The sequence below is a fragment of the Dipteris shenzhenensis genome, chromosome 28 (genome assembly GCF_047967505.1).
Source record: "Dipteris shenzhenensis isolate YYH24624 ecotype China chromosome 28, Dip_SZ_1.0, whole genome shotgun sequence".
Taxonomy (NCBI): Eukaryota; Viridiplantae; Streptophyta; class Polypodiopsida; order Gleicheniales; family Dipteridaceae; genus Dipteris; species Dipteris shenzhenensis.
In genome coordinates, this window is record NC_141623.1 from 17,728,585 (window position 1) to 17,800,673 (window position 72,089).

The following is a 72,089-nucleotide window of genomic DNA, read 5'->3' on the forward strand; positions in this document are numbered from 1 at the left end:
AATTACCAAAACCTTGGCATTCCAACCAAGACTCTAGCCACATCAAGCTCTATCCTTCTCAGCAATTTTATCCTTAAACCAAGAGAATATTTGCCTTAAGATAATCCCAATGCCCATAGGCGTACCCAAGTATCGAATTATTTCACCTTGCTAAAGCATTTGATAGGTAATCTCTCTATGCAATAAGGCCTAACATCCAAAGAAGTCCTTAGCTGAATAGACTTATTCCAGTTGTAGATAGAGCTAGAGGCCAGACAAAATGTCTCTATAGCATCACATAGTAACCCATGTTCTAACTTGGATTTTCTTGCACCATTTTCACAATATCATTTGCAAAGAGGTGATACAACACATTATTTTCTAACAGGAGAGTAACCCCCTTAAGACAACCTTTATGCATGCCATTTATCAGGACACCCATCAAGGGGATTGTGCACATCCCAAATAACAAGGGGACCTATAGGTAGCCTTGTCTAATTGATCTATGAAGATCAAAGCAACCAACAACTCCCTCATTAAGGCACAAAATGGAAGAGACATTTCCAAGTAGGCACTAACCATTAATCATAGCAACCAAATCCCAATTGAACCAAAGTAGCAATAAAATCCTAGTGGATATGGTTATTAGGTTTACCTAGATAAGACCAAACAAGATATAGGTCTGACTATAAGAGCAATCATAATCCAAAATTGAGGACACATTCAATACATTCTCAAATATGACTCTTCCCTTCATAAATCCATTTTTCTCCATGTCAAAAAAATGCATACAAATCCTTTGAATACAAAGAGAAATAGTATTGGCAATGATCTTGTATGATGTGTTCAACATCATTATGGGCCAACAATCCCCAACTCTCAATTGGTTCTACCTCTTAGGGAAGAGCTTCATAAGTTCATTTACATCTACTGATAGAACTCCATGGGTTAAATCCACATTAGCAATATCAACCAAGTCAATCTTAAGCATCTCCCAAAAGGCATGGTAAAACTCGACTGTCAAACTGTGAGGACCAACAGACCTAGCATTTTCCATAACAGACATAGTATCCCATTATTCTTACATAGTGAGGCTCTGAGAGAGCCTTAACATATCCACCTTTGAGACCCACACTTTAATCAGCTCTAGAACTTTGCAAATAGTAGATTTCCACTCATCATTCAAACAAGTAGACAAACCCACAATAGACATACCACAATAGAAGTCAATTCCATTTGATGATCATTAGAAATATGACAAAAGTCAATAACAAATTGCCATGAGACTCTTACATATGATCCACTACTTCCCGGGCATGTCTCCTCCTCACATACTAAAAGAAAACCTTTGAGGCAGCATCCCTTGCTTCCAACCATAACTCTCTACTTAAAATCCTAGCGTGCTCAGCCCTTTGAGCTTTTGCATCTTTTAGAGCCTCCTTAGTAACCACTAACAAGGAGGCAACTGCCAAATCTGAAGGAGATATACTTAGGCCAAGAGAAGAGATTCCCTTACCTTGACATGGCAATTCATCCTTCTTATCTCTAGATATCCTCACTTTCTTTTCCCAATCATGAGCAGACAAATATACAACTATATAATCCCTACATCCCAACACAAGAAAGAATCATCCAATTGTGAGGTACTTTCATTCCATTTAACTTGGACATAAGGGCACAAAAGGACTTATTAGAAAGATTGGACTTATCAAACTTAAAGAAAATGTTAAAAGACCATCCCACCACTATTGGGGTAGGGAATCTCCACTCAATAGAAAGGTGGTTTGAGACATATTCTAAAGCCACAAGCTACCTTTTATGGGAGCTTGCATCCACCATCCCACTTCAGAGGCATAAAACCTAGGCTAGTTTGCAAGCTCAAAAATCATCCCCCTTCCTTTTGTTGTTCCAAGTGAGCCCTCTAAATCCTAAGCATCAAGCTCAAGACAATCAACAAGACCCCATTTAAGAACAAACTCCTCACAAAGTTCCCTCTCACCCCATAAATACCCCTTCAGGACCCTTCCTATGAAGATCTATCAATCCCACAAAGAGTCATGTTCCAATCACTCCCAAGAAACCATTTTTAACTTGACATACTTGCACTCAACTACTTCCAACATGTACTCCATGCACCCCTCGCCCACCTACACCATTGGGAGGATACACCTCACTACATGAAAATTAAAACATTCTACAGAGACATCGACAACCAAGAAGGTCCATTAACTATCTCTAAATAGTTCCTTCACCCCATGTTGGCCCCTAACCAAAATGGCTTTGACTCCCATGCCACAAACTGGACCATTAAGTAAGACATATTGACATACGTGATTAAAGGAGAACCATAAGGCATCATCATCCCCACACTTAAAATCATGGAGGAGAAGCACATCAAGACATTTATGGCCCACAGCATTAACACATATGCCCAAGCCAATCAAGGAATCAGAGATCACGTAAATAGAGAATGTTGGGGATCCCAGTGTATGAAGGATAGCCAAGACAAGGAAACTAAATCTTGCCTTGGATGGAGAAGAAGAAAAGCTTGTGTACATCAGTGAACAACTCACTCTAGAAGAAGAAAAAGAATTAAAAGCACTATTGATGGAATATAGAGATTGCATGGCTTGTTCCTACAAGGAAATGAAAGGAATTTCCCCTAAAGTTGTAGTACATACCATATCAATTAGGGAAGGATCCAAACCTAAGGTATGTGGACCATAGTGGACAAATCCCAAGTATGGCACCCATGTCTATGAAGAACTAGAAAAGTTATTGGATGCCAGTTTCATTTATGAGATCAAGCTTACCGATTGGGTGTCACCAGTTGTGATTATTCCTAAGAAAAAGAAGAAGCTCAAAATATGTGTGAATATCAAGAATGTCAATGTAGCAATAATCAGAGGTCACTACCCCCTACGATTGACAGAAATGTTTTAGAAAGGGTAGCTGGGTCTGAATATAGCTCCTTGGATGGCTTCAACGGGTACAACCAAGTACAAATTGCATCTCAAGATCAAGAAAAGATAGCATTTGCCACATAATGGGGCATTTTTACATACAGAGTCATGCCATTTGGCTTATGCAATGACCCATCCACTTTTCAAAGCGTCATGTACACTGTCTTCAAGGAATTTCTCAATAGGTTCCTACAAGTCTTCCTAGACGACTTGTGAATACACTCAGGCAAAAAGGATCACTTGCAATGCCTGGAAAATGTATTGAAGAAATGCAAGGAGTATGGAATCTCTTTGAATCCTCTCAAATGTCAACTCGAGTAGTCTTGGGATGTAGTCTCTCGACATGGGATTACAACAACTGACATGGACAAAATGAAGATCATCATGGAACTTCCCCCCCACTAAATGCAAAGGGTGTCCAAGTCTTCATGGGCCATGCCAGATACTATAGAAGGTTCATACTGAGGTATGCTATGATTGTGAGACCCCTATATAAGCTCCTAGTCAACTTCATCTGGGCAGATTAATGCGAACAAGCATTCAAAACCCTCAAGTGGAGATTGATCACAACCTGTGTTCTAATGGTACCAAATTGGGACATAGAATTTCATGTACATACTGATGGCTCTAACTATGCAGTAGGGAGTGTGTTATGTCAACTTGGCAAACACAACAAAGACTACCCAGTATACTTTGCAAGCAGGTAGCTAAATGATGAGAAGATGAATTACACCACAACAGAAATCTAGAAGCTTTGGCAATAATCTACAGGGTGAAGAAATTTTGACACTATCTATTTTCTGCTGACTTTATCTTCTACACAAATCATCAAGCCTCATTATACCTTGTGAATCAGTCATGTACCATAGGCCGGATCACTCGATGGCTTCTACTGCTACAAGAATTCAATTTCAAAATCGTTGGTGAGGAAAGGAGCTCAACATTTCATTGCCAATCACGTCATGGTTGAGGATAAGAGAAGAGTCAGAAGGAATACAAGATGACCTACCAGATGCCGATCATGTCACGATTGAGGACAAGAGAAGAGTCCAAAGGAATATATTAAGATGACCTACCAAATGCCACATTATTTCAAATAGATGTTGTGCCTAACTGGTGTGCAGACATCATTGCGTACTTAATGGCAAGAAGACCACCTCTTGAAATGAAAGCAGTGGATGCCAAAAAACTAATTCTAAAAGCTGCACCCTATCAACTCACTGTAGGCCAACTATACAAGATGGGCAAGGATCAGGTTTTAAGGAGATGTGTAATGCCACATGAGATCATGCCAATCCTTAGTGAAGTCCATAAAGGCATTGCAGATGGACATTTCCAAGGGGAAGCAATAGTAATAATTGTCCTCCTTCGAAGATACTAGTGGCCAACACTCTGCTAAAGAATCCTGCAACTCAATTTGGTATTGCTACCACAACAGAAAGGCTCGAGAGTGGAAATCCAAGAGGAGACCATGCCACACAATGACTTTACAAGTGAGCCAAATAACATGCCTCTTCAAGAATCACAAGTCCCAACGCTGATGACTCCCTCGAGGAGTTCACCTTAAAAAAATTTAGTGTACCACATGCATTCAAAAGGAGGGGTATTTTAATCCAACTTTTTGAAAAAATTTAATAGAATTACAATAATAGGATGGGTTTATTAATTCAAGTTTTGGAAATTTTCACTTAGTTCATAAGTAAAGAGGGGTTTTTTTATTGTGGGAGAAATTTTAGTTGAGGTGTTTTTTTAATACCCTTTGGATGCATGTGATACATAGGGTTTCTTAGTAATGCACCCTTTGAGATGACTCCACAACTCTAGAGTCACAACCCCCAAATGTCTCTAGTGGCACCATACAATAGACTGCTATTCAAGAAATAGATCGAAATTCCACATGGGTGCATGGGAGTCAAATGTGTGTCCAATACAAGCAAGGCAATAGCACATTCTAGATCATACAGTATCACAGTCAACAGTTGCAACAATGGTCACAGTTATTTGCTAACATGATGTTAGATGAGTAGGAAAGAGAAATGGAAAGGCAGATGCTCCCATCATTGCAAACCAAGTTGCAAAGGCTAAGACTGAAATTCATAAGCTCAAGGAGAGAATGGCAGAGCAACTAGAGCAATAGCTCCTTGCACAAAATGCTCTAGAAGAAAGTAGAAAGAATGCCTTACAAGCCCCGATTTCTCTCTAAGAAAAGCACCTACAACTATCTGATGACTTGAACAGAAAGGAAGAGGTCGAGTTATCCCTCTCCCAAATGCAAGTCACTTGTGTTGATTAAAAAAAAGAAATTGTGCACTTAAATGCAAGCCTGCCACTTAAAGCAGATCAGCTCCATGCCGCAATAGACATAAAAAAGAAGGTAAACATCAAATTCAAGCACTGGAGAAGGAATGCACAACATCAAGGGAGACACTTGTGAATGCATCACATCAAGGCATGCATAACATCAAGGGAGACACATGAATGCCAAGGCAGAATGAGATGCTCAAGAGCAAGTCTAGATACTCCAACTCCGCATGCTTAATGATCAATTGCCAGGGTAGCCAAAAGCAATTCAACAATTCAATAGTCTAAAGCTTGCATAGACCTCAACACTGGGTAGTATATAGAAAGTGCATAGAGTGGCAAAATCAAAAGGCAATAATTTCCAAGTTGGAACTTCAACTACTAAGTCAAGAGGATGATGATGCAGAGGGGTCCGGACAAGATCTTTTGCTATAAGGCATCACATTAGGGGAGAATTGGGGTCTCCAAAGGGCCCCCAATTAGTGTTTCCTCATTTCAAGGGATTAGTGAGGTATTTGAGGTGTACCAATGGGAGTGCTCCTTTTTGTGGGGCAATGCCATGTTGAGGTGGAGGGTGGGTAGCAAATAGCCCTATTGGCTACTCCTCTTACACCAAGGACCACTCAAACCATCCCCCCCCCCTCAACCCATGCTTTTGACCCTCCTCCCATACGCACCTCCCCCAAACAATCCTACAAGTCATTCAAGAGTCAGTGGGCCTTCCGGACGAATTTTTCCCCCCTCTCAGCTTGTTGTAGGCATGTCCCCTCCTCTTCTCTGGTCCAACTCCATTCTCCCTCCATTTTTCAAATGTGGAAACTCATTTGGCAGCTTCTCTACCCCCTCTTGCTCTAGTCCACTGTCTTTCTCCCTCTCCTCAGCACCTCCTATAGTAGCTACTCATCCTCTCTCCATTCCTAGCTACATCACCTCCTACAACAGCTCCTCATCCCCCTTTGCTCTTTCTCCCTCTATTCCTAGCTACAGTACCTCTTGTAGTGATTGCTCATCCCCCTCTACTCTTTCTCCTTCCATTCCTTTCTTGCTCCCTTTGTTGGTCTAGATGCTCCATGCCAGGACCCCATGGAGAAGGGAGGGGCAGTTGATCACGATTGATTGGACTATTTTGTCCCACTTGGGAGACCTCTCTACTTCTAGGGTTAGTTGTGCGGAAGGACTAAGAGGACCCCTGATCGTGTTAGAATCCCTCATCGTGCTGAGATCCCGAGGATCCCTTATGAGAGTCTGATGTTGGGGACTCACGTTGTTGGGACTCCTGATGATGAGAACCACCTTCAGATCCCTGATGATCATTGCCCTGTTGGCCATCGGGGCTCGTAGTGTGGAGTTGTGAGGAGGAGAACGGGTAGCGTATAAACAATGTCTAGTGGGTCTAGCAATTTGTTTAACTCGTGCCATAGAAATGAGGGATTTTAGGGTATTGAAGTGCTTTATGTAATCTTTCTTAAAGCACTTTATAGTTTTTATAAGGCCTGATATTGGTCTAGCATACTAGTAAACCGAGCCTAAGCCCACTAGGATTAAACACTCTTGATGAGAAGGTGAAATGTGGGTCATGCTGACTAAAGCTAATGTAGCCAACTCGGCTCCAAGGGTGGGGGTGGAAGCCCCATATGAAATGGACTATAGCTGATGAAGAGGCTTGATGGGGGTAGAAGAACCATCACACCCCCCATCTTTCATTGCCAATTCAATAATGCTAGATCTTCACAACCCTCCCTCCAAACCCACCCACCCCTCTGCCTTGCCATGTCACACATGCACATGCAACTCTGCAATTTCCAAGCAATTTTGTGAATTTTGGAATCTATAATTGATTCAAAATAGTGTTAACTTTATTCATCAAGCATTTTACATTTGGGGTTCTCTTAGGACCCAATGCCTCCCCTATCTAACTCTATGTTGCAACCAAAGTGCAACCCCTTGACTCCCTGTTAATACTTCCAAGCAACACATCTCCTTGTCTTCTTGACATGTAGAGCCACTTTTGCAAGACTTGAGACCTCTACCTTGTCGCACTTGAGAGTTCTAGCCTCTAGACATCTATAAAACCAGTCGAACATTTCGTGTATTGCATTGCTTTGCGGGATACCACCCTCATGCCTTGTATTCTTGAAGTAGGATGATTTGCTCTATAGTGCGATTTCTCCATTCCTTGAGTATTCCAAATGGATAGAGGGCCCCATTGCTTCACAAACCACGGTGCTATAATTTACCGTATTTTGAAAAGGGGGGTGGTGTGCTTGAATATGATTTAAAGTACTTTATGTTTGCTTTTAACACATTGCTTTGATTGCTAGTCTATCCTATTTATTAAAAATAGCAAGAAACCTTTCTAAAGATAAATTACTCTATATTCTACCCCAATCCCTTCTTGTTAGTTCCTGTAACCTCTCCATCTCTCCCTCTCCCATCTACCCCTCTCAACTCTCTAGCTTTGCCAGGTAAGCTCTCCATCTCCTCATGCATTTGTTTAATTTTTTTTGGACTAAAGGGAGCTTCTTCTTCCCTGCCATCTTCTTCTTCTTCTTCCTCGCCATCTTCTTCCTCCCCAAGCTCCCCCGCTGATTCGCCTGCCAATTCTCCTCCCCAACCTCTTTTTTCCCATGCTCCCGTAGATTCTCCACACCTTCCACCATGTATGCAGCCCGATCGATGATATCATCGATGGGCCCATCACCCGGTTGATGATATCATTGACGGGCGTTAGCCAAGGGAGAGGAGAGAGAGAGTTAGGGAGAGAAGGAGAGAGAGAGAGCTAGGGAGATAGGGAGAGAAGGAGAGAGAGAGTCAGGGAGAGAGGGAAAGAGAGAGTTAGGGAGAGAGAGAGAGAGTCAGGGAGAGAGGGAGATAGAGAGTTAGGGAGAGAGGGAGAGAAGGAGAGAGAGAGTTAGGGAGAGAAGGAGAGCGGAGAGACAGAGACAGAGAGAAATAGGGAGAAAGAGAGAGAGAGAGAGAGAGAGAGAAATAGTGAGAGGGGAGAGAGAGAGATAGAGAGAAATAGGGAGAAAGAGAGAGAGAGAGAGAGAGAGAGAGAGAGAGAGAGAATTAGGGAGAGGGAGAGAGGGATAGTTAGAGAGAGGGAGAGGGTTTTTGGGTAAATTTTGTTTATTTTTTGGTTGTTTTGTATTGAAAGCCGGAATTTTCTCTTCGAATTATGTTGTTTTTTTGTGTTTTTTAATTAAATTTGAGAGAGAGAGAGTGAGAGAGAGAGAGAGAGAGAGGCATTTTGGCCATAATTTGTAGTTTTTGCATTGTAGTGTTGTTACTTTTCATGCTTTTTTGTTTTTTATTCTCTCGTCCAAAATCATGTTCCAGTAATAAGCATGTCGACATCTTTTTCCATGATGAATGTAGATGTTAGAAGCTCAAAGTCTTTTTAGAAACCATCAAGCTTGTTGTACTAGTTTTTGCTTTTTTCAACTTGAGATATTCTCTCCCCATGATATCATAATATTTTGACATTATTTATGTCATTTGTAGATATCATGTCAAACAAAGAAAGTTTTAGAGAAATCCGTGTCTTTAGATAGCCCTCATCGGAGGATGCTTTCACTAGGATCCAAAAGATAAGGGTGGAAAAGAAAGGCACCAAGGAACCAAAGAAAAGTGCCAAGGATCCAAGTCTTGAGGTGCAACAGCTTCAACAGATTTATGATGTTCCTGCTCCCTTTGATGAAGGTTCGTTGCAAATTTAAAAATTATGGGACATAGCGGAAGTACACAATAACATTGATTCAAAATGGATCATCAAAGTTGACACTGACACAGAAGGGATGACTTTGTTTCTTCCAAAGACACTTCCCACTGGAAGACCAGTTTTTAAGCCAATAATAAAGATTAAAGATATCGCAAGAAGTGAGTCCAACGAGGAATGTGTTGAAATGCTTGGGATTGATAGCAATAAGAAACCTATTGTTTGTATTGTTATGGAAGAGAAGTTCTCTTTGAAAGTTGTTACTCCACCCACTGTAGCGGAACAATTAAAACAAATCAAAGAGGAAGGGAAGGTTAGTTACTATCCATAAGTAATTTCTAATTTTCTATGTTTATGTAATTTCTTTGAGAGATTCAATTTATCGCTTGACAAATAAAATTGTGGAGGTTGATGAAATAATCATGGAGATGGAGTTATCAACTTCCAATAGTGATTCTGAGGAGCATACAGAGGAGGGTTATGAAGAACATACCCCAATATCACCAATCAGACCAAGAGGTTCTTCAAAGTCAAAAGGAAAGGGATCTCCCCATGTTGAAGCTGAAAAAATTTCGCTCTAATACACAAGGATTAAGAACCCCCATGGGTTCACATGGATTGAGAGCACCTTCTCTTTCAGGCCATCATGGATTGAGTGCACCCCCAAGCGGGCATGGTTTGAGTGCACCCCAAAGTGGGCATGGTTTGAGTGCACCGCTCCCGAAAAAATGACCTCTATTGGTTGCAAGTACGTTTCCTCTTGAGTCTTATGAGGATGTTGACTCCATCTATTACACAAGGGAAAAAATAGAGTAAACTGGGATCAAAGGCTCCAAGGAGAGTACAGCCATAGGATATCATTGAAATCCCAACCAGTGGTGAGCTGCAAGTACCAGGAGCTGACATTGGAGATGGCACCTCAGATACACAATAAAATAGAGTCCGAGAAAAGGTACAACGAGATAACCTTGTGTATCAACGAACTTTTTTCTTGACATTGATCATGTTATGAGACCTCCTATTGATCCTAGGACTAGCCTTCGGCCATTTGAGGTGCATGGAATACATCCTTTCCATATTAAGAATTTGAAGTCACGAATGAAGGACAATCCGCATGCACAAGTTGTGAACTACATTGTGCTCATGGATCCAAAAGATTGTCCAAACAAGGCATCTTTTGATCGTCAGAAAGCAAATGATTATAACTACTTTGTTCTTGGAGGCTCCCTTTCAGCAGAGGCAAAAAGGTAGTTGAATATTGAGTTTCTGCACAACTCTCATTACAAGACATGTAATTGTATAGTTTATGCTGGTTTGACTGATTCGGAGGCAAACTTACTGGCGTTTGATCACAATAAGGACAATGACTATAGGAAGTCCATGTCTTGGATAGAATGGGTTCATTTCTATCACACTGAGTTCGTTACAAAACTCAATGAGGATCGTTCTTTGATCACTCTAGAGTTTCTCTTGTCTTTGTTGAATGAGACTGGGATTTTCGCAACAATTAAAGATCTGTCAAGGCCAAGTGACAACTTCATATCATGGGGCGGGATGTTTCAAATTGCATTTCATATTGGAGAAGTTTGGGATTTGATAAAATGCAATCTTTTCAAAGTGGGAGAATTTTGAAATCAAAGGGCAGAAAAAACTCATACCTAAAGGACTCAAGAAAGAAACCCAGAACTTGAAGGCATTACTTGAAGAAATTCAAGCCACAGCATGGAAGAGCATGCAAGGAACTAAAGATGAGATTCTAATTAAGTCTGTGCTTGGCAGAGTGGTGTCTGGGGATCTCTCTTTGGATGAAATGGGCAATGAATTTGATGAGTAAGTAAACTTATCTCCTTTGCATCATGTCTCTCCTTGATTTTACATTGATCTCTTTTTAAATAATGTTTCAATAGACTTTGTTTCAACTATAAAAGTGAGAAGAAGTTTACATGTGTTTTCAATGCAGGCATAAAATATACATGAGAGTGTAGGAAGTAATGATCCGGCAATTGAACATGCCGGATTGGGATGCTGTTCAAGAGGAGTATCCAGAGAGCAGGAGGATGGAGAGCTTGGCTCCATATTTCAATGTATTCAAAAGCATGGTATGTCAAATTTGGTATACATATGCTAATGGAAATTTTCTTTCGAATTGTAGATTTGAATACTTAAAATATTGAACTATTATTTTGACAACAACCTTCAGAAAAGAGGCAAGAAGGGATTTGAGAGTAGTATGATGCATGCAAGCTTTAAGCAATTGATTGACCGAGTTGTAAAAGAAAAAGAGTGTTGAACTCGACAACAATCTATCACTCTTAGTGATGACATGTTAGAGTTTGACAAGGGGGAAAACCATCCACCAAACTTTTATCGTGTGCTCAATGGAGATTGCAATGAATTGTCGAAGATGTTGAGAGTTCACGCTCAACATCATGTGATCATGTGTGCATAGCACCATCACGTGATCATATGTGCTAGCACTAACCTTATAGAGTGCTATAAAGGAAAGGGTTAGATCCCCTAACCCTAACCCTAAAAGGGTTTGTATATATTCTATTTTTTCAACTAATTCTAGTGTACAGTTAGTCATTTGTGGTGTGCTCTCTAGCTGTGCCCTCTCTCCTCATCTCCGCTCTTCTCCTCTCCCCTCTTCATATTTTGTCATGGTATCAGAGCTTCCTTGCCTTCCGCTGAGGCATTGTGATTCTTGAGAGTACGAGAGAGATTATGATATTGAGAGTTCTCGAGTGTTCTTGTGAGAGTTCACTTCCATAGAGAATTTCCGTTCATTGGAAAGATTTCCATCCATTCAACTCCACTACGAGAGTTCTTTGATTGAAAGTGAGAGAGAGTGATCTTCTTCAAGTGTATGTGAGAAAAATAGGTATAGAGATTTCTGCTGTTAGAGGGAGACATGTTGAGAGATATGCTTCATTGAGAGAGCTAGCAATGCATGAGCAACTCTCCAACTCTTGCTACAACACCAAGCACAGCCTACTACAAGGCAAGCAGCATCGCAATTCTCGTAGTTTGGAAAGCGAGACAGGTAGCTAGCTCCTTAACCGCCTCAATGACTGTCAGCAAGGCCTCTACTCCGCGCTCTCGACTCGCAAAATGATGGCTCCCCAGCAAAGGCAGCTTCTCAGGATCAATGGCTCCATGGATGACCCCCCGACAATAGCTTCACGGGCGACCCTCTGAAAAAGCGGGCTGTCTGCGGTGGTTGAGCATAGATTGCTGGGCTACCTTTGCAATCAGGACACGATGCTTTCAGTCCCAATCTCATGAAACTCGAGGCCACAAGGTAGGCATACGTCTGTCGCAGACAAGTCTTCCATAGGCGGTGTTTCGGGCGAATATCGCAGTCACGAGCGTCGAGAGCAGAAATCTGCAGCAAAGGATCACGAGAAGGATTGCTCGTCGCCCGAACTGTGTAAATCAAGCGCTATTAGCTGAGGCAATCCATTGACAGACCGAAGGGAAGGTGTTGTTGCTTCAGGACTGCCCACAGCTCTGTTGCAGAAAGGAGTGCGGTAAAACGGCCTGTTGTCAGAGGGCTGGCTGTGCGCTACTGACCGGCCTCCCAAACGGGACTTCCAAAGGTCCTCCATAAGCTGCCTCTACAAGATGCTAAGAAGCCATCTACGTCCGACTCAACGCCCTGCAATAAGTCTACGCCTCTCCAATGACCAAACCAGCAGCGAGCGCGACTTCTCCAAACCCACAAGCTCCATCAACGGCCTCCTCATAGCCAACTGAACGAAAACGGCTTCCTACAAGGCAACCGACTGCCGCTCCGCTTCAATAGGGTCCAACGACCTCTACGGCCGTCAAAAGGATCCATCGAGTACCCAGCGGCGGCTCCTCCAATGAACGGCCTTCTCAACAAACCATCGTAGAAGACGACGGAATCCCGAGATTCCGTCGGCATCTCCAAGATTTCGGTCGCTCTCGTAGCGCCATGTGGCAGCGAGGGAGGATATCTTATCCTCAACCTCACCACATTGAGGTGTGGTCAGCCAAGTGACACGTGGCAATCCTATCTGCCACGTCAGCACTGCCACATCACCACCGACTGCCATGTCACCTGCCACATCATCAATGACACGTCAGCACTACCACATCACCACCGATTGCCACATCACCTGCCACATCATTAGTGACACATCATCAGCCACGTCACCTGCCACATCATCAGTGACATGTCATCAGCCACATCACCTGCCATGTCATCAGTGACATGTCATCAGCCACGTCACTTATGCCATGTCATCAAGGACACGTCATCAGTGCCACATCACCCTGCTGACATCATCTGTGCCACCTCAGTAGTCCAGTCAGCACTGACCCCTGCAGGCACAGTCCCTTGCCAGGCACACTGTGCACACACTGCATGTGCACACTCCTGCCACCTCAGCACAGAGCTTCACTGGCACACCTCTTGCTAAGCACAGTGCCACATCATCACTACATGTGACTCACTGTGACACATCATCATTGAGCACCATTTGCACTCCTTTTGCCCCTCCACCTAGATCAAGTCATATCTCTTGATCCAGGAAGAATTTGAGGGTGCTCCAAAAAGGAAAGTCGCTCGGTTTTTCGTGCTCCACGCGCTCATTACATCACGCGCACATTTCGATGCAAGTTACACTCACATTTGAGCCTCGCCGACAAAACCACTTCCTTCACGCACATTTGCCTCTACATCGACGCATCTGACCCAGCACTTAAAAAGAACAAAAGAAAAGGAATTATTTGCTGCTCTTTCATCGATCGATGGTTGGTTTAGATCTAGATCAGAGTAGACTAGATTGCCATAGAGGGGACGCTTTGAATTCCCCAAGTTGCCAATCTAAGCCATGCCCGAAATTCCCGACTAGTACCTACTCACAGTCCATACGCTCACATCCGATTTCACATCATTACATTACCTGAAACCTTATGTTCATCAGTTCAGTGAGCAGACTTCAGAGTATAGAGGCATTGCAGATTGGTTCAGTGGGCATATATCATTTGATTTCACACACACATGCCACCATTGTAAAGCCTATTCGGCTATCTCACGGCATCGTCCACATCATTTTTAGCCTTGTAAAGCCTCTTGGCTATTCCCGGCATCATTGCCACAAGCCTTGTAAAACAGATCAGATCTTATATATTGCAGTTCTATCTTCACCGACGGTACAGAGATTTCACTTGGCATCTTCAGTGTATTTGCAGTTGATTCATACAGAGTTTTTCAGGACACTTTTGAGTACATTGTTTGCACCATGTCGACTAGCAACCTCAATCTGGAGGCATCTGCTAAGTTAGACAACTCCAATTACGGTACATGGAAATACCGAATGGAGACCATTCTTGTGCTTCAGGACAAATGGGAGTATGTCGATGGATCTATACCTAGACCATTGGCCGATCCAGCCACCAGTAGCTCTACTCCATCTGTTGTCACAGTACCAACAACGGGATCTACATCGGGATCTACATCTACACAAACAGTTTCTGCACCAGTAGCAGATCCTGCCATTGCCCGAGCTCAAGCAGAATGGGATAAGAAAGACAAGTATGCCTATCACCTGATCAAGCAGAATGTGCAAGATGTCATGCTAGGACAGCTCAACACAGTTAAGACATCAAAAGAAGCATGGGATATGTTCGCAGCTCTCTATGAGTCCAAGAACACATCCAAGATTCTCACCCTGAGAAACCAGATCAACCAGAGTTTCTGCAATAGCAATGAAACCGATCATGCTTATGTACTCCGCATCAAAGACTACAACAATCAACTTGCTGCAGCAGGAGAGACTATGAATCCCGCAGAAATGGTTCAAGTAATCCTGAATGGACTAAGAGAAGGATATGAGAATCTAGTCCAGAGTATTGCCATACAACGGCAAATTCCAACACTGGAAGAACTTCAGTCAGTTCTACTTGGTGAAGAACTCAGGACTCAGGCCATTCAAGCACGTAAAGGTCATTCTAATGATCAGGCATTCACAGCTTCAGACAGAAGCAGAGGCAAAGGCAGAAACAGAGGTAGATCATATCAGAAAAGTGGTCATCATCAACAAAGTCAAAATCAGCATCAGCATCAGCATCATTCTCAGCAACATCAGAATCAGCAAAGAGGAAATCATTCCAACCGAGAGAGATTCCAAGGACGAGGGAATGCATCCACCAATGTGTCAAACATTCAATGCAACTACTGTCACAAGTTTGGACACTATGAAAGAGATTGCAGCAAGAAGCAGTATGACCAAGGCGGTCAATCCAGCAGTAATCGAGGGAATTCTCGAGGAAGAGGAAATCATCATGGTGGACATTCTAATCACAGTCATTTTGCAAATGAACATGGAAATATGTTTCTTGCAAGTGAGGAATTGCATCAGACTGATACAATGCTATCAAGTCGACCAAGTGGAACAGGATCCTTGGTACATCGACAGCGGTGCATCATCTCATATGACAAATCATCAGGAATGGTTCACAGAAATGAAGCCATTAGAAGGTCAAAAGAATGTCATCTACACAGCAGACAATACACCGAATCCGGTTCAAGGGGGGACAGGTGTTATCCCTATGAACAATTTCACTGGTACAAAAGGATTAGTCAAAGATGTGCTCTATGTTCCGAAGCTCAGCAAGAACCTTTTGTCAGTAGGTCAAATGATGGAACACAACTACAAAGTCATCTTCGACGGTGATGAATGCACTATCAGAGACAAATCCAAAAGAGATCAGCTAGTAGCAAAAGGTGTCAAGGAAGGATGCTTATATAGGATGCTAGCTACAGTACCAGATAAGCATGCCATGTCAGCTCAAATGCAACAGATGCCACTATCTACAAAATGGCACAAGAGATTTGGTCATGTCAACTTCAAGTACTTGTTAGATCTCAGGAATCAGAATATGGCAGTTGGGATTCTGAAGCTACAGTTTCTTGGAAAGGTTTGTGAAGCATGCTGCTTCGGCAAACAAAAGCGAACCAACTTTGTCAGAAGTACCTCTCGTGCACGAGGTATTCTTGATTTGATTCATACAGATGTATGGGGTTATGCCCAGGCCCGCAGCATCAATGGTTCACTTTATTACTTGACCTTCATCGACGACTACAGCAGATATTGTTGGGTCTACTTTCTGAAAGAGAAATCTGAAGTGTTTGCCAGATTTCAAGAATTCAAAGCCATGGTAGAAAACCAAACAGGCAGAAAGATCAAGGTCATGAGATCAGACAGAGGAGGTGAATACATGTCTTCAGCATTCATGAACTTTTGCAAAAATCACGGCATTCGAAGACAATTGACATGTGCAGATACTCCTCAGCAAAATGCAAGAGCTGAAAGGAAGAATGGGATTTTAGCAGACAGTGCTAGAGCAATGCTTAGTGAAAAGCATCTTCCGAATCAGTATTGGGCAGAAGCAATAGCTACAGCTAACTACTTGCTTAATCGGCTTCCTACCGAACCGATACAAGGTATGACTCCTTATGAAGCATTCACTGGACACAAGCCACGCATTGGGCATCTCCGCATATTTGGTTGCATAGCATATGCCCACATACATGATGATCATCGCAGGAAATTGGATGCAAAGTCACGCAAATGCATCATGGTTGGCTACAGTGAAGAAAGCAAAGCATACAAATTGTATGATCCCATCAACCGCAAAGTCATTATCTCCAGAGATGTAATCTTCGATGAGGAATCAGAATGGAAAACCTCACCTACACAGGAGATAGAAGCATCGACTTCACAGTCATCTACAGAACAGGTTGATGAAGAAGAGCAAGAATTGCCACCAACACCCCAAGCAGCGCCACAGCAGCTCAGACGGTCTACTAGGGAAAGCAGACCACCAGCCAGATTGACATATGCTCAGAAAGGCAAAGCAATTCAGGTGGAAACCACCAACTATGCTCTTATGACTACCATCATGGCTACAGAAGAGCCAGTGTACTTCGAAGATGCAGTAGATAAGCCAAAATGGCAAACTGCTATGAATGAAGAAATGGATGCTTTGTATAAAAATAACACTTGGGAATTATGTGACCTTCCACCAGGAAAGAAGGCCATAGCCAACAAATGGGTATACAAAGTGAAGTACAATCCAGATGGCAGTATTCAGAGATACAAATCCAAATTAGTTGCAAAAGGATTTGCACAACAATATGGCCAAGATTATGATGAGACTTATGCTCCAGTAGCAAAGATGGATTCCATACGGTTCTTGATATCACTAGCGACACTCAATAAATGGAATGTGTATCAGCTCGATGTCAAGAATGCATTTCTCAATGGTTATCTAGATGAGGAAGTCTACATGGAACAACCAGCCGGTTATGTTCAACCAGGAAAGGAGAACAAGGTTTGCCATCTCAAAAAAAGTCTCTATGGCTTAAAGCAAGCACCCAGAAGTTGGTACAACAGAATTGACAAGTATTTTGCTGATCTGGGATACATGAAGTCCAATGCAGATCATACTCTCTACTACAAAGTTCAAGGGGAAGATATTACTATTGCACTTTTATATGTGGATGATCTGATTGTGACAGGAAGCAAGGATAGCTTCATCAGACAATTAAAACAAGACTTATCTGCAGAGTTCGACATGAAAGATCTTGGACTTATGCACTATTGTCTTGGAATTGAGTTCTGGAGAGATTCAGATAGCACATTCATGAGTCAGCTCAAATATGTTGACAGTCTCCTGAAGAAGTTTCATATGGCAGATTGCAAGATTGCAGCCACTCCCATGGAACAGAGTTTGAAACTTACTAAAGATTCAGAAAAGCCTACAATCAATGACAGATACTACAGGCAACTCATTGGATCTCTTATATATCTGACAATCACACGGCCAGATATTTGTTATGCAGTAAGCTCACTAGCATAGTTTATGGCAAATCCAAAACAGTCTCACTGGAATGCAGCCAAAGAGTCTTGAGATACATCAGAGGTACAAGACAGTTTGGGATAGAATACAGAGGAAGTCATCCACGGCTGCATGGATACTGTGATAGTGACTATGCCGGAGATCATGAGACCAGGAGATCGACACAGGGATATGCATTTTTCCTTGGTCAGGGTGCTATATCATGGTTGTCAAACAAACAGCCAACTATTTCTTTGTCTTCGACTGAAGCAGAATATAGAGCACTCACTACAGGTGCATGTGAGGCTATATGGCTCAGAAGACTATTGTCAGAAACAGATTACTTTGATGAGTCAAAGCCAACAACAATATACTGTGATAATCAATCGGCTCAAGCATTGGCCAAAAATCCAGTATATCACTCCAGGACAAAGCACATTGATGTCAGAGAGCACTTCATCAGAGAAAGAGTGTTACTTGGTGACATCACACTGCAGCATTGTGATAGCAAAGAAAATGTTGCAGACATCTTTACCAAACCACTCGGTAAAGAGCTATTCGAGAAACACCGACTAGCTCTTGGTCTGATGCAGAGGAAGGACATTCCCATTAAAGGGGTGTGATGGAATGTAATGCTCAGTCCTTCTTCGACTTCCCAGAATCATCATCTTGAGGGAAGGCCTACTTCATGATGTTGATCTTGAGGGAAGGTGTTGAGAGTTCACACTCAACATCATGTGATCATGTGTGCATAGCACCATCATGTGATCATATGTGCATAGCACTAACCTTATAGAGTGCTATAAAGGAAAGGGTTAGATCCCCTAACCCTAACCCTAAAAGGGTTTGTATATATTCTATTTTTTCAACTAATTCTAGTGTACAGTTAGTCATTTGTGGTGTGCTCTCTAGCTGTGCCCTCTCTCCTCATCTCCACTCTTCTCCTCTCCCCTCTTCATATGTTGAGAGTTCACGCTCAACATCATGTGATCATGTGTGCATAGCACCATCACGTGATCATATGTGCATAGCACTAACCTTATAGAGTGCTATAAAGGAAAGGGTTAGATCCCCTAACCCTAACCCTAAAAGGGTTTGTATATATTCTATTTTTTCAACTAATTCTAGTGTACAGTTAGTCATTTGTGGTGTGCTCTCTAGCTGTGCCCTCTCTCCTCATCTCCACTCTTCTCCTCTCCCCTCTTCATATTTTGTTAGAAGATAGTTCCAAAGAATGAGTACACGTTCGTCATTGCAGACATACCATCCACCTTTGATGAGGTCCCTTACCAAGCAAAGGAACTAATGAGTCTTCTTGACTAGTTCATGTCAATTACGATGACAATGCTTTGGTGTGTCGTAATTTTTCATTCACACTTGCAGTATGGGTTAGTGATGAGTGTCATCAATGATAAATGTGCTGGACGTGACCACCTTTATTGGTGAGTGCAGCAATGAAATGCAAAGATTTTTTTGGGTCAATTATTATTGTTATAATTGTGTTTTCTTTTCATAAATTTAAAACGTATTTTTGTTGCATGGCGTAGGATGAAACCCAATGTGAGACAAATGAAAGGAGATCGATTCATGTCTGCTATAGAAAACATTTCAGTTGGGTATTTGTCTGTGGATGGACAAAAAATATTGGTCACATCAATTTTCCCTCATCTACTCCATTTACTCCTGATCATTTCATTATTCCAATTGTGATAGAAGCTCAGGCATGTGACCATGGATAAGAATGGGGAGATAGTAAATCCTTATAAAAAACCACAACTCCTAATTAATAAGCTCATAGATCTGTTTTCAAATGAGCATGAGTGGGTACTCGATCAATTTGCTGGTTCAGGAACAATCATAGCATGTGCCTTAAAAAAGGGTCAAAATGTAATTGTAGTTGAAAAAGATCCTATTCAATGTGATTACATAAAGAAGAGAGTGACTGCTATTCATCACTTGCTTGATGAGCATCAGGAGCTTGGTTTGAAAGGTGGGAAGTTCGATGCAGATTCGGTGGTAGCCTCATCACAGGAAACCCAACCTCCTGAGATATTGAAACCCAGTTTTATGGAGACAGGCAAGCTAGCTGATACATGGGAGAAGGAGGTTGTGAAAGAGAAAGTGATGGAGAAACCCATACAGGAAACCTAGACTGGGGAGGGTGATGAAGATGAGGTAGATGACACATATGGGAGAATTGAGTAGACTCTAGTTATGGAATTGTATTTACAGTTTTTTGTATTTGAATGGTTTCAATAGACAAGTGTTCTTAAGACATTTTAGAATCCATATGCTTTGAATGTTTTGAACATTTAGTTTTTCCCATTAATTTGTTATTGGGATGGTTATGAAGATGATATAGATGACACATATGGGAGAATTGAGTAGACTCCAATTATGGAATTATATTAACAATTTTGTGATTTTGAATTGTTTCAATAGACAAGTGTTCTTAAGACATTTGAGAATCCAGATGCGTTGAATGTTTTGAAGAAGGAGGCATTTACTTTTTTCCATTAATTTAATGATATTTTTTAATTCTTTTAGTACTTTATGTGATACTACAAAGTTTAACTTAAGAATTTTGATAAGGTTATGTTACTACATGCAGGAATGAAAGATGTACCATGTACTTTTTCTATTGAAAATAAAAGGTCAAAGGAAGGAAAAAAATTACAGACTTCTTTATTTTTCTAAATACATTGATATTGTGCTCTGTAGTCGAGGTCCTTCTTAATTTGTGGGCATTATGTACCAAAATTGATAGGATTTTAAAAGTTTTGAAAAATTCACTACGCAAAATATGACCTTTTTTTTGAAAAAGTTATAATTTTAATGAAATTTTGAGGGAATCTTAAAACAGGTATTAATGTTACTCCCTCCTCCTCCTCACTCCTCCTCCTCCTCCCCCCTCCCTCCTCCTCCTCCACCCTCCTCCCTCCTCCTCCCCCCTCCCTCCTCCTCCTCCACCCTCCTCCCTCCTCCTCCCTTCTTCGTTGTCCCTCTTCCTCAAGCCTTACCCCTCGAATTCGCGAAGGAGACTAGCTCTCTACTCCTCAACCCTGCAACCCCTTCTAAACCCTTGAATTCTTGTGGAGGCGAGAGCCTCCATCCATTGTTGTGATCAAGCCCTTTTTCTCACCCATGCGTGCATGAGATCTGCTTTCCACGCTTTAGCCTACACCTCTCACCGAAATACGACCCAAGGACCTAGGCTACACTTGTGACCTAGGGGATTCATAGGGGGAAACTTATGATATCACGTGAGTGTAAAATAGGGGGGAATTTTTGAAATGAGGCAGAAGCTTATACATTAGGGGTGGGGGGACTTTTTATTTTTCCCAATATTGAATTTAAGTTAGGGGGGACATGCCATATTTAAGAGGGGGGGACATAGTATAGGCTACCTTGGGTAACTAGTCCGAACAAGTTTGGTTTTATGTATGGTTTTAAATAGTCATAGGGAAAGTAATATAAATTTGCTTATTGTTTAATCTAAATGCTTGAAAAAGAATGTACATTTAAGGAAAGGGGGGGACATAATATAATTTCAGTGATATCTTATAAGCTTAAATAGGGGTGTTTTATCATCCTATGCGGATCTTAAATAGGGGGTTTTCTTGAAGCTCATGCACGCAGGTGACGTCTCCCTTTGATGAAGAGTGAGTCCCCCGGGACTTGTGAACACCTATGCTACAACGAGCAACAACACGACTGTAGGTGACCAACACCCTCGGAACCTGCACTTGGGAGAAACAGTGACAAGAGTTAGTATTGGCTAGAGAAAACAAGGAGGGCAAGAGTCCTAGAGAGGACATTTTCTAGTAAGCATCATGCTCCCCTTTCCCTCTATACAACATCACACTCCCCAGTCCATCCCATACACCTACCAAAACTTCCTCACTCCCCACCCCCACACCATTAGTTCTACCTTCATCCCACATTCCATTGCCCTTGTGATTGTGTATCAAGATGATATACATTTTGGAAACCTCAATGTTGTAAGTAGGCAAACCTCAATGTTGTAAGCTAGAGGATGTTGGGATGTCTCTTAGGCAAACCAAGCATCCAACATCTAACTTTGAAGTTCACCAAGCAAAGAGAAGCAAACAATACACCATGGGGCTATAAAAATTCTTGAGGAAGCCAAAGGTGTTGAGGGTCTACACATGTAAGAGCTATTGCTTGATGCTCCCATATGGATTGAGGCAACACGATTGAGGCAATTCAACGGTGCAAGTTATTTAATCAAGCATCCATGCAATGAGCTAGCCACCACCTAAAGGGAAGAGAGATGTGGTGAGAAATGGCAATCCAAGACTTGAGTGGGCACATGGGTTATTTCCCATGTGCTTGGGATACATGATCCCTGTGCCTAAATTTGCCATCAAAATCATTGTCATTGGGGTGTTTTTTTGTCAATTAGCAAAGGTTGGAAATTCGATAAAGGAGAAATGGAGAGCTTTTTCATGTTTTTCCCCACAGTCAATTATGAGGGATATGTTTCCCGTGGCTCATGTTGTTAGGTAGCATGTTTCCTTCTTTCAAGGCAACCAAACACGGACAATCATTACTAAGATGGGTGAGCATCCAAACCGTTGGAGATGCTATTGTGTCGCCAAATTTTTCATCTATACTATATATGTTTGACGTCATTCTCTCTCTAAAACTCAATGCTATCTCTCTCTCTAACCTTGATAAAGAAAAAAAGATGAATTTCATTCATGTGGCCTACCGAGAGAGAGAGAGAGAGAGAGAGAGAGAGAGAGAGAGAGAGAGAGAGAGAGAGAGAGGAATATCTAAAAACAATTAGAATGAATGCATGTCCAGGAAAATAGACCCAAATTTGAAAAAGATGCTCTAAAGTCAACACACCAACCAATCACGGAATTTGCAAAAAAAAAACACATCGGGAAAATGCTCAAAATTATTTTTGGCATCTCAAAGTAGAACCTTCACTAAGGCCTACCTATGGCAAGCCAAAAATGAAGAAATTACAAGTTGCTTGGCAAACACACAAATAATGTGTTTGCCGCGCATGCCTACTAGTTTGCTACATGCCCCCACCAAATTTGACCACTAGGCTAAAAGCCAATAGTGACATTCTCCTCTTCCAAGTAAACTATAATTGAGACTATGCCTTCAGTTTGTACGTCCTTGACCACTTGTAAGAAACTCCACTTAGCACGAGATACAGTCATGTTGTGCTTCATGTTGTGCTGCGCAACACATGGGTCCCCTACTAGTTTTTTGACATGTATGCTGTATGTTTTGGTAAATGAAAATTTTTGGTAGGATAAGAGTGGTTTCAGACCACTTGCCCACCATCATCCTCCTGGTGTGGTGGTTCATAGTAGTTAGTGGCCAATGTGTGATTGGTGGTGGTTAGAGGAGATGGAATGGGACAATCATGTAACAATCCAAGGAGTTGGCCACGGAGTGGGTGGAGTTCATGGGTCATACAAAAAAAATTTGTGTCAAAGTCTGGGCCATTGGGCCAACTAGGATGACATCCCTTCACACCACCTTTTAAAGGATGGTCGTTAGGCTTCGCGAGACCATATGGTGACATAACAGTTTATCATGATACGACCCACAGGCGTTCGCCCAGTTTGGGCCATTGATCATGTTGGCAAAGTTTAAAAGAGGACCTTTAAAAGGCCTAATTATTTGGACCATCTATAACTCAAATCCAAGTATCAAACCCATGAACTCCTGCCTTGCAGAGAAGAGCTCTAACCACTAGCCCATCCAATGGTACATTGACCATTTTGTGTTTTCATTAAGTCATAAACAAGGTGAAAATTTCACTAGGCGTGCCAAAGGAGATGTGACAACCTCACCCTTAGATTATGACAACCCTTAAAGCCCTCTCATGTTACTGTTCTATCATAGCATTCTAAGGCCCATACACAATTCCCATAATAAGAGAAACCAAAACAAACTCTATGGCTTTGCCTTTGGGATGCCTATAAGGGTGTTTGCACACTTGCGTGCGCACCATGGGTAGTGCCCACGGATCATGGACGGGCAAGATTGCTCGCCCACATCCAACCCGCGGCCTAGATGCATTCGATGCACATGGGCAACTCTAGTCAGTCTATACACACCTTAAGAAAAGTAGTCCAGAAGTTGTGTAGGCCGAGTGTGCACGGCGCCAGCGTTCACAAAAAACCTGCAAACAATATACACTGAACCTCAACATTTTCATTTCCACATGTAAAAAATATTTTGCAAAATTTTAGGCAATTTAGTTATATTTTAGCTTTAAAATTTGCAAATTCTCGAGTAAAACCTTCAAATTTTGAAACCCCAAGTTTTGTGATTTGTTAAGAAAAATGTTTTGTGGCGCAAGTCTTCCTCCAGAGTTGATCATGATTCTCCAAGTGGCCCCAAGGGGTGGGGGGAGGGAGTTGTGAACGCAGCCTATAAAGCGTCCTATAGAGGGCCAAGGTGAGAATTGCCAAAAGCCATGGCCACGTGTGTGAGTGCAACTCTGCAAATGGGAACAATCGATCCCACACGACTTCCTCCCACGCGCCCCGCCATTCCTGTGGCTATGGCAATCGTCTCCAACCCCATCCAACAATCTTCATCAGTAATTCAAGGTCTCTGCATTCACAGCAACCATCGCTCCACACTCTTTTGTGAAATATTTTCTCCTCCTTTCTTTCCGCCCTGTGATTTATGCTCCTGCCTCTGCTAAGCTTTCACCTATGCTTGTAGATGTGGCTTCGTTCTCGGATCACCCCAGTGCGTGGCCGGATAACAGGAGCAACGATGTAAGTCACAACTGCCGGAATTGCGAGTTTCATTTGATTGCATTTGACAAGCGTTTTTTTTACCTCACTATTGGGACGCTTAAATACCAGGGAAATCTCAATCCTCCAGATTTTAGGCATAAGACTATCAAGGAAACTCTTTGCATAGACGATTTCAGGACTCCAGAATGGGTTAAAGAGCCAGTAGAGAAGAAGGTACGCAGGATGATTTGTGGGGACAGCTTTCAGAGTCGTAGTCATTCCTTAGCCGCAGGCAGAGCAGGGGTTGTAGTCTGCAAGATGTTGCCTGACTCAAGTGAGGTTGATGGAACTCATGATGATACCGTGCAACCTTTGAACAAGCTTCCACTCTTGGAGGCACACAAGTTGATGCAAATGTACGTAAAACGTAGGAGCATGGCGGATGCTCGCAATCTGTTTGACAAAATGTCAAAACGCGACGTGGTGTCATGGAACATTATGATTCTGGGGTATGCCAAGCGGCAAGAGGGTGCACGGGCTTTGGAGTTGTATGCACAACTGCACAAGGAAGGCGTCCAACCAAGTGCCCGAACTCTTGTTGGAGGATTGATGGCTTGCACTAGCCTGGCAGCACTAGAAGAAGGAAAGCAAGGCAATGGAAAATTCGTAAGTATAAGAAGCCTCGAGAAAGGTAGAGCCATCCACTCCCAAGTATTAAAGAGTGGGGTTGAGTCAAATCCATTTGTGGGAAACACTTTGGTGGATATGTATACAAAATGTGGGAGCATGGGCGATGCACTGTGTGTCTTTGACAATTTGGCTCATCGTGATGTGGTTTCCTGGAACGCCATGATCCTAGGGTATAGCAAGCAGGAAGGTGCACTGGCTTTGGATTTGTATGCACGGATGCAGCAGAAAGGTGTCACACCAGATCGTCTAACCCTTGTTGGTGCATTGAAGGCTTGTAGTAGCCTGGCTGCTGCACAGGAAGAGGGCTCCTTGAAAATAGGATGCCTGGAGAGAGGTAGAGCTATCCACTCCCAAATGGTCAAGAGTGGCTTTGATTCAGATGTATTCGCTGGAACCACTGTGGTAGATTTGTATGTGAAATGTGTGAGCATGGAGGATGCGCGGTGTGTCTTTGATGAACTGCCACATCACGACGTGGTGTCTTGGAATGCCATGATCGTTGGGTATGCTGAGAAGGAACACAGTGTGGTAGCTTTGGAGCTGTATGCACAGATGCAACATGAAAGTGTTATGCCAGACCATCGTACCTTCATTGGCGCATTGCAGGCTTGCGGTAGCCTGGCAGCACTGGAAGAGGGACAAGATGTTGATGGAAAATTTATGAAAGTAAGATGGCTGGAGAAAGGTCGAGCGATCCACTCCCAAGTAGTAAAGAGTGGCCTTGAGTCGAACGTATTTGTACGAGACATCTTGTTCGGAATGTACGTTAAATGTGGCAGCATTAAGGATGCAAGGAGTGTCTTTGATGAATATCCTCGTTGTGACGGCATTTCCTACACTGCCATGATCCTGAGGTATGCCAAGAAGGATGATAGCGCACTAGCGTTTGAATTGTATGCACAGATGGAACAGGAAGATGTCTCACTAGATCATCAAACTATCATTGCTGGATTGAGGGCTTGCAGTAGCCTGGCAGTTGTGGAAGAGAGGAAGGCTGTTGATGATAAAAATGTGAATATTGGATGCCTAAAGAGGGGTAGAGCTATCCACTCCCACCTGGTAATGAATGGCTTAGAGGTAGATGTATTCTTGGGAACCACCTTGGTGGATATGTACGTGAAATGTGGAAACATTGTAGATGCACGGTGTGTCTTTGAGGAACTACCTCATCGTGATGTTGTTTCCTGGAATGCTATGATCCTCGGATATGCCGAAAAGGAAGACTGTGCTCTGGCATTAAAGTTATATGCACGGATGCAGGAGGAAGGTGTCACAGCAGATCATCGCACCTTTTTTGCATTGTTGAAGGCTTGCAGTAGCCTGACAGCACTGGACAAGGGGAAGCAAGCTGATGAGGAATTTGTTAAGATGGCCTACCTGGATGGTAGAGCCATCCACTGCCGAATCTTGAAGTGTGGCTTTGAGTCAAATGTTTTCGTGGGAAGTGCTTTGGTGGACATGTACAGTAAATGTGGGATTATGGAGGATGCACGGTGTGTCTTTGATGAATTGCCTCACCGTGATGGGGTCTCCTGGAATGCCATGATCATGGGGTATAACAATCAGCAAGAGAGTTTACTGGCTTTGGATATGTTTGCGTGGATGCTAGAGGAATCTGTCACACCAGATCATAGAAGCTTTTTTGGTGCATTGAAAGCTTGCAATAGCCTGGCAGCACTGGAAGAGGGGAAGCAGTTTGCTGGGAAATTTGTGAAATTACAATGCCTGGGAAAAGGTAGAGCCATCCATTCACTAGTAGTAAAGTGTGGCTTTGATTTGGATGTATTTCTCGGAACCACCTTGGTGGATATGTATGTAAAATGTAGGAGCATGCAAGATGCACGCCGTGTCTTTGATGAACTGCTTCAACGTGATGTGGTTCCTTGGACTACCATAATCCTTGGGTATGTTGAGAATGGAGATAGTGGGCTGGCTCTGGAATTATATGCACAGATGCTGCGGGAAGGTGTCACACCAGATCATCGAATTTTTGTTGGTGTGTTAAAGGCCTGCAGTAGCCTGGAAGCATTAGAAGACGGGATGCAGGTTGATTGTGAATTTGTGAAAATAAGGTGCCTTGAGAAAGGTAGAGCCATCCATTGCCACATTGTAAAGGAGGGCTTTGAATCAGATTTATATGTGGGAACCACCTTGGTGGACATGTATACAAACTTTGGGAGCATGGAAGATGCATGGTGTGTCTTTGACGAGTTGCCTTGTCATGATGTGGTTTCCTGGAATGCTGTGATTCTGGGATATGTGGAGAAGGACGATGGGGTGCAAGCTTTGAAATTGTACACACAGATGCTACAAGAAGATATCACACCAGATCATCGAACCTTTATGAGTGTCATGAAGGCTTGCTCTAGCCTGGCAGCACTAGAAGAAGTGAAACTTGTGAAACTAGGATGCCTTGAAAAAGGTAGAGCCATCCACTCCCAATTTGAAAAGGGTGGCTTTGACTCAAATGTGTTCATGGGAACCACTTTGGTAGATATGTATGCAAAATTTGGGTGCATGGAGGATGCACAATGCATCTTTGATGATATGCCTGTTCACGATACTGTTTCTTGGACTGCCATGATCCTAGGATATGTTGAGAAGGAAGACACTGTGTTAGCTTTGAAATTGTATGCACAGATGCAACATGAAGGTGTCAAGCCTGATTATCTGACCTTTGTTGGTGCATTGAAGGCTTGCAGTAGCCTGGCAGCAATAGAGGAGGGGAAACAGGTTGATGGGAAACCTATAAAACTGGGACGCTTGGAGAAAGGTAGAGCTGTTCACTCCCAATTAGTGCAGACTGGATTTGAGTCCAATGTATTCGTGGCAACCACCTTGGTGGATATGTACTCGAAATTTGGCAGCATGAAAGATGGAAGGCGTGTCTTTGATGAATTGCCATATCGTGACGTCATTACATGGAGCACCATGATGTTGGGTTATGCTGAGCAAGAACAAAGTGAGGAGGTTTTTGCACTTCATGCACAAATGCAAGAGCAAGGTTTGGTGCCAAATACCTTGACCTTTGTTGCTATCGTTAAAGCTTGTGGCAACACAGCAGCCCTTGAGATTGGAAAGATCATCCATTCTCAAATCAGCAGGGCCAGTCTTGAGACCACTGCAATTGTTGCAACCAGTCTTATCGACATGTATGCCAAATGTGGGAGCATGATTGATGCCCAACAGTTGTTTGATGCATCCTCAATAAGGGATGTTGTAACTTGGAATGCATTGATTGCAGGATATGCCCGCCAGGGAGAGAGTGAACTTGTGTTTGATTTGTTGGAGAGAATGAAAGAGGAAGCCGTACGGCCAAATGGGGTCACATTTCTCAGTGCTCTCACTGTATGCAGTCATGTGGGCGAAGTGGACAAGGGCCAGAAGTACTTTCAGGCAATGACTGAACTGTATGGCATTATTCCAACGATTGAGCACTATACGTGCATGATTGATCTCCTTGGCCGTGCAGGCCATGTGCATGAGGCAGTGGAGATGGTTGAGAAGATGCCTTTCCACCCTAATGTTGTTGTTTGGTTGACTTTGTTGGGTGCTTGTCGAAAGTGGAATAATGTAGAGATTGGAAGGCATGCCTTTGAAAGTGTGGTTAGATTAGATGAAAAACATCCTGCTGCATATGTGTTGATGTCAAACATCTATGCAGATGCTCACATGTGGGAGGACCATGATAAGATCCAGGTCATGAGAAAGAAACTTGAGCATGGAAGAAGCCAGGACAGGCCTGGTGGACCGACCTTGGAGGAATAGTGCATACCTTTATGGTGGGGGATAGGAGACATCCTCAGAGGGAAGATATATATGCAAAGCTGAGAGATCTTTCTTCCAATCTGAGATAGTTGCCCAATTTGGATTGTGTGCTACAGGATGATGTGATGAGGAAAAGGAAGATGAACTGTGTGCCCTAATAAATACACCAGAGGGGAACCCATTTGCATTACTAAAAACTTACGGGTTTGTGATGATGCCATCTCTTTTTTGTCTAAGAAAAGTGAAACATTATTTGCAAAGGTGCAAATCGCTTTCATAATCTTAAGGATGGAAAGAGTTCTTGTGGAGACTGTTGGTGACATTGCCTCTATACTAGCATCCCTCTCTTCTGGCATTTACCAGCGGCAATGGATTATTTTCCGATGCGCGCTGGGCCAAGGCATAGTTTTTGCTTCTGATGTTCCGTTGAACTGGTCAGAATGTTGTGGCAGACTCGAATCCACAGATTCTGAAGGTTTAGTTGACTGTATCTGTCAGATCTCAAGCTAGAGTCCTGCAATGTACATGAAGAGCCTATTGGCAAACCTTAACATGTGTGGAGGTTGGTGGTGAAAGGAAAATCTCTCTTTCTTAGCAGGCTTAGTAGGCAATGTGGGGAAGAGTCCAGTTTGTCAAAGTGCCAATGTTAAGCTGCAGCCGGTCGCTATCAGTGTTCCCTCTTCTGTGATGAGGATGTGGCCAGTTTAGTATATGGTTCACACACCTATGATAAGGACCTCACAGATTTGCTATCAGCTACATGCAGCATGCAGGTCTGTGTCAGCGCTGATGCTTTGGTCAATAAGACTGCAGTGCTTATTCAGTGTGATGGAAACTTACGGGCTTGCGATGATTGTCACAATGCCATCTCTCTTTGTCTAAGATAGAAAAGTGAAGCATTATTTGCAGAGGTGCAAATCACTTTTATAATTTTAAGGATGGAAAGAGTTCTTGTGGAGACTGTTGGTGGCATTGCCTATATACTAGCATCCCTCTCTTCTGGCATTTACCGGCACGCAATGGATTCTTTCCCGATGTGCGCTGGGCCGAGGCATAGTTTTTACTTATGATGTTCCGCTGAACTGATCAGAATGTTGTGGCAGACTTGAATTCACTGATTCTGAAGGTTTAGTTGACTGTATCTGTCAGATCTCAAGCTAGAGTCCTGCAATGTACATGAAGAGCCTATTGGCAAACCTTGAGGTTGGTGGTGAAAGGAAACTATCTTCCTTAGCAGGCTTAGTGATGTTTATCTTAGGCAATGTGGGGAAGAGTCCAGTTTGTCAAAGCGCTAATGTTAAGCTGCAAGCCAGTTGTTATCGGTGTTCCCTTTTCTGTGATCAGGCTGTGGCTAGTTTTCTGTGATCAGGCTGTGGCTAGTTTAGTACATGGTTCACACACCTATGATAAGGACTTCACAGATTTCCTATCAGCTAAATGCAGCATGCTGGTCTGTGTTAGCGCTGGTGCTTTGGTCAACGAGACTGCAGGCTTATTCAGTGTGATGGAATCGCCATCTCTGACCTGTGGATACGTTGAGAGTTATGGGTAAGTATCCACTTCTATGATTAAATGGTGAGGTCTGTTGTTGAGGTTAATGGATCGATGCTTCATCAAAGCTACATTCCTTGCAGTGCAGATAAATTCCAGGAATGCTGTGACAAGCTGGCTGGGAATCGGCTCAATAGTTACTAAGCCTGTTTGCAATAGCTGCAATCTGCAACCAAACTACCACGATACAGAGAGTATACATATGGCCACACTACAATCAGCTGGAACAGATGAGCAGAACAGAGCAGAATAGCTGACCAAGAAATGCTTGCCAAGGAAGCATAGGCTCGGAGACTTGTAAGTTGCCTAAAAGGAAGGGAAGTATAGAAAAGAGCATCAACATACACAGAACTGCTAATGCCAGGAGACGTGGAGGTCGAGAGGTATTAGACGTAACAGAGGTCCAAGGACCCCATCAGATTGAAATGGGGCTGTCCATTGCATATTCAAAGAGGCCCATTCCAAAAGCCTATTACTAGTCACACTCATCCATCCTATGCAGTTTTGCGACGGATATGCTATGTGCCCATTACAGTACATTTGTATCCAAGAGTGTGAATTTATGGCCCATGTGAACCCTACTTTGAAGGGAGTGAAGATACCCATCATGTCAAGATGCTTTGGGACAGTACTTATGTGAAAGAGCGCACAGCTCTATGGACACACAATGCAACACTAAGCACACAGCAAAGTAGATGAGAGAGATTATACAAGTTGGCTATACAAACTATACACTCACATAACCAAAAAGATGAAGATGATACAAGATATACACAACCCTAGGTGGGTTCCCCAAGTCTGTAAGGACTATTCACACAGGGACTTAGGATCCCTCTAAAGAACTGTATCCACCTATCCATCTGCCCATATATATACTTATATCGAACCATATATGGAACAGTCCAATGACCCATATACTTCAATACTTCTCCGTCATTGGATGGTCTTTATATCATAAAAAGATAGGCAGGATTTGAATTTCTAAAACTTCTCTCGAGGCAGGGCTTTTGTGAATAAATTTGCTGCCTGGTCTTCAGAGAAATAGTAAGCTGGCTGCACAGTTCATTCCTCTACCTGATGTCATATGAAATGGTAGAGGATGTCAATGTGCTTTGATCTCTCATGATCTTTTGGATTCTTTGCCAACGGAGACTGAGTACATATCTATTGCAAGGTGTGCACGTGAAGTATTATGCTTCGAAGGCTCTTGGAGGATATTAGTGCAGTCCAAGATGGTGCTCGGTCTCAATAGATGTACTGAGCGGTATGGCATCCAACATCCCAAACTGCTCCAACATAGAGTCAATATATCTTGTTTGGCTTAGAAATATGCCTTTCTCTATTTGTGCTATCTCAATACCCAAAATATAATGCAAGAATTTCAAATCTTGCATTTTAAATTGTTTATGAAGATTGACCTTGACCTCCTTGATCAGCTTGTGCAATGATTGTGAGAGCATCTGCATTTCTCTTCGGATATATCCCATGATCAAGTTCACTTCTCTTGAAGCCTTCTTGTCTAAAATAAGTGTCAATCTTACTATACCAAGCTTGCTTGAGACTATAGAGTGCCTTTTCCAGCTTGTACACTATGTGCTCAAATCCTTTCTCCGCAAGATCGTTGTGGCTCCTTCATATAAAACCTGTTCTTGTAGATGTCCATTGAGGAACGTAGACTTGGCATCCATTTGATGCAAGTGTAACCCCATACTACCAGCAAGAGAGAATAAGGTGGATTGTGTTCATCCTTGTGATTGGTGCAAATGTGTCCTCATAGTCAATACCCTCTTGTTGAGCATATTCTTTTGCTACCAATCTTATCTTATATTTCTTATCTTATATTTATCTACACTCTCGTCAACCTTTTGCTTGAATTTGTAGATCCATTTGTAGCCAATGACATTCTTTCCTTGGGTGGTTCCACTTCTCCCAAACTTCATTTATTAGAATGCCATTATACTCATCTTCCATGGCATCAACCCATTCCTTGGATGTTACTGCCTCTCAGAAGTTCACAAGTACTTTGACTTGAGCCATGCAACACCTATAGGTTGTTTGCACTCGTCTAGGCTTCATGTCCTTGGGAATGTCCTCTACCTCATCCACTAGCTTCTTTGCCCACCTTGGCATCTTCTTGGATGATAAGGCTTCTTGGTCATGGTGACTATGAGATGCATTCTCCACTTGAGAATTAGTAGAATGTCTAGGAGATACTCTCCCATTCCTTGGACTGCTCCTACTTACACTAGGTAGCATGTCATCAAACATTTCCATGGATGTCTGCAAATCTGCATCTCTACCATTATCAACTACTTGATTATCTTCTCTTCATCTGAGTCCGTATAACCATGATTGCAAGTTCTCATCAAACACCATGTTCTGCATACCTAACCAAAATGTATTTCTCACTCTTGGCATCAAACTTACATCTCTTGTTCTTTCACACATTAGCATATGCACTTGATCCAAATACTCTGAGATGATGGACATTTGGCTTATGTCCACTCCATGCTTCCTGTGATGTCATGTCATGTAAAGCATTCGTAGAAGATCGGTTTAACAAATAAATTGTTGTGCAAATTGCTTCCCCCGAAAACTCGTTAGGCATGTCCTTTGTTTGCATCATGCTCCTTGCACACTCAACAATGGTGCAATTCTTCATTTCCGCTACACCATTTTGTTGCTATGTTTTAGGTAAGAAAAATTCTCTACATATTTTCCATTGCTTGCAAAATCATGTAAACTTTTTCGAGGTATATTCTCCCCCATTGTCAAATCGAAGGCAGATTATTCAAGAACCAGTCTGAGCTTCTAGATTCTTGAACTCTTTTAGCTTTGCAAGTCGTTCAAACCTTTTCTTCATGGTGTAGACAAATATCGTTCTTGTGTAGTCGTCAATAAATGTGACAAAGTATTTGCTATCACTAAGTGATGGTGTATTCGTCATATACCCTATAATATTAGTGTGCACCAACTCTAATGGTCTCTTGGCCCTACTGGCTTGAGCATTGGTAAATGCTTCCCTATGTTGTTTTCCATAAAGGCATCCTTCACACAAATCACCCTCCTTGACTGAGGGAAGCCTTCTCCCCATGTTTTTGTGTTCTCCTTTAGTGCTAGCCTTCGTCATGGCTGAGTTTGCCCTTCACCTCCGGAGTGTCGACAGAAACTCAGTACAAAGACTTTGTATAAATGGATGCTTAAGTATGTGTGGGTGTGTGGATTTGTATGTGTGAGAGCATACTTTTATACTATGGTCTACACCCACTGTTGGGCACTGATGACGCAGTGGGGATGTCATAGTAGCTAGTCCCTGCTATGCGTGATGGAGTTTATGGTTTTCAATCTTATGAGTGACTATCGTGAGATTGAAACTGCACTAGGTTGTGTTTTTAGAGGATGAGTTTGGGAATGTTCCTGGATTCATCTAGGTATAAGCCTTTTTCCCATGTTTTTGTGTTCAAGCTATTGCATGGATCTTAAATTAAGATGCCCATACCTTTGGTGCCATAACTGAGCATCTGTGTGATCAACTATGCATACTCTCTGACCAGGGTTTGTGATTGGCAACTTATGAAAAATGCCATCTCTCAACCCATGTCCAATGAATTCTTTCCTAGTGAACAAGAGCATCTTCTTGTCATCAAAGAGTATTCTGATCTTCTGATTAGCACATTGTATGACTAACAGTAGATAGAGCATCACAAATGAACTTTACCTTCCATTTGGAAGCTGAACTGGTATATTACCAATTGCCTTCACTGGTAGTGGGATGATTGTCTCCTAGATGAACGTCTGGAGCTCCTTTGACTGGATCAAGTGTCTTGAACCAACAAACCTCCATGACTTCCTACTGACAAGAAAATCCTTTATGCAGCATTTCTAGATGTTGAAGTTGTTCCCATCAAACGCAGGAGTGTCTCGCACACGAAATTCTCCCATGGATGTCAACTTGATGAAAAGAGAGAAATGCTCTCTGATCTGGTTCAGAAAGCTCTAAATTTTGGGTCTTGAGCAGAAAATTATGCTCCCCCAAAGTTTGATGCCCTTGAATGCAAAAATTGAGACAATTTTAGCCTTGGAGTTCCTTACAAACAAATTGCCTTTACACAGAGGAATGGAAATTGGAGACCTCTTGGAACCTTTAGATCCTTGGAAGCTTTTGGAGGGTTAACTTTTGGATGTTGGCTAAGCCAATTTGGGGCTTTTGCCAGGCAAAAGCCTCCTCTTGGTGATGGAGCTTTGGAAATTTAGAAGTCTTTGGGACTCAAAAAATCCCCTTTGGCAAAAATAATACCTTATATGGACCCGCAGAAAGTCAAGCCCATGACCTACAGCTCATGCACGTTAGCCTTAGGTCCTTGTGTGAGTTTTAAATTTGGGATTGAACATGTGGCAAGAAAATAAGGGGTGTCCTAAAAGCAGATTTAGGGTGAGGTTTTGAATTATTGACGTTGCCAGTTCCTTGTATTCTCCCTATTCACCCTTCTGGCCGCCACCTTCACCCTTCTCACCACGCCATCGTTCGTCTTACTTCGTCTCTGCCACCCCTTCTCTTCTACTCACTTCTCTCCACTCCTTCACACCTTCATCTCTCTTCTCCAGATAGCTTGCTCCAGGCAGCTCGACTTGAGTAGCCTCTTCGCTACTCGTTGCTCCGTGACTCTGTAATACTAATCGCAAAGGACAGCCAAAACACTTCTCATTTGCTCTCCCTCTCTCCACAGAGACACTAGGGCCCAGGACAATCGTCGAGCTGGACCCCCCCCAAGGTTTTTATTCATTAGAGAGAAAAATGAGTACAAGAGTTCAGCGTAGAGCTGCCTGATACAAAATCCAGCATGGTGTTGGTTGCATGGCATGGTCAGCCTCTCAAAGGCACTACAATTGGATTATACGTTAGACTACAATTTTCTAGACGACCATTGATATGAGATCCTAGTAAATGAAATGACTACCTTCAGCTCAAAGGTAAAGCACTTAGTAGTCAATAATCAATTCTAGGATAAACATATTATTAGCTTTCCATGCATGCACATGCAAATTAATAAATTAACTTTTGATAGTGATATGTAGTATCCTTGATTAATCAAGATTTGAGAGGCCAAGGCAGTGTGAGCGGGCCCCATTGTGCCCTACAGTAGCTTGTCTGTTGTTTTGGCTACCTTTAGCTCAAAGGTTAAGTGATTAGTATTCAATAGTCAATTAGTATGCACATGCAAAATGATGATTAACTATTGATAGTGATATGTAGTGGCTCTGACTAATCAAGGTTTAAGAGGCCAAGGTAGTGTGAGTAGGGACCATTGCACCCTATATTAGCTAGTGTGTTGTTTTCTTGTACTCACAACATGCTTCATAGGAATATGTTGCCAATTACTTAGTCAAAACAGTGTTGACATAGAGAAACCCTTGCATGAATTGCTGCTGCAAAGCACCACAACAGTTTATCGAGAGATTTGATATTTGAGGTGGATCTGGATCTTCAAGGATCATACAAATTATTTTTAGAAACTATTTGGAACCATACAAATTATCATCTATATAAACTCATCACTGGATGTTGCAATGAAAGATTTATATGCCTCGTCCAATTTCAAGACCCACCTGGCCATCACTACAACACCAAAACATTAACATCCTAGGTCTCCCAATGGTCAAGGAGTGGTGGCATGGAGACTCGCAGATTTGTGCAAATCAAGCCAAATAGGCTTACAATTTTGTTGTTGAAAATGGATTTTGCAATCAACAACATAATAATGACGCAGAATTCATGAAAGGGAACTTGAAACTGAAGGATTGTAGCAGTTGAAGCATGTTAGTAAATCATCTAGGAGGACCAGAAGTTATTAACAATAGCTTATACATTGGAATCAACCATACAATCCTCAGCATGAATCCCCAATCTTGTTGGTTGATCCATACGAATGATATGAATTGCATACGACTAATGAAATTGGGGTTAGCAAATAGCTCGTTCAAGATAAAACCAAATGAAAATCCTCACCAATCAATCTTGAGAACTTTTACCATATGCTTCTTGCAAAAAAGAAACAAGTTAAAAGATATTTAATCATTCATAAGGCCTGCCCAAGATCCAAAAAAATGAAAAAGAAGAGGAATTGGATGTGCAGTGGAGATGGTGCGCAGGAAAGGTTATGGAGACTGCGGGAGATAATGAATTGTGTGTGTGTGTGTGTGTGTGTGTGTGTGTGTGTGTGTGTGTGTGTGTGTGTGAGGCACGTACGGTGAGCGTGTGTGTGAGAGAGGGTGTGCGACGCACGTACGGTGAGCGTCGTTCATCGTCGTCTTTGGCGCCCGTCGCTTCGTCAGTACCATCCTTCGCTGTTTGTTGCTTACCTTTCCATCGCTGCTCCGTTTGACCCTGCTCGTCATTTCTTACCTGCAGTCTTCCTTCCCAAAGCCCTTACATTCCGTTCGTGTTTTCCCCCCTTTATTTATTCCGTACAGCCCTTCAACTCTTCTGTACAGACTATCCTTTGTCCCGTACAGCCCGTCGGTGATTCCGTACATTTTCCCAGTCCTTTCCTGTATTTCCCCAATCTGACCGTACAGTGCTTCATCTTAGCGTCCGTACAGCCTGCGAGCCTTTCTTCGTTCCTATCCGAATCTCCTTGTTTGATATCTGTTAAATCCCTTAGCCTCCATGGCAGAAGCAAATAAGTACTATGTCAAGAGAGCCCTCTCTCCTGAACCCAAAAGACAATCAAGGGAAGCCTCTTCTCCCATAGCTCCTTCTTCTGAAGATGCTTCTTATGTGTTTGATATGCTGAATGATGATTTTCAACAAAGCAGAAGGGAATGGATTCAACCTGCTCCGGAACTTACTTACAAAATGAAGCTGCCATCTCTTGTGCAACCTTTGAAGAAGCTCTCTCAAACTGCAGTTATCATCTTTTTCCCAGGCAAAATTCCCTCTGCTAATGATGTGGGACAATGGGTGAATTCTCTCCTAGGTGGATGCTTTGTAGAAGGAGTCTATTTTGCCTCCCGAGGATTTTATGAAGTTCATCTTTTGGATGCTTTGACAAAACAAAAGATGCTGGAAATGTCTCCGTTATTTTTTGGTCGCCAGATGGTGCATATCATGCCCTGGTCCCCTAATAAGGACTATCAGAACCTCATCAAGCATCACTGCCCTGTATGGGTTGAAGTGGTTGATTTTCCAGATTATATGAGAACAGAGCTTCCAGGGTTAGCTATGACTTTGGGGCAAGTGATCTGTCCCCCTCGTCCAACAGGTAATAAAAATCGTTTTTGCATATTATGGGATACTGATAGACCGACCCCTTCTTCTATTGCAGTTGAGATTGAGGGTGTTAATTTGGGCAAGAAATATTTCACCTTAAAATGGGGCATTTTTGCTGGAGCTTGTTTTTCTTGTCACAAATTTGGGCATCTTGCTTCGGAATGTCCTTCTATCCTTCATCCACCTCCTCCAGCTGCTATTCCTTTGCCATCTAATAAAGGAGGTCAGAAGACATATGTGGAAAAGATTGAAGCTAAAGGACCAAAGCCTTCAGTTCATACAGGGAGTCAGGCCAATTCAGCTCAAAATAAGGATAAAGGTAAAAGCAAGTTAGGAGAAAATATTTCACCTTCTCATGAGGGTTGGCAGACTGCAAAGAAGACGGTGCCTCTCAAACAAAGACCTCTCCAATCTCGTAATTGGGATGCCTCTGCTCCTTCTCCAGGTCAATCTTCTACCTCTTTAAGCAGCCCCATCACAAAGGCTTGGGTCAATGCAGTCAAGAAGGGTCTTCCCCTTTGTGAAGAAGAGGATATTATCAGGGAATTGGAAGCTGAGGGTCAGCAAGACCCTGTGGCAATGGCAGAGGCTTGAGGCCTCCCGCTCTTTTGGAAGACCGAACATTATCTTGTATATATTTTCATGAGTGTTTCTCTTAAATGCTTTTCCTATAATATACAGGGCCTCTGCAACCAGAATAAATGGAGGCTTCTCTGGCATTATATAAATACAACTCATCCGGATGTTGTATGTCTCCAAGAGCATAATCAGCATTTTTTTGCTGGACAGCATGGGTTTTTTTCAGGATATGATATATTCTATTCAGGATCGAAACAATTCTCTGGGCTGTGCATTTTAGCCAGACATGATCTGCAACCCTTGATAGCACATAATGATCTAGGTGGAAGATGGATGATTATTCAATGTATGATCAATGGAGAGATTTTTGAAATAGGATCTTTGTATGCCTCTCAAAATTCAGCTTCCAGAGCTCAAATGTGGAATTCCATAAAGCAATATCCTTGGTCCTCTAATGCTCTACTTTGTGGGGATTTCAACAATTCTCCTCACTGGAAGGACAATACCACGCATAATTCACATATGCTGCCCTCTGAAATCCAGCAATGGGAACACATGACATCATCACTTCGATTTGCAGATTTATGGACAGCAACTCATCCTTCAGTGATGGGATTTACATATCATCATAATGCTTTCACAGATTATTGGGCCAGGCTTGATAGATTTTATCTCATTCATGCTCAGCAATATGATGAATATACATGTCAGATGTGGACTGATTATTCACAACAACTATCTGATCACACTCCACTTTGGCTCACCCTTTCTTTTGGTATGCCTCTGGATGATTTGCAGCTCTCCTCAGTCAGAAATTTACAGGTTAATCAATTCTATCTTTCTCATGAAAAATTTCAGCATATGATCAGACTGGCTTGCAGGCCATTGCTATCCCATGCTCAGGAGGATCTGGAATTTGCTTGGATCTCTTTCATAAATCGTATTCAAAATGTCATCAAGGAATATGGAAGATGGTACTTGGCAGAAACTAGACAGCATATCCAGTGGGCAAAATCATACAAGCAGTATCTTGTACAGATTAGTCATCAAAGATCTCTATCTGATTCTGAACAGCATTTATTATCTTGTGCCTCCTCTATAATTGATGCCAATGACAAACGCAAGCTGTCTAAATGGCAGATTAGGGCCAGAGTTAAACCCATGCTAGATAAGGGCTGTTCCTCTAAATCTTTTTTCCGGAACTTACATGCACATAGGCAAAGCCAATCTATCATGAGGGTAAGGAAATCAGATGGTCTCTGGACCCAATCTCTCTCTCAGCTTGAAAAACAATGTCTGGATCACTTTCAGCTCCTGTATTCTCAGCCTTCTTCTTCTGCACCTCAGGTTGCATTGGCTCGTAACAGATTTACTGAGCTTGTTTCTCCCATTGTCTCCTCGCAAAAAGCCTTAATGCTGGAAATGTCTTTTTCAGATGATGAACTGGAGGAAGCCCTTAAGCATTTGGGTAAACATAAATCCCCTGGCTGGGATGGTCTGACGGTTGAATTTTTTGAAGCCTTTTGGCAAGAAATGAAGGGTCCAGTTCTGCAGTTTATTAATGCAGCATGGCAGCACCAACATCTTCCCTCAGCTTGGAAGCATGGTCTGGTGAGGCTTGTGCCCAAAAAGATTCTTTGTGAGACTATGGATGACTGGAGACCAATTACTTTGATGCCGGTGATATACAAACTGATTGCCAAAATGTTGGTACATCGGATAAAGGATATCCTTCATGATGGACTTCATCCCAGGCAATATGGTTTTGTTCCAAGACGGCATATACATGACAATATCACTAACACTCTTATTGCAATGGAATATGCTAAATATTCAGATCAAGATGTGTTGGTCATGCAGGTGGATGTGGCAAAGGCGTTTGATACAGTACAGTGGGATTATGTCTCTCAAATCATGCAAAAACTTGGTTTTGGGCCAAAGCTATCTAATGTCATATATTGGCTTTATTCAAATTCTACTGCACAATGCTTTATAGGGAAACATTTGTCTGAGTCTTGGACTCTCGAACGTTCGGTTCGACAAGGATGTCCTCTCAGTGCCTTGCTTTATGCCATCGCTTCACATCCATTGCTTCTTTATATGGATCACATGGTTGATACTGGACAGCTAGAGGGGCTTCAGATTTCTGGTTCACGACCCTTCATAGCGCAGGCCTATGCAGATGATTCATTTTTCATGCTAAAGAACAGCCCATTGGAGATTCGACTATTGATGGATACCCTTTCAGATTTTGGGTTGGCAGCTGGTCTTAAAATTAATTTTCAGAAATCAAAACTCATGCCTCTCAAGCTTTGTGATTGGCATGCTATTCTGTGGCCAGGCCAGATTATTCAACCGGAAAATATAGTCAGACATTTGGGTTATCCTATTGGCTGGAAAATCAGTAATAAGCAACAAATGTTATGGGTGTTCAACAAAATTCAGGACAAATTACAATATTGGAAGATTTCCACATGGCCTCTGCATGTACGGCTTCGAATTGTCCAGTCTATTGTTCTAGCTTATGTCCAGTTCTACCTTCCTCTATTACATTGGTCATCTCGAGATCTCTCATCCTTTATGTCTCAAGCCATGGAGATTTTTTGGAAAACCAAGCTTCATAAAAAAGCTTTACGGTTGCTCAAAATGGACTTGCTTTGCTCACCCAGAATGCATGGTGGATTGAATATAATAAACATCAAATATCATGTGTTGGCAAGAAAGATCACTATGCTCAAAACATTCTTTCAACAAGAGCAGCCTTGGTCTATTATGCTAGCAATTTTGTGTGGTCAGATGCGCACACAAGCTTATGGACATTGGATAGTAGATCCATCGGAAGTAGTACTTGGAAAATTTCAAGGTAAAATCCCTGCTTGTCCATTTTCCAATTCTTTGATTCAGGATTGGAAGCAAGTACTCTCTCACATCAAATGGTCTCCTCATCCTGCTTCTCTAGCTTCATCACTCAGATTGGAGAGTATTCATTGGAGTGCTGTGTTTTCCTCTCCCCTTGCTGTTCAACAACCCATTAGAGCTTACAATCTTATGAAAATGGGTATTCGGTTCATTGATGATGTTGTAGATATGCAAGGAAATCTTCTCCTTTTTCCAGCAGCATGTAGACAATACAACCTGGCAATGCATCATAGATCTATTTGGAAAGCTATTGCTGATCTCCTACTTCCTCTGGTTCCGATTCCGACATTGAATGGCAGTGACAGGCTTCAAGATTGGCACCTTCAGTCTTCATGTTCAAGCATTTCTTCTAAGCCTTTGCAGTCATTGACATCTATACAGGCTTATAGATTAATTTTACCTCCTCCTTGGATTGCCCATCATGCTAATTCTTTATGGCATCTGAACAAATCATCAGCCTGGTGGAAAGGAAGATTGCAAATGATATGGAAGTTGAAAATGCCATTGAAGCAAAGACTATTCTTATGGAGATGTATTGTTGGTATTCTCCCAGTGGGAGTGAAATTGGCTAAACGACGAATAGCTTCATCTCTCTGTCCAAGATGTCACCTTGCATCGGAGAGTATTCCGCATTTATTGTGGTTTTGCTCATATTCCAGAGACCTTCTAGATAGAATCTCCTATTTTTTATCTCTCAGATTTCCAGCACACAGATTCTACAGGTTTTTCTGGATGTATGGCAAACTATCAGCTTCTTTGTCACAGTATTCTCTCTTCTTCCACTGGATCAGATACTGGGCCTTATGGACCCTCTGGCTGCAGCGCATTCAAGCATACCTGAATTCTCCTCTTCAGCATCCTTATGAGTTTTTCAGAGCCTCATTAAGGCAGTCTTTATATGATGCCTTACATGAGGAAGATTTGGATGTTTCTTGTATTCAACTTTTCTTTTACTGCTTCTGATGGATAGGGCTGTAGCTCTATTTTGAGCATGGCCTGGATGTAAATGAATGTTTTATAATATAAGTATCTTGGTTTTACAAAAAAAAAAAGTGTGTGTGTGAGAGAGAGAGAGAGAGAGAGAGAGAGAGAGGATTTCAAGGGAAGGAAATAGAAAGTTGAAACTTGGACCAATCATAATAATTCAAGAATTTCAGAAAAAAAGATTCGGAATTTCTCTTCTTAGAGAAGCCAACCTCCAATAAGACCTACCCCATCAGGGGCAGGACAAAAAAAGAGCATTAACATCACCATGTGTTCCCACACACCAACCCTGTTTACTTGAGCTTGAAGCTCTTTTTAAAGATCGGCTAGCAATTCCAAAAGCAAAGGTCTCCGCAGGAATATGGAAACCGTATCAAAAATTTGTCAAAATTAAGGAGGTGGGCCTTCAAAGATCATGGATATGGTGGCAGCCTTCAAATGACAAAATCAGTCCATACAATGGTGACTCCACACTTTCACCCATAGTAAGTGACTGCCAATGGAGAGAGGTTGAGCTTCGAAAACAATTAAGAATCCAATTGGTATAATGTGATGGATACTCAGCACGGCATTCTTCCAAGAGAGACTTCTAGAAACATCTGGAAATAGGTGCCCTTTGCACTACTTCAATTCATATAAGCAAGGTCCTCATTTGCAAAGTTTAAGAGAATTGGGACCGTTAGAGAGGAAAAGGAAGACGGCAGGGTGCGGTTGGGGGCACAGCCCCACAACTCAGTGAGATTGCAAGTTTATGGGAAGGATTTGGAGAAGAAACTGTGATGTTTCAGAGCAGCCAAGAAGTGGGTTAGAAGGAGCCCTCAAAACCTGCAAATGCAAGATGAAATGAAGGATGGGAGAGCCAGATTGAGGAGGAACAGCTCAGGATTGAGGAGTGTATTGAGGTACAAAAGAGGGTATGGGGGGAGGGGTGGAAAGGCTGCTAACTGTGAGCAAAGGAGGGAGAGTGGAGAAAGGTAGTAAGGAAACAGCAAATGGAGAGAACAGGGTATGGGGGAATGGAGGGAGGCAAGGGCAGACAACAAAGAGAAAAGGAGAGGGAGTAGAGAGAGGAGGTTACGGTGAGATGAAGGGAGTGGAGGAGGCAGGGGAGCAGGGGGTTCACAATCTACAAATGGACACCTCCCAACCAAAGTCAGATGACAAAAACAACCCCCAGTGATACATCATAATTTTTAGATTTAGTAGAGGCGGCACAAAATTGATGCAGAAAATATTTCTTTAAAATAATAAATACAACAAAAGTATCTTCATTCTCCACGAAAGAGTTCTAAGGAGAGGGCCTGTTACCTCTATCCATCCAAAACACAAGCTAATATTGAACCCTGTGTATGGGTATTACAGGTGTCAAAAGTCCCTATCACCTGATATTGATGTCAAGAGATTTCAAGGAAAAAATGCAGCTCACAGCATTCAAACAGATTACATGGGTGATTCATTATTCTTCACATAAGGTCATCAGAGATAACTGTTTGAGGAGATCAAGTTTGAGAAAGGCTTATGGGGTAAGTCCAAACCATATGACCACCTTAAAGGGTGGTCATTGTTTCCCATAAAGCTAACTATATATCCTTAAGCACTTTCCACAAAAGCAAAAAGGATATGGGGGTCCTCTGCACCCATGAGTACAAGAGTAAAGTAAGCTGCTATGCAATCTGACAAGTTTCATGAGTCAAGCTGGTATAGCAATAGTACTGGCCACTAGGTCACTAAGTTTACCGAGTATAATCTGTAATCATTTGAAACGAAATTTCTAAATCAGGGGTGAAGAAAAATGCAGGGTACAATATGCTGACTATATTTAGTATAGATCCGTCAGCAATTGAACAGTCTGTAAAATTGTCAGGAAATTGTAATAAAAGTAGCAAATAGCAATTGTCAGTCATAGTAGAAGATAAACTGCAGAACCAAACTCACATACCAGTAGATAAAAGACCTAGCTCAGCTAAATCTTTCATATGGGAAGAGGGGTACTCCACACCCTATCAAAGAATAAACTGGCATAGCAAAGGAAAAAACTGCAATACAATGGGGCCTACTGCAGACATCAGTCTTAGTTGTATTACATAGAAAAGACTGAGACTCATTGCATGTTTAAAAAAAACCAATGCAGTTGTGACAGAATATACAATGCAGCTGTGACAGAACATATAGACAAGGTGTACAAAGTATACCTCTTGTTTTTGAGAGGAGCTTATGCTTTACATTGTGAAGAACATAAGGAAATTATTGCTTAGTGTGTTCTAAGATCATATGGATGCAATTCAGCTGCTCTCTAGAGCAACAAGAAGGTTTTTATGTCAATTATGTAGAGGATGGTCTACATGTATGGTATTTGAGAAATGTGTATTGCTCATTTAATTATTTATTTTATTTTCATTTCTTCAATATGCCTTCTATATGGTTTGTAATACGCAATTTTTAATGTCTTTGGGACAAATAGAAGTGTATGTATGTAAGCATGCATGCATGTAGGTAGGTAGGGAGGTAGGTATGTATGTATGTATTTAACATTTTGTATGCATCTACGTGCACACATGCATGCACATGCAAATAGACACCTGTATGTGCCCGCATGCATTTGTTGATATGTTCCTTATTCATGCGATATTTACAAATGAATGCACAATATTTTACGCATCACGTTGACATTTAACAGAATTTCTTACGTGCTCATTGCTTTTTGCTTTTTAAAATGCTTCTCTCATGTTAATTGCACATCTATACGTCATGTGTCATAATAGCATGGGGATCTGTGGATTCATGTTGGTGCTCAATGCAAGCTTATTGCCTTAAACGTGAAGGTATTAGTTGCTTTAAAGTCATTAATGAATCTAATATATGTGTCTAGTCAGGTTTGTCATATTAATTCCTCCCCCCCATTAATGGCCCACATTTACCACCTTTTTTGGCTCGTATGTATGAACTTATTCCTTACCGTTTTCTGGCATTGTTTAAAGTCAGAATTTCCACCCTAGTAAGGGCTATAGTGGTTTGCCACCTCATTTTCTCTAGCATTATTAGCACGTCATTTTTTCATACAGTTAATTGCTTTGAATAATGCTCAATCATCCTGGGATCATGTGATCATGCCATACCTCAGGTACAGTGCATTTTGATTAATGCTTCTAATACAGGAACTTGCAGCCATCTGGGGTAAACACAAGATTTCTGATCTATTCAAACCTTGCCAAAAAAATTCATCGATCATTTGATACTGTAGGCAATTTGCTTTCCTGGGCTGAGTAAAAACTGGATGCAGTTGGACAAGTTTTTGCCACAAACTGTGCATGTGAATATTTTGATAGCCTGGGCCTTCTCTTAGACTTAACAAAATATCTAGAATAGCGCATAGTCTAGGCGCCTCTGGGATACGATCAAAGTCTCAACTGTGGCAACAGCAGCAACAGTTAACAGGTGGATCAATGTAACAGGAATACATTAATAGGCCTCAGCTTTAATTAAGGAGATGGAGAAAATCAAAGGGGGATAGAAATGGACGTAACCTTTTGAGAATATTGCAGGGCCACGAGGTCTAGGCTCTCCTTGCAGCACCATTTTTCCAATTGTATTCAAGACATCATTTTACCTCTACTAGTGTTAAACATGTAGATAGCACATTCTCCTGCTCAAGAGCCATGTTTTCCTGATCTCTGTTGCCCATTCCAATTCATATATTGCACTTCAAACATGGTGAATTCTGTGACATCCGTTTTTGTCATGAGTGGCATCAGAGCCTTTTCAGAGCGAAAAGGTGTGTGTTGCTGTCTGCCTGGGACTTGAGGAGGTCAGTGACACTTGGTTGCAAATTATTTATGTTGATATCACATTTGCAGTTCTCTGTGTAGGCCTAAGCACCTTCGGATTCTTGGTCCAGGTTTGTGTCCAAAGCTAGTTGCACCTGTTATCTCACTCACTACTAAGGCATCCACACCACAGAGTATAAACATATGCTCTGTTCGAGACATCAGTATCTTGCTTTTTTGACTCTCATCTGAATGTATATTTAATAAGGCCCACAAAACCATGTTAATATCAGTGACAGCTGGTCACAATGCAATAGCACATTTATCCGCAAGGAAGGAATCCATTGTTAAACGTTATAGTTAGAAGTTACAAGCAGTTTGTGACGACTAAGCTCAATGGTCTTACCTGGAATGCCATGACAATGTGGTTTCTAGCCAGCAGCGGCTCATTTTTGTCAGAATGATCTGACAGAGGCATTGCACATGAGCTACAACAGGTTAGACGAGTACATCTTATGCAATTTGAAGATGCCCAGGTTGCTGTGAAAGGAAGGGTAGTGGTATAATAACAACCTTACACGTGTTAATGAGTCAACACATTAGATGATGGAAAGCCATGGGAGCTTCCACAAGATATAACAGATGCGTTAACAATCAAGAACGCAAAAGGACTCCAATAAATTCTAGTGAGCTGGCTGTAGTATGTGGTAAACATGGAATAAGCAGCTTTTTACAGTTTTTAAAGATATACTGGATTGACTTTGAGGTTCTTCCATACCCCCTCTGCCCTTGCCAGTGCCTTCATCCCATGAGTTGTAGATTGCCGTTCCTTCACGTTTTTGCATAAAATGCAGCTCCTTCAGTTTGAGCAAGTTAGTGTGGAGACCTGTGCATTGTGCTCAGTTCAGCATTTCCTTGCGCTGCCACAATCACAGGTTACAGCATTGGACTGATAAGTTGCTGGGTCAATTCTTTACCAACTCAATGGGGAAGACTAGTGACGGGTGTCTTCACCAGAATACATGATACAGCAGTAAGGCAAAATTGGGGCACCACCTTGAATGATGTGCTAATCATACTAGAACTAGCTACCACTTAGCGAGGCCCAGCTTGATTCTTGGAAAAGAAAGAGCATTATCACATGGCTCCTTGTTTTAACACCCTCATTGCCATCACTTTTTTTCTCCAAATAATTTAAGACAACCATGACCAATCCTTGTATGAAGGACTGTTCTCACACTAAGCACCATATGCTATACTAAACCATAGAGTTCACATCTCAACATGTGCTGACATGTTCAGATCTGAAGGCTAGGGTCTTACAACTTTCTATCAACCCTTCTGTATTCTGTCAGAGGTATGTGAATGGCACAAGAACAATAGGATTTTGTCTTATTAAAAGATCTCATGCCTCAATAAAAGACCTCATCATGGTCCATTGCGCATCTCTCAGCAGCAAAGCAGATTCCATTGCTGGAAAGACCGCCAGAGGAGGGCACTGAATCCACCAATGGCCTCAAGGGAAGAGAGACACTGTATAGATTCTGTGCTGTAGCTTCACCAATAGCCCCCACAAGAACACTTTCCATCCTCGTAATTATGAAAGCGACTTGCATCTCTGCAAATAATATTTCGTTGTTCTATCTTTGATATAACAGCAATGGCCTCATGGCAATCATCACAAACCCGTAAATTTTTTATGACACGTATAGGTGTCCCCTCGGGTGTATTGATCAGGGCACATGCAACAGCCAGCCTCTCACTGTGCCCGCACAGTGCATCTTCCTTCCCATCATCGCATATCTCCCATAATACACTACTCAAATTAGGGACATATCCTTGCTCCTTCATTTTGAAAGACAGACCTTTTAGCTTTGCATACATATCCTTGCTTTGAGGATGTCTCATATCCCCCACCACAAACGTATGCACCTTTCCACGAAGATCAGTCCAGCAGCTCTGTCCTGGTTTCTTCCATGCTTGCGAATTCTTTCTCATTACCTGAATCTTGTCACGTTCTTCCCACATGTGAGCATCTGCATATATGTTTGACATCAAGACATATGCTGCAGGACGTTTCTCATCTACTGTAACTGCACTTTCAAATGCATGCCTTCCAACCTCTACATCCTTCCACTTTCGACAAGCACCCAATATGGTCAACCAAACAACAACATTGGGTTGGAAAGGCATCTTCTCCACCATCCTCATTGCATCGTTAATGTGACCTGCACGGCCAAGGAGATCGACCATGCAAGTATAATGCTCTATAGTTGGACTAATGCCATATTGTTTCCTCATAGCCTCAAAGTACTTTTGCCCCTCTTGTACTAGACCCGCATGACTGCATACAGTGAGGACACTTAGAAATGTGACACCATCTGGCTGTACACCCTGCTGTATCATTTGCTCAAATAAACAAGCCACAAGATGACTCGCTCCCTGCCGAGCATATCCAGCCATCAATACATTCCATGTTATAATGTCCCTTGTAGGCAAGACATCAAAAAACAGTTGGGCATCAAACATGCTCCCACATTTTGCATACATGTCAATAAGACTAGTTGCCACGATTGCAGTAGTCTCCAGTCCAACACTGCGGATTTGCAAATGGAGTTCCTTTCCGGTTTCCAAGGCTGCTGTGTTGCCACATGCTGTCAGGATGGCGACAAAGGTCAAGCTATTTGGTGATAGACCTTGTTGTTCCATGTCTGCATAAAGTCTGAAAGCCTCATCGTTTTCTTGTTGTTCAGCATACCCCATGATCATGGCAGTCCAGGAAACAACATCACGATGAGGCAACCCGTTAAAAACACACCTTGCATCCTCCATACTGCCACATTTCGTGTACATATCCACCAGCATAGTTCCCACATACACATTAGCCTCAAAGCCACTCTTCACTGATTCAGAGTGGACAGCTCTACCTCTCTCCAGGCATCCTACTTTCACACATTTGTCATCCAGTTGCTTTCCCTCTTCTAGTGCTACCAGGCTACTGCAAGCCTTCAGTACACCAACAAAGACACGATGATCTGATGTGACACCTTCTTCTTGTATCCGTGCATACAACTCCAAAGCTAGCTCACCCTCTTCCTGCTCGGAATACCCCAGGATCATGGCAGTGGAGGAAACCACATCATGATGAGTCAATCCATCAAAGATAAACTGTGCATCCTCCATACTCCCACATTTTGCATACATATCTACCAAGGTGGTTCCAACAAACAAATCTAACTCGAAGCCACTCATCACTAGTTGGGAGTGGATGGTTCTACCTTTCTCTAGGCTCCCTAATTTCATGTATTTCCCCTCAACTTGTTTCCCATCTTCCAGTGCTGCCAAGCCAGTGCAAGCCTTCAGGATGCCCACAAAGGTTCGATCGTCTGGTGCTACACCTTCATGTTGCATGCTTGCATAAAGATCCAAAGCCAAAGCATTATCCTGCTTTTCTGTATAGCCTAGGATCATTGCATTCCAGGAGACCACATCACGATAAGGCAGTCGGTCAAAGACACGCTGTGCAGCCTCCATGCTTAAGCATTTTGTGTACATATCCACCAAGGTGGTTCCCACGTATACATCCAACTCAAAACCACTCTTCACTACTTGGGTGTGGATGGCTCTACCTTTCTCCAAGCAACCTATTTTCGCAAATCTCCCATCGATGTACTTCCCTTCTTCCAATGCTGCCAGGCTACTGCAAGCCTTCAAAACGCTGACAAAAGTTCGATCGGATGGTCGAATACCCTCCTTCTGCATCCGTGCATACAGCAACAATGCCAGCTCACCCTCTTCCTGTTTAGCATACCCCAGGATCATAATGTTCCACGATACCACATTGCGTGTTTGCATATTTTCAAACACATGGCGAGCATCCACCATGCTTCCGTGCTTCACGTACGTATGCATCAAATTGTTTACCTTGGACAGAGGAAACTCAATTAACCGTTCCACGGTATGAGCATCAATTACGTTACAGTCCTTCAGCTGAACCACTGTCTTGTGGACGGCATCTTCAGCTCTGCAGGCACCAACGGATTGACAGCCACTCTGAAATCTCTCCTCGCCGGGAATCTTGGGTGCCTTCTTTCCTAGTTCTCCTTTAACCCATTTTGGAGTTCTCAAATCGTTTGTCCAAAGAGCCTCCTTAGTCCTAAAAACTGGAAAGTCAAAGTTGTCCTGAAACATAAAACATCCGATTAGTGAGGCGACGAATACTGACAAAAGCGATCAACGATGCCCGGACCTTGCCACTTACCTTGTTGCTTCTATTATCCCACCACTGTGCGGCAGTTTGAAATGCTTCTGCCATAAGCGCGCCGTCCTTGTTTAATCGATGGATGAAAGCACCATATTGCGTTGCTCCGTGAATGCCTGGACACCTCTACACGCATAGAATTGGCTTGCAACTAATCCACAAACATGAGAAGAGCTCGATACAGACAACATGATACGTTCTGAAATCAATGCACGGACTATATTCCATGATGCAGAAGCGACCAACCAATCTCTGCCTCTCAAACTCAAAGATTATCTGTTCCCATGGTGCTCGGAGGCGATGTCCTTCCTGGTGATGGATTCATAATAGCATGGATCTTCGATTTTGCTAACTCTGAGGTGGAGTACATTGCTTTCAATTGGAGAGTACGTTTTGATAGTATTAGTATTTATGGATGGTGAGTGTGAGGGAGGGGTGGGGCGAATCAAGCTTACTCCATTAAATTTACCATGCATGAATAATCTGCGCTTAATGTGCTATGGCATTGTATCTCTGCATGCTCATACTTGGTTGGGCAATGCTCATGGTGGGCTAATTAATCCGGAAGGCCCTATCACCATTTGAATCTTTACGACAGGCACCCTAGGGAGATGTTTAGGTTTTCACACCCCCTTTAGCCACTTGACATGAATCTAAGCCCTTCATCTTACGCCCTTGATTTCGTTTGATGTAAAAATGTAAAAGCTAAGCTTTTGACTAAAGCACTAAAAGCATATAGACGCTTTTCACAATAAAAAGACTATATAAACGTTTCAAAACTATTCGATTTGAAGAGATGGTCTACTTTATTTGCAAGTTTGGGCTTATTGGCATGTGAAGCTTTAGAGAGCCTCACGATGACCTTATGCTCTACTCTCACAAGCCTAAATGCTCGACTTACTACAGTGATCAAACTCCCATTTTCTCGAGGTTGGAGAGACATGTAACGCTAAGTTAAGTGGAGAGCGAGAATGTAACATTGGCTAACTGGAGAGTGAGAATATTACGTGCTCTACTTCAGACTTCCTCTAATGATAGTTGTCTTTTTGTGCTGTCCAAAGTCTACTAAACGATCTGAGAATGTTGGAATCATCGTGCTCAAGGACACACACAGATCCTCTTAGGGTCACATTGGCAAGTTTTCCTGATATTGTCTCTTGACATTCAACTACAATTACGACTATTGACATTCAGGTAATATGCCAGTTTCTTATCTATTCGCGAGACTTATCCTCGACGTTAATATTCTCGGCGTTATCTCGGCACCCAGCGAAGGGTCCGTTCCCTCAGATTTTAACTTTTTAGGGAAGGAAGCATGCCACCTCCCCGCCCACACTATGTGTGGTTATAATAATTATACATTATATATTATAATATAAATATTTTCAATTACTGGTCCATTCAAAATTTCTTGTTTTCAAGCCGAATTCTTACAACATTCCTTTTGTTTAATGCATGTTATCAATACGAGGGAGGAAGGAAATCTAAGATGGATGCAACATTGAAGGATGACTACATCTTTATTCATATGGTTGTAGTCCATGTGATAATATTGTAAAAACTGCAACGAGGATCAGTTATTGTATCGCCTTATTCATGTATTTGTTGGGCTTCAGCTTCCAAAATATGGACATCACAAAATCAATATTAAATCACCACCCTTGACATTTGCAGGGGGGATTAGGCTCTCACCTTCGTTGACAGTAGTTGGGCTATAACCATCGTGGTGGCTCTCACCTTGACCCTGTGTCGCGTCTCATGTCCACTATTTTACTCATTCTCTTTTTTCCTTAAACAATTGACAAAATAGTAGGATTCAACTTCAATTTCGAGTTAGTAGTTACTTGCTCCATGATGGAAAGACTACCTACTGCAAATCTAGCTCAATTTTCTTAAGAATCAAACCCAAACACTCTTAAGGGTGGGTTAAGACCACCTGTCCGTCCATGGAGGAGGAAATAGAATCAGAGGATAGCCCATAGAGGAGGAAATAGAATTCGAGGATGGCCACTGGGTGTGGTGGTTCACACCAACCACTAGCAAGCCACTAATTCATATTGTCGACATGTGATTAGTGTAGCAGATGGAGGAGATGGAATGGGCCAATCATGTAGCAATTGGAAGAGTTGGCCATGGAATGGGCAACCTTTATGGATCGGACAGAGTTTCTGGGCCCATCACTCCTATTGGGCCAACTAGGACGGGAGCCCTTCACACCACCTTTTGGAGGAGGCCGTCAGGGTGGTGTGACCCCAACCTAAGGCTATTTAGAGACCACCAGAAGCAGCCAACCCATTGTTGGAACACCTAAATAAATGAGATGGGTGGGTTGTCTCATGGGCAGAACCTTTACACACACACACACACACATACCAACTTTTGACATAGACGAACCCTGGAAGTAGGGACTCTAGAATAGCATGTGATTGGTTGGTTTTCCCTCAGCCCATCGTTGGCCATGCAAGCTTAGCTACCCAAGGAGGACACTCCCCAAGCGTGAAGTGGCATCCATGTAGGAAAGAAGCATCAGTGCCTTTGGTGTGTAATGGGCTAGCTATCTGTTGTATTTCCCTGCTCTTCCATTGGTTAGGTTGGCTACCTAGCAATGGGTGCCATTCGGTTTGTTCAGAGCCTAAGTATGTCTTGCTCGATGTTCTCAAATTCTAGTGTCTCTCATGGTTGATGTTCTAATTCTTGTCAATGTTCTCAATTACCTCTTGCTCTGACATTCTCAAATTCTAATATCTCTCATGGTCGACGTTTATTTTTTAAGAATTCTTATGCTTTGAGTTAGTGATGATGATTGCTTACCAAATGCGATACACAATTAAGAGAGAGGGCAAATATCGTGTGAAAACCTCTTAATAATTATAGTCTCGTTCTCAAGTAACATTTAAAAAGGGCCTCATATCATGAGTGTTTTATAATGGATTCTCAATAATAAAGCCATTGTAATTAGATAGTCGAAGCAATAAGGTGATGCTTAATAATTTCTGGTGAATTACAAAGTGGGGTTATATCAATTTCATGCAACACCTATCATTAGAATTGGGGGCATTGTAAGCACCACATCAAGTACTCTAACGAGGACAAGTAGTTGTCATTATATGCAACCTTAGAAGATGAAGGAGAGAGTCTAAAAAGTGCTTTTTAAGGATGTTCGAGATCATCTATGAAGATAAATGCTTACTCCTTACTATGGATGTGGTCACCCATACATTGTTTAGTACTTCTTCAAGGTAGGGTTTGCTCTGGTGTTTAAAGAAAGTATATGCTCCATTATTGATGATATCTACATTGACTTGATACAAGATCTCTCTCGTCCATTACAACATATCAATGGGTTGTTTAATATTGACCTTCTATCTAGTTACATGTGGCCAAGGAGGAGATGATTGCTCTTGAGAAATTCAAAGATATATAGACCTTCTATCTAGTTTACGTGTGGCCTAGTGGGAGGTGATTGCTCTTGAGGCATTCGAATATTAATTTGATAATCGGTAGCATTTTCTCTTAAAAGACACTCTACGTGTAGTTTAGATCATATGAGACTATATACTATGTCTGAAATGTAGTGTTTATACATGCCTTGAGTATAGCATCTACATCTCTATATATTCAAGAACATATGAGACATAGTATAGCATCTGAAATGGAAAGTTCGTACATGCCTTTTAGATCATTTGTATTCTATGTTCTTGACTATTTTCCACATGCAAATTGAGCAATATATTAGATAGACTACAATTATCCTTGCACAAACATAGTGAAATAATCAATAGGAAATTGCAAATTATCTTTTTGTGACTAAGTGGCCTAACCATTGCCACCACTAAGCTACACTAGGCTTTCCCATTATCATTTTTTCTTCCTTGAGCTTTAAACTCATGTGGCCTCATGACAGGGTTGCCATGTGATATTTTTGTCTGGATTTCTTGTTTGCATGCATAAAGGCTATTTGCCTTCTCTTTTCTTGCCTCTACTCAAAGTGAACAAGGCAAGGATCATCATTTTCATGCGCTGCCTGATCTACTGCATGCTTGTGGGTGTGTTGAGTCCTCTCGTTATCTTATCCATATTTCTATACTAGTATGTATGAATGGATATATGCCAATAACCACCAACAATGGTGAGTATGCATAAACAATCCTTGCCTTATATCATATACGCATCGTATCCTCATACCACATAATAATGGTCTTGATTGCAAACTTCGATGCATTTTCATTTCACTCTAATAAAGCAACTCTCTACTAACATATGGCCATATATGTCGCCTTCTCATCTACATAAATAAGAATTAAATAGAAGTCTTTTAATTTCCATGTACACGTCCTCACTATGTTTAAGTTTAATAACTGTAGCAAATTTACGACTATATTTGCATAATTTAAGCACTTGTTTGATTTCCAAGTCTTTAATACTCTGATAACATGTAAATTAACACAAGGATAATGATAGGCACTGTCCTTAATCACAAGATTATTTCTTGATTAAAGTGTTGAATAAATAGTTTTTAAGACTCAAGCTACATTATTTTACTAGTAATAACATCAAGTATGAGCCATAATTTCTCTTTAATAAGTTTTAACACATTTATTTGTTTGTCTTGCCAAGGATCAACTGATAGTACATATGGAATATTCACCTCTATGCATAAGCAATGTTTTTTCACCAAAAAAAGATATTGGAATATGGTCTACCCTCCATGTCTTAGTCAAGAGTCTACATGAAATTTTTTTGTCTATTCAGGATGAATACACAAACTTAACCTTCAAATATACATATATGATTGATCAACTATATATATGCCTATGATCTATGAATAGAATCACTTTCTTGGGAGAAACTCTTGTGTCGGTCTCTCTCCTCTTTCTCTTCCTCTCAACACAACTCTTGTGTTCGTCTCTCTCTTCTTTCTCTTCCTCTCAACATGGTATTAGACCTTGGCTATGCTCTAGCATGACTATGAGGAGAAAGCGATATGTTTTTTTGTCAATTTGGCAACACAATCATTCACAGAACATTCTTTCTAATCGTTTTGACTACTTTATCACTAGTTTGATATGCAAAAGTTATCAAAGATGCATCACAAATCAGTGTTATGGTCATGATTAATGAAAACGGCATGCTCAGGCTTGTTTTAAGCATATGCGCCGGTTATTTTGACTGGTTGGATTACTATATTCCATTTTCAGGTAAGAAAGTTATGGTTATTTCTTTTTACTCCCTGCTGTCAATAAACTAGTAGAAGAGTGTTTGGACATGAAGATGAACACTCATAACAGAGAAGAATTGATCTAGGACATGAGGATGGAAAAGGTTCATACTTTCATAGAATCAACAATATTTGAAACAAAAGCAAAAGCAATGAAAAAAAATATATTTAATGATAAGAAGCTTTCTGATACGGTGTCGCCCTTCCACTTTCAGTCTCCACCAGTTGATCACACCATCTTGCACTCAATATTTGTGTTCCCTTAGATTTAACACATTGGCATATCATGCTTTTACATTCACACATGAAGAAATAAGATGCTCAATCACATAAAGAAAACTTCTTTAGCTATAGGACTCCATAAAAATTTAGATGAAGAGGAGAACCAACACCCATCGGTCATATCCATAAGAGTGTAGGATCGTTGTTGTAAGCGTAGTCAATATTTAGGGATCAAGATCTTATCTAATCGATGCTAAGTAGAGTCTCAATCTTGTCACTAAGAGTAAGGTAGCCCAATCTATATACTTTTGCAGTGATAATTATATACGTTCAAGAGTCCAGAAAGTTGATTGAGAAAATCACTTGGACAAAACATTATCTCTGATGTGTGGACTACAAAAGCTGCATCTATTGGAGGCTGTCACTATTTTGTCACATTTATTGATGATTTCAGCAGAAAACTGTGGGTGTATTTTATGAAAAAGAAAAGTGAAGTGTTTGGACACTTCAAAGCTTTCAAAGCTATGGTTGAAAAAGAAATAGGCCTGCAAATAAAATGCCTAAGGTCAGACGGAGGGGGAAAGTACCTCTCAAATGAGTTTGCAAGGTTCTTGCAGGAGCATGGTATAAAGCAGCAATATTCATGTAGTCATACCCCACAGCAAAATGGAATTGCAGAAAGAAAAAACATGCATATTGGAGAGGTATCTCGGGCTATGCTAAATAAAAAAGATCTACCAGATTATTATTGGGCTGAAGAGTTGCTACAGCAGTCTATATAATGAACAGGACTCCCACTGTAGATTCCAATGGCTTTTTACTCTCTTGAACATGCCTAGAAAAAGGTTTCCTTGCCTGTTTCCCAAATTGACAGGCTTCACAAAACATGTGCATTTCTGCAACCTTGAATTTAGGCAATCCTGCAACAATATTTTGGGCTTGCATTGATTTTAGTCGCTGTATATTAACATGACCAATGCGTTTGTGCCAGATATCAATATCTGCAACTACACCGGTCCCATGTGCAAACATTGCTGCACTCAATTCAGGCATGTCTGCATCCAACGTAAACATCCTGCCCTTCTTCTTTCCTTTTGCTATCAAGCGACCGTTATTTTTCATATCCTCAACAAAGCATCCATGAGGATTAAATCTAACCTGCAAGCCCTGCTCAACCATTTGACCAACAGAAACCAGGTTCTTGGTGATGTTCGGGACATGAAATACATCAGACAAGTATTTCTTTTTCCCATCCTACATAGACAAAGGAATTTTGCCAATCTGCACAATAGGATGTGCAGTATCATCACCAGTCTCCACAAATCCTCGTTTTTCCATTTTTCTTGCATCCTGCATCCATTCAGCGTGACCTGTCATGTGGTTTGACGCACCCGAGTCAACATACCACACATCATTGCTTTCTTCTGCACTTGTTACAGAATTTGTCATATGCTGCACCATAAACAAATGCTCATTTTTGTCATCACCCTGTCTACTAGAGGATGCATAATTGCCTTGCTGCAATTTTCCACTCATAATGTCATTCTGCTTTTTGTAGCAGTCTTTAGCCATATGACCCATTTTGCCACAATAGTAGCATTCAACATTGCTGTTTGCATTTTGGCTTCTCTGCCATCCACCACGGCCTCTTTGGCTCCCCCTGCCTCTAGAGTTACCACGTCCTCCTGCATAGGACTGGTTTTCTTGCATTTGCTGCATATTCTGATTTCTACCACGGCCTGCAGATCGGCCTCCTCTACCTCTGCCTCTACCTCTGCCAGCATTTGAGTAGAAGACAGTTTCTTTTGAAGTTCCTGCTGAAGAAGATGCACCCCCATTTCTCTGCTCTTCAGAAATTAGAAGAGCAATCAACTCCTCAAAATCAGGAAAGTTTTCACGGACGGCAATGGATGTCCGGAACTGTGCATAATCCTTTCCTAGACCATTCAAGGTCACAGAAACCAAATCGTCATCATCCATTGGCGACCCAATGGAAGCAAGTGCATCTGCAATTTTCTTCACTTTCATGTGGTAGTCATTTATGCTCAAATTTTCTCTCTGCACATTGTGCAACTCCTGTTTGAGTTGCATTTTCCTGGCTTGCGTATTTGTGCTATACATTTTTGCCAAAGTATCCCATGCCTCCTTTGGCATATTTGCATCCTGAATATGCACAATCATGGAGTCCGAAATACTGATAGACAGCCCAGTACATAACTTTCCTGGCTCTCTCATGCCATCCTTTGAATGCCTGCATTTCCTGTTGACTGGGAACATTAGGAAGAACAGGTTCTTCTTCATTTCCTGTAATGAATTCCCAATAGCCTTTTCCCATCAAGAAATTCGTCATTCTAAACTTCCATGCCTGGAAGTTGTTCTTGTCAAGCTTTTCAGTGACAATCTGTGAAAGAGAATCAGATGCCATTACAGAACACTGCAAAATATTCTGTCACTGCAAAAAACATAGCTTTTTGCCTCACACGGGCAGATCTGCAAAACTGACGAAAGTGGTATTTCACCACACAGTCACTTCCTAGTGACGATTTTGCATCAACAGGCAATAGGCATGAATCTGCAACTCCCAATATCTCTGCACATAGGCATACGATGCAATTTCTGCGGCACCTTTCCACCAACTAGCCGCGCAGTGGTCGCACAGCAAAAAACAGGGCCTTTTTCAGAGTGCCTGCGAAGAACTTCCGCCTTCAAAACGGGCCCCGAAATGGCCTCAAACAAGAAAAATAAAGTCAGTAAGGGCTTCGCCCACTCCCGCAGCATATACTGCGCTCTCGCCACACTGCGAAGGGCGTCTCAATCTGAAACAGTGCACTCCTGCACTTCTGGCTGTGCTACCTGCAGAGATTTGCTCCCAAACTCGAAATAAGAAAGCAACACTGGTCCTCTTACCAGGACACCACGACCTTGGCTTGCTTTCTTGAGCTCCTTACCACGAACAAGGCTCTGATACCATGTGAAGATAGTGGGAGAGAGGGAAGGAGTCTCACTTGCGGCTTTCTCACAATCACAAAATGGGGGAATACACACAAAGGTGGAGGCTGAAAACAGTTTTTCTCTTCTTAGTTGTGAAAGCCAAAAGAACTCAAGTACAAAGAAATAGAAGAACCCTATATGTGGGTCTCAAAACCAAACTCAACTAACTAAGGTGGCATACTAACTGAGCCACGAACTAGTGTAGATAAGGATAGCTGTCATCCAGCTATTATTCGTGGGCGGTGTACCAACCGCATCTCCAGCTAACAAGTCGGTGACATAAGTACACAACGGTCACCCTGGCATATCTCGAGTGGAGCTCGATATCTCAACATGTGGGAATTTTACTAATATTGAATAAGCTAATATTTGGAATTCCAATGATTATGAAAAACTTCATTGGTTATGGAACAGTTCATTGCGTATAAAAACCGGAACAAAGCATTTGTGGCAGAGTTTGAAAATCATGTATTTGGTGGTGTTAATAAACACCGTCTAGGGACAACATGTATATTTGACTTGAGGTGTTAATAAACACCAGTTGGTGGTGTTAACAAACACCATGCATAGTGAGTTCCACTAGAAACAAAGCAGTTGTTGGTGAAGGTCAGCTTCTGAAAATTGTCATATTAATAATATGCAAATACCCATTGACAAGATAACAACAATTGAGAAACATCACATGAGAACACACCTTACAATGGAAGTTTGGGAGATTAAGAGGGAGAAATTCGACACCATTTTCTATGCTCTGATACCAAGCAAGCTCTCCTGTGCTTTGATACATACGCTCTATGGAATCTTGATCTTCTTGGGTCTATTTATGGATTTTGATGTCCATGACCAGACAATTGCATCAATACACTCCCATACCTGTGGATCCAACCTATTCTCTGCCCAATACTTGTTCTAGCAATCAACATAGGCATCTGCATCATTGAGCCCCTTTCTCTTAACTGATGGTGCCCAATACTGAATTAATAATTTCTTGAAATTAGGAGAAGTAGCATCCATCTCGGCACTTGATATGGCAACCCCAAGCCATATGGGGTGTATAGGATCTGATGGCCTCACCAAGACGAAGTCACCTTGCTTAACATCCACCATTGGTCTAAAATCTTCCCTCGGCTTACCTTTTAGAGGCCCACAATAGTGATCATTCCATTCCTCATAGCCTTGGAAATCATTAATGCAAGCATCTATATCATCCTCCTCATCAGGAGATTGTGTTCTTGGCCAAAACTCTCTGTACACTCCTATCTCTGAGATGTTTTCCTGTTCGAGCTCACCGATCATGGTTTTCCAATAGTCTATCACTGGCCTAATGTAGGACTCATAGGATGCATTCTTTCCACTTGCACATTTCTCCCAAAACTTAATGTAATCCTTTATCCCTGATATTACTTGCAAGTGATCTCTCACAAGTGCAGCCATTGGCAGTATATCCGGACAACCTGTTGGCAACAATGATCGACCCTCACTATCTTTCTTCCATAGCTCAATTCCCCCTTCAATGGGCATCCAATTTGGGGATTTTGGATGCACCTTGTACTGCATCATTGGTATGTCACCTTGCATGTAAAATCGAAATTGTAATGGCTTTGCATGTCCAACTAGCATTTCTTGCCCATCACATAGGTAGCCATCTACATAATCCTTGAAGTTAGGAACCCGTGTAAGAACAAATGGTGCCGATGAAGATGATGTACATTTTCTGAATGTATCCATCAGATGCGGGAAAGTGAATGTTTGTCCTACCCGCAAGCTCTCAGAAAACCTGCTGAACATTGCATCAATGTCCTCATGTGTGTGCCCTACCATCAAGAAGCCCAATTGAACTGTCTTGAAAATGCCCCTTGCTACAAGAAGAGAAAGGTATGCAAACAAGTATCTATTTTTGTTCTCAGACCCACAATTATCTAGTTGGAGTAGCAAGTTCTCTTGCAACTTTTGGAATGGTGGCTCAATAGCAACACTCCCCTCTAAAGAGGGTGGGTTTTCTCTTGTATTTGATGGAAAAAAATTCACACATGTGTCTGTAGCCCTTGCAATGGAAGTTGTCATGGCCTCCGTGACAGATTTCGGGTCACTTTCCGATACAGTTTCTAGATTTGCATTTGTGATCGTGACATCTACATTTTCAGACAAGCTAGCTCCACTTGTGGAAACATGTGCACCTTTAGAACTGTAATGGGAGTCCAAAGCGTTTCTTGAACATAGAGCATTCAAAAGGCGAGCATTGCTTCTAGGAATCCCATTGGTAGCAAGGTCTCCAAGGTCATGCATATCCATCCTCTCGAGGTTGCGCAAACAAATTGAGAGCGATCCAATCGTCAGGTTGGGATCAGATGGCCACAAACCATTGAGGGTGAAGAGTCCATAATGACCGTTTCCATGCCCATGGGTAATCATTCCAATGAGTGAAACCTGTAATTGCCATGCAGAATCGGTGTCCTTGGACCTCACCCGAAGTCTTGGAATTGCCGTCTTTTTTTGGTCCATCTTATCATGGATTATGCATACATACTTTTTTGGATCCATCTCGGAGTACCTACACCATGCATAGTATAAGTTCCTACAACTTTGTTGCTGTATCATATGCATCTTTCTCTCTTCCATCAGCGAATTGCGCTCATCTTGACTTTTTGTGGCTGCCAATTGAGCCTTGATCTGGCTGCACAAGCTACATTTAGAGAATTCGCTCGTCTTAGCAAGGGCTACATTTTTTAAGTCTAATTTCCAAATCCTGCCAAATGTGGATGTGGATAGGCTCTGATAACCACGTTGATTAAGTGAAGTGTTGACCTCACGTAGGATGTCTATCTTCTTATGCACTTCAGGTATCACTTGTTGTGTCTCTCTAGAACCATCCTGCATGGTTCTACTCTTGTGAGGCATATGCTCTGTGCTATTATCCACAAAGTGTTGAATGAGAGCCCTTCCCATACCTATGTGCTCCCTGCTCCTCCTCATAATCCCTGAATTGCCATGCACATATCGCTGCACACCACTCTCAAATTGCTCCTTGTATCGATAAAATGATGTCCTTGGAATTCCATGCATCTCATACCATGCTCTACAATAGACATCCCGACCGTTTATCTTGAAGTTGTAGCATATCCTCCCTATGTAGTCATGATGCCAAGCCGTTGATAACACATCGTATATAAAGTTTGTACGAGACTCCAAGGAGCTGCCCCAAAAGTTCTTCCTTAGATTGATTAAGAGATCTCGCTCTGCATGTTGGCAACACCTACTCCCACAACAATCGATGGAAGAAACCTACTGCACCGAATCTAGTGACATTTTGTACATTGCTGTTGGAGGCTCTCTTTGTTTAGGCACCCTGTTAATGAAAGTGTACCTTCTTTTCTTTGATGTTGGATCATCCCTTTTCAACATTTGATCATTGACCAACTCATCTATACCAGCAACATGGTCCATGGGCACATATTGTTGCAATGGGCTTCCTTCAAGTAAGGTAATCTGCTTGATGGGCCACTTTACTAGGCTGAGAGAGCCGACATCTTGCATAGAAGACCCTGAGTCACTTCCTCTAATTTGTTCTTTCTTTTCAATACCCACACCAATGCAATTGTTACCCAATAGGTCAAAGTTTATAGAGTCTCCCGGGAAAACATATAAGATTACACCTTCCCCCACGGTCTTTGTTTTGCTCTCATCCCATAAGACAACCTTTTTCTCTTTCCAAGTTTCACGAATGAAATTGTCAGTTTCCAATGAAGAAACTGGCATTGCCTCAACATAAGGTTGCTTAGGCTCACTTGGTGCAGCTTCTTCAGTTACCGCATCATCTAAAGAATCACCAACATGTTTTAGAGAGCCCTTAGGCCACTTGACAATGCTCCAAATTGCCTCACCAACAAGCACTGCATCCATAGTGGGAAATGGCAAGAGCATTTCACTATTGATAGACTTCTCCACTATCACCGATACATTTTCTGTCCCAATCTTCACACCACTACAGTAGGCCTCCGGATCTATTGCACACACTCCACCAATTCCAACCACTTCATTCCCCACCATCATCATGACCTTCTCCCTGCTTCTGATAGCCATCCCTTGTCATTACGATTACGGAGAATTAATTATGAATAAATTACAACCAAAGAATTTCATAAGACCATCAAACATGTCCTAGAGGGGAAGAATGGCATTGGTGCAAATCTCTATAAAGCATGAATGAGTCTATACAAAATTTTCATGAAAGCATGAATTATTTCCCTAAAAATTTTAGCAATTTGATAAAACTTTTTCTAAAGCATGAATTATTTTCACCATCATCATGACCTGATTCATGCATCTGATAGTAGCCATCCCCTCTCATTACGATGACAAGAAATTGATTATGAACAAACTACAACCAAAGAATTTCATAAGACCAACAAAGTTGTCCTTGTAGCGGGGGGAGAATGGCACCAGTGCCATTCTCCATGTGAATTTGGCTAACCTATGGAGAATTGCATATATCCGATCTTTGAAAAGGGGAATGGCACTAGTGCCATTCTCCCCATGCATTGACTTGTGAAAAACATTTGTCTTCATAAGAGGAGAACAGACTAGTGCCATTCTTCAGTTGGAAGATAAAATTTTGACTTGGGACTTTGCCTTGGGAGAATGCCAATGGTGCCATGATCCCTTTGCAAAGCCAAAATTTTATATTAGGAAATTGCAATGGGAGAATGGAACTGGAGAATAGGAAAATGGAGAATGGCACTAGTGCCATTGTCCCAATGGAAAATGGAGAATGGCACTAGTGCCATTCTCCCAATGGAATGTCCTAATTTTTTGGCTTTGTAATAGGAAAATGGAGAATGGCACTAGGAATAGGAAAATGGAGAATGGCACTAGTGCCATTCTCCCAATGGAATGTCCTAATTTTTTGGCTTTGTAATAGAAAAATGGAGAATGGCACTAGTGCCAATCTCCCAATGGAATGTCCTAATTCAAAATTTTGGCTTCACAAAGGTAGAAGGGCACCAATTCCATTCTCCCATTGGAATTAGTGGTATGTCAATCTATAGGTTTAGTGCCATTCTCCATTGTAGTAGAAAAATGGAGAATGGCACTAGGAATAGGAAAATGGAGAATGGCACTAGTGCCATTCTCCCAATGGAATGTCCCAATGGAATGTCCTAATTTTTTGGCTTTGTAATAGGAAAATGGAGAATGGCACTAGGAATAGGAAAATGGAGAATGGCACTAGTGCCATTCTCCCATTGGAAAATGGAGAATGGCACTAGTGCCATTCTCCCAATGGAATGTCCCAATGGAATGTCCTAATTTTTTGGCTTTGTAATAGGAAAATGAAGAATGGCACTAGTGCCATTCTCCCAATGGAATGTCCTAATTCAAAATTTTGGCTTCACAAAGGTAAAAGGGCACCAATGCCATTCTCCCATTGGAATTAGTGGAATGTCAATCTATAGGTTTAGTGCCATTCTCCATTGTAATAGGAAAATGGAGAAAGGCACTAGGAATAGGAAAATGGAGAATGGCACTAGTGCCATTCTCCCATTGGAAAATGGAGAATGGCACTAGTGCCATTCTCCCAATGGAATGTCCTAATTTTTTGGCTTTGTAATAGGAAAATGGAGAAAGGCACTAGTGCCATTGTAATAGGAAAATTAGTGGAATGTCAATCTATAGGTTTAGTTTGTCTAGATTACCACTAGGGGAGAATGGCAGTGATGCTAATCTCATGCTGGCACCTACATAATGACACTGAGATCATCAAACTCACATGTGCCATTTTGACTTTGTGAAGCCAAAACTTTGAATGTGGGAGAATGGCACTAGTGCCATTTCCCCTTTGCATAGCCAAGATTTGAATCAGGAAATGATAATGGGAGAATGGCACTGGTGCCATTCCCCCTATGCAATGGGAGAATGGAAGTGGAGCAAATTTAAAAAAAATTTAGCTTTGCAAAATGGGGAGATTGGAGGATGGTAGTGTGTGTGTGTGTGTGTGAACGTGGTATTCATTTGAAACCATACACTATTTTACTTCCATTTATTCATATATGTGGTAAAGTTGATCGATATTATTTTATGAAACCTAGCTCGTTATGTGAGTTTATTCACGTTAGTTTGCTTATGCTAGGTTGGTCAAGTTACAAATTTTTATGTTAGAGTATGTTTTTCTTGATCAAGGTCCAAGTAATGTAAAATTTTGCTTTTCGTATATCTCGCCGTCCTTGCTGTCTTGACTCAAGAGGTAAACTTAACGCCCAATACAATATTCTCCTATTCATTTCGTTGCTCTCTCTCTCTCTCTCTCTCTCTCTCTCTCTCTCTCTCTCTCTGTGTCTCTCTCTCTCTATGGCTTTAACCTCAGCTCAGACGTGCCCCTCTGTAGGCTGAGGTGCCCTTAAGTTGGCAGCTTGAATGCTTATGCTGTTTTCACACTAGAGCTGCCTAGGTCCCTCTATGGTGCATTGAATGCATCTGGGACATGGGTTGGATGGGGCGGGCAATCTTGCCCATCCATGATGTGTGGGTGGTGCCCATGGTGCGCCAGTGAGAGTAACTCCTTTTGAATAAAGGTGCACTTGAATTATGTCCTTAATCTACTTGATCTAGATGCTTAATGTTTTAGAATTATCATCCTTAACCCCTAGCCCATCAATTTCTTAAGAAGCACTCTTTAAGGAAATCATCCTCAAGCCATTGTTGTCTTCCGTGGATGACTTCTATGTTCACCTTCTCAAGCACTTCTCATTCTCTCTCTACTATGCCAAAGTAACTAATGAACTTCACAAGTGGTCATGCTTGCATTTCATTTAGTAGAAATAATTATAAAGTTTTCATAACATGTATCTTTTTGGGAGGCCTATTACAAGAGGCTTCTAGAGCCTTGTGTGGTTTATGGAGCCCAAGTGTATACTTGAAGCTCAATGACGCATCTCTAACTTCGTATAATATCTCGCCGTCCTTGCTTATTTCTCTAGAAGGATTTTAACATCCCTCTTGTTCTCTGATCATAAGCCAATTTTAATATCCCTTGAGAAGGGTGTAGTTATTGAACTTATTTCAAGCTAAGTAGTTATTGAACTTATGATCCTAGTTTAATGAAATGAAAAAGGTAGGATATATTAAACGTGTTAAATTTCTTCCAAAACTGCCATTCTGGGAATTGGGTTTTTCCCGAATTATCTAGTACGGTCTTGAGTGTGCAATTCCTTTGAAGGTTGTAGCATGGAAGTTCTACAACAAGCTTGATCCTCTTTGTTCACAATCTCCCTTGTTTGCTATTTGACTAGGCCCTAGATTGAACTGACTAAAAACATCTAGGACAACCTAGATCTTGGGGTGACTCTGTTGGATAAGCAACCTAACAAGTTCTCAAGACTAACAATATTTGACCTAATATTCACTTTAGATGTCTAACCCTTAGGTAACCATATGCAGGCTTTTAAGTCAGTCATACATATGTATATGCTTGCTCCTTATAAACCTCTTGTCCATGCCTTGAGGCCTCTATGGTTGTCAATCTTTTTAGCCATACGATAGCCATATATGCTACTCCATAGCCAAGCATGTGGGTACCTAGGATGCAAAATGAGATACCAAGGTGTGAAATTATCTCATTGCTCTCCTAGTTTGGAGACTTACAACTATGAATTGATCTTTTCCTTTTGCCATATGTAAGTTAACAAGAGTGCATTTCTTAAATGCTAAAAGGAAAAAAATGTAGAGATGATAGTAACCTTGAGAAAGGCACATTACATAAAGAATAATTTGTTTTTAACGAAATGCAAAAGATATCGATTTGTTTTTAACGAAATGCAAAAGAAATGCAAAAGTTAAACTTACGAAGTAAAAAAATGGAAACCCCTAGATCCTTCTAATCATTACGCTCATTGCCCTAAGTGGATCGCATCGCATGCCATGCTGGTCTCCTCACCGTAGCTTTTCGTAACTTTTCGTCAATTGTGGATGCCTAGCTTTTTCTCATCATGCGTATCTTTTTCGTAAAGCTTCTCCTTATCTCGTCATTCGTATCGTCTTCATCAAGCTTCTCCTCATGCATATCTTCATTCAAGCTTCTCCTTTCCTCGTCATGTAGCCCTTTTTCGTCAAGCTTCTCGACGCCTTCATTCCAATCGACGCCTCCTTTCAGAACTCGAAGACCAAGATGACTAGATGCCTTCGTTCCAATCGACTCTTTCGTTCCAATCGACGCCTCCGTTTAGAACTCGAAGACCAAGAGAAGTCAGGAATCTCTTCCTTATAAAATTCGAACGATTTGTTCTGTAAAAGTAGCGATGGGAGGTTCATTCTCCATAGGTGGTTTGGAAATTCCGTAGTGGCAATTCAAGGTTCCTTGCGAGCAAGTATTTGATCTAATTAATCGAGCAGTCTGAGTTCCAAGCGTGAAATAGAGAATTACATTCGTTCCAATCGACGCCTCCGTTCCAATCGAGCAGTCTAAGTCCGTCACGGGTATATCTCTCCTCTCTTTCTTTCAACCCTCCTGTTATCTTGTTGCCTAGATGGTGGAGGAGCTTTCCTCTCTTTCTTTCAACCCTCCTGTTGGAGGATGAAGCCAAATTGCAAGAAAGAAAGCAAAAAATCCAAAAATTAAAGAGAAGCTACCGAACTGATTGAGCTTCAATTGTCAATTGTGTTGTTTCCTTCCAGCTCCATCAATTGTAGGTTGTCGAGCCATTGGTTCTCTTCTTGCCTCAAGACTCTCCGTGCGAGCTGTGGTGAGTAAAACTCTGAGACTCTGAGACTCCTCTCCAATTTGTTTGGAATGAATAGAAAGTGGAGGGGGGAAAGGCATCAATTGAAATGAGAGAAAAGGTCTTGATTTGTCTGAAATGTAGATTTGAAAGTTGAAAGTGATAGTTTGAAACTACTAAATAATTCAAATTTTGAAATATAGGTCTTCCCGCCATTGTGCCCTTTTGAATTTTGGATATACAGAGTGGCACTTATGCCATTCTCTCCAAATTTAAATTCAAATTCAAATTCATATTGATAATTTTAATTTCAATTTGTATTTCAAATTGAAATTATGCTTTTGAAATTGTATTTCAAAACCTAAATTCTAGTTTTCAAATTTTGATTTCAAGTTAAACTTCAATCTCAATTTTGATTTTCATGATTGAATGGCAAATTTAGAGATTGAATTTCTAATTTTAAATGGAGAATAGCACCAGTGCCATTCTCCAAGACCTCATAAGAAGTCCGTGAGAGTGGCACCAGTGCTCTTCCCACCCTTGTTCCCTTTTGAATTTGGATATTTAGAGTGGCAAGTATGCCATTCTCTCCAATATTAAATTTAAATTCAAATTCAAATTATTCTGTTTGAAATTGTATTTCCAAAACGAAATTTATATTAGGACATTGCAATGGGAGAATGGCACTGGAGAATAGGAAAATGGAGAATGGCACTAGTGCCATTCTCCCAATGGAATGTCCCAATGGAATGTCCTATTTTTTGGCTTTGTAATAGGAAAATGGAGAATGGCACTAGGAATAGGAAAATGGAGAATGGCACTAGTGCCATTCTCCCATTGGAAAATGGAGAATGGCACTAGTGCCATTCTCCCAATGGAATGTCCCAATGGAATGTCCTAATTTTTTGGCTTTGTAATAGGAAAATGGAGACTGGCACTAGTGCCACTCTCCCAATGGAATGTCCTAATTCAAAATTTTGGCTTCACAAAGGTAGAAGGGCACCAATGCCATTCTCCCATTGGAATTGGTGGAGTGTCAATCTATAGGTTTAGTGCCATTCTCCATTGTAATAGGAAAATGGAGAATGGCACTAGGAATAGCCTAAATGGAGAATGGCACTAGTGCCATTCTCCCATTGGAAAATGGAGAATGGCACTAGTGCCATTCTCCCAATGGAATGTCCCAATGGAATGTCCTAATTTTTTGGCTTTGTAATAGGAAAATGGGACTGGCAGTAGTGCCATTCTCCCATTGGAAAATGGAGAATGGCAGTAGTGCCATTCTCCCAATGGAATGTCCTAATTCAAAATGTTGGTTTCACAAAGGTAGAAGGGCAACAATGCCATTCTCCCATTGGAATTAGTGGAGTGTCAATCTATATGTTTAGTTGGTCTAGATTACCACTAGCGGAGAATGGGAGTGATGCCAATCTAATGCTGGCAACTACATAATGACACTAAAATCATCAAACTCACATGTGGAATGGAATCGGACACCACTCTCCTATGATACAGTCTCTGCTCTGTAGAGTTCATATGGATTTGTGTCAATCTCTATGGAGAATGACAGTGGTGCCAATCTCATACCATGACCTGATAACATGCACAAGGAATCCTAAACTCACATGTGCATTGGCACTTTTGCCATTATCCTACTGCAGCCAATAAAATTAGTGGAATTTCAATCTATAGGTTTAGTTTGTCTAGAAAACCACTAGCGGAGAATGGCAGTGATGCCAATCTCATGCTGGCAACTACATAATGACACTCAGATCATCAAACTCACATGTGGAATGGAATAGGATATCACTCTCCTATGACCACTGTATTTGCTGTGTAGAGATCATATGGAATTGTGTCAATCTCTGTGGAGAATGCCACCAATGGAGAATGGCAGTGGTGCCAATCTCATACCATGACCTGAAAACACGCACAAGGAATCCTAAACTCACATGTGCATTTGCACTTTTGCCATTATCCTACTGCAGCCAATAAAATTAGTGGAATGTCAATCTATAGGTTCAGTTTGTCTAGACTACTACTAGCGGAGAATGGCAGTGGTGCCAATCTCATGCTTACAACTACATAATGACACTGAGATCATCAAACTCACACGTGGAATGGAATAGGACACCACTCTCCTATGATCACTGGAATGCCCCTCCTAGAATAGTAGGCTAAGCATTTGTACAAGTGGAGAATGGCAGTGGTGCCAATCTCTTATTAGGCCCTAAGAAATGGCATTGACAAGCCTAAACTCACATGTGCAGAGATCATATGGAATTGTGCCAATCTCTATGGAGAATGCCACCAGTGGAGAATGGCAGTGGTGCCAATCTCATACCATGACCTAAAAACATGCACAAGGAATCCTAAACTCACATGTGCATTCTTCTATGTAGTGGTGCCAATCTCATACCATGACCTGAAAACATGCACAAGGAATCCTAAACTCACATGTGCATTGACACTTTTGCCATTATCCTAGTACCATTGTCCGCTAGTGGTAATGTGCATTCTTCTATGTAGTGATCACTGTCTCCACTGTGTAGGGATCATATGGAATTGCGTCAATTTCTATGGAGAATGCCACCAGTGGAGAATGATAGTGGTGCCAATCTCATAACATGACCTGCAAACATGCACAAGGAATCCTAAACTCACATGTGCATTCTTCTATGTAGTGATCACTGTCTCCGTTGTGCAGAGATCATATGGAATTGTGTCAATCTCTTATTAGGCCTTCGAATGTCAATCTATAGGTTTAGTTTGTCTAGACAACCACTAGTGGAGAATGGCAATGATGCCAAACTCATGGTGGCACCTACATAATGATGCTGAGATCATCAGACTCACATGTGGATTGGAATCAAACACCACTCTCCTATGATCACTGGAATACCCCTCCTAGAATAGTAGGGTAAACATTTATACAAGTGAAGAATGGCAGTGGTGCCAATCTCTTATTAGGCCCTAAGAAATGTCATTGAGAAGCCTAAACTCACACATGCAGAGATCATATGGAATTGTGCCAATCTCTGTGGAGAATGCCACTAGTGGAGAATGGTAGTGGTGCCAATCTCATACCATGACCTGAAAACATGCACAAGGAATCCTAAACTCACATGTGCATTGGCACTTTTGCCATTATCCTACTGCCATTCTCCGCTAGTGGTAATGTGCATTCTTCTATGTAATGATCACTCTCTTTGCTGTGTAGGGATCATATGGATTTGTGTCAATCTCTATGGAGGATGCCACCAAAGGAGAATGGCAGTGGTGCCAATCTCATACCATGGCCTGAAAACATGCACAAGGAATCCTAAACTCACACGTGCATTGGCACTTTTGCCATTATCCTACTGCCATTCTCCACTAGTGGTAATGTGCATTCTTCAATGTAGTGGAATGTCAATCTATAGGTTCAGTTTGTCTAGATTACCACTAGCGGAGAATGGCAGTGATGCCAATCTCATGCTTGCAACTACACTTGTGGAATGGAATAGGACACCACTCTCCTATGATCACTGGAATACCCCTCCTAGAATAGTAGGGTAAACATTTGTACAAGTGGAGAATGGCAGTGGTGCCAATCTCTTATTAGGCCCTAAGAAATGGCATTGAGAAGCCTAAACTCACATGTGCATTCTTCTATGTAGTGATCACTGTCTCCGTTGTGCAGAGATCATATGTGGAATGGAAGGTAATAGGACACCACTCTCCTTCTATGTAGTGATCACTATCTCCGCTGTGCAGAGATCATATGGAGAATGGAAGGTAATGTGCATTCTTCTATGTAGTGATCACTGTCTCCGCTGTGCAGGGATCATATGTGGATCATCAAACTCACATGTGGAATGGAATAGGACACCACTCTCCTATGATCACTGGAATACCCCTCCTAGAATAGTAGGGTAAACATTTGTACAAGTGGAGAATGGCAGTGGTGCCAATCTCTTATTAGGCCCTAAGAAATGGCATTGAGAAGCTTAAATTCACATGTGTAGAGATCACATGGAATTGTGTCAATCTTTGTGGAGAATGCCACCAGTGGAGAATGGCAGTGGTGCCAATCTCACATGTGCATTGGCACTTTTGCCATTATCCTACTGCCATTCTCCGCTAGTGGCAATGTGCATTCTTCTATGTAGTGGAATGTCAATCTATAGGTTTAGTTTGTCTAGACAACCACTAGTGGAAAATGGCAGTGATGCCAAACTCATGGTGGCACCTACATAATGACACTGAGATCATCAGACTCACATGTGGATTGGAATCGGACACCACTCTCCTATGATGATTGGAATACCCCTGAAAACATGCACAAGAAATCCTAAACTCACATGTGCATTGGCACTTTTGCCATTATCCTACTACAGCCAATAAAATTAGTGGAATGTCAATCTATAGGTTCAGTTTGTCTAGACTACTACTAGCGGAGAATGGCAGTGGTGCCAATCTAATGCTTGCAACTACATAATGACACTGAGATCATCAAACTCACATGTGGAATGGAATAGGACACCACTCTCCTATGATCACTGGAATACCCCTCCTAGAATAGTTCAGTTTGTCTAGACTACTACTAG

At 41.8% G+C, this 72,089-nt stretch overlaps 3 protein-coding genes and 1 pseudogene across 5 annotated transcripts in view; 2 read left to right on the forward strand and 2 right to left on the reverse strand.

Annotated features, from left to right (window-relative positions):
• The first annotated feature begins 24,268 nt into the window (after positions 1-24,268).
• LOC147883264 (pentatricopeptide repeat-containing protein At4g39530-like) lies at positions 24,269-31,639 on the forward strand. Of its 3 annotated transcripts, XM_087399314.1 has the most exons (3): positions 24,269-24,440; positions 24,559-24,614; positions 24,705-31,639. In XM_087399314.1, the coding sequence occupies exons 1-3, from the start codon at positions 24,305-24,307 to the stop codon at positions 29,031-29,033; spliced, it is 4,521 nt and encodes a 1,506-aa protein (XP_087255440.1). In that variant the 5' UTR covers positions 24,269-24,304; the 3' UTR covers positions 29,034-31,639. The 3 variants fall into 3 exon arrangements, with proteins under 3 accessions (XP_087255440.1, XP_087255441.1, XP_087255442.1); XM_087399315.1 differs by lacking the exon at positions 24,269-24,440 and having other exon boundaries at positions 24,557-24,614; positions 24,763-31,639; XM_087399316.1 differs by lacking the exon at positions 24,269-24,440 and having other exon boundaries at positions 24,558-24,614; positions 24,724-31,639.
• A 5,712-nt stretch (positions 31,640-37,351) lies between these two features.
• Positions 37,352-44,226, forward strand: LOC147883265 (uncharacterized; annotated as a pseudogene).
• A 1,524-nt stretch (positions 44,227-45,750) lies between these two features.
• LOC147883266 (putative pentatricopeptide repeat-containing protein At3g15130) lies at positions 45,751-50,758 on the reverse strand. The gene is made up of 2 exons (XM_087400115.1): positions 50,362-50,758; positions 45,751-50,282 (listed from the first exon to the last, which is right to left on the reverse strand). Exons 1-2 carry the CDS (start codon positions 50,413-50,415, stop codon positions 47,658-47,660), a joined length of 2,679 nt encoding a protein of 892 aa, XP_087256241.1. The 5' UTR covers positions 50,416-50,758; the 3' UTR covers positions 45,751-47,657.
• A 15,997-nt stretch (positions 50,759-66,755) lies between these two features.
• Positions 66,756-72,089, reverse strand: part of LOC147883267 (uncharacterized) — a 10,376-nt gene continuing 5,042 nt past the window's right edge. The window contains exon 4 of the mRNA XM_087399450.1: positions 66,756-66,998. Within this exon, the coding sequence (XP_087255576.1) occupies positions 66,756-66,998 (243 nt within the window). The remainder of the gene's footprint in view (positions 66,999-72,089) is intronic.

Bases quoted from the DNA above. Each gene is read 5' to 3' on its own strand.
- LOC147883264 (XM_087399314.1), top strand. From the start codon at position 24,305: ATGGCCACGTGTGTGAGTGCAACTCTGCAAATGGGAACAATCGATCCC. The intron at 24,441-24,558 runs GTCTCTGCATTC...CTATGCTTGTAG, and splicing joins ATCTTCATCAGTAATTCAAG to ATGTGGCTTCGTTCTCGGAT. The intron at 24,615-24,704 runs GTAAGTCACAAC...CTTAAATACCAG, and splicing joins CGGATAACAGGAGCAACGAT to GGAAATCTCAATCCTCCAGA.
- LOC147883266 (XM_087400115.1), bottom strand. From the start codon at position 50,415: ATGGCAGAAGCATTTCAAACTGCCGCACAGTGGTGGGATAATAGAAGC. The intron at 50,283-50,361 runs GTAAGTGGCAAG...TTTATGTTTCAG, and splicing joins GGGATAATAGAAGCAACAAG to GACAACTTTGACTTTCCAGT.